Source organism: Nuphar pumila, chromosome 6 (genome assembly GCF_984573655.1).
Source record: "Nuphar pumila chromosome 6, dmNupPumi1.hap1.1, whole genome shotgun sequence".
Classification (NCBI taxonomy): domain Eukaryota; kingdom Viridiplantae; phylum Streptophyta; class Magnoliopsida; order Nymphaeales; family Nymphaeaceae; genus Nuphar; species Nuphar pumila.
The window spans coordinates 128561810-128633898 of NC_143254.1; the positions used below are offsets into that span (position 1 = coordinate 128561810).

The 72089-nt window shown below is 37.6% G+C and overlaps 1 protein-coding gene and 2 pseudogenes across 4 annotated transcripts; 2 read left to right on the forward strand and 1 right to left on the reverse strand.

The window, feature by feature from the left end:
• Positions 1-8699: 8699 nt before the first annotated feature.
• LOC149836175 (uncharacterized) lies at positions 8700-29021 on the forward strand. 4 transcript variants are annotated; one of them, XR_016432398.1, is made up of 4 exons: positions 8700-11923; positions 12697-13519; positions 28518-28782; positions 28888-29021. XR_016432398.1 is itself a non-coding variant. In XM_090009039.1 (2 exons), exons 1-2 carry the CDS (start codon positions 9025-9027, stop codon positions 13071-13073), a joined length of 3276 nt encoding a protein of 1091 aa, XP_089865165.1. In that variant the 5' UTR covers positions 8700-9024; the 3' UTR covers positions 13074-13619. The 4 variants fall into 4 exon arrangements, 2 of the variants coding, with proteins under 2 accessions (XP_089865165.1, XP_089865167.1); XR_016432399.1 differs by having other exon boundaries at positions 28535-28782; XM_090009039.1 differs by lacking the exons at positions 28518-28782; positions 28888-29021 and having other exon boundaries at positions 12697-13619.
• Positions 24263-25901, reverse strand: LOC149836176 (uncharacterized; annotated as a pseudogene).
• LOC149836177 (vacuolar protein sorting-associated protein 2 homolog 1-like) lies at positions 26338-49037 on the forward strand (annotated as a pseudogene).
• Positions 49038-72089: the final 23052 nt, after the last annotated feature.

Here is a 72089-nt window from a genome sequence, read left to right on the forward strand (position 1 = left end):
TAACAGGGGAGGACAGGACACCCCCTTGGACAAAGACACCGGCCCATAGCAGGACAGGACCATGTCGTTGTCCAAGGCTGTTCAAGAATCAAATGCCCCTTGAGAGTTTGAAAAAACAAAATAGAATGTACAAAAGTACGAACTATAGTAGAAGTAAAAGAAAAGGAATATATATAAATTGAAGCTTAATATTGTAAATTCCTACTTTATAGATATATTACAGTGTTGATTATCAAAAAATTATTTTATGTTGGATATTTATACAAAGAAAAAATTAAGGTAAATAACATATGACAATATTCCAGACAAATTGAAGAAGTGGATTAATGTACAAGATCGGCGTTCTTTTCATTGGGATGCTACATTCCGAAGTTATTTGAAGATTTTGGAAAGAGCTCTAATACTTTTTGCTACCATATGCTGTTGGAGACGAACCTTTCACTGCAGTGTAAAGGTGTCATAATTGCATTGTTTTAATTAACCACACCGAGATTATTTTTCTCAATGTCTCATACAAGCCATATTTTATAGCCATGAACTTGTGTATCTTTATGGTGGGAGCTCTCTCTCTCTCTCTCTCTCTCTCTCTCTCTCTCTCTCTCTCTCTCTCTCTCTCTCTCTCTCTCTGACTAAGCAGGTGGGAATGCAAGCAAATGCTGTAGAACGGATCAGTATTTCCCCCCGCCCCTGCCATGGATCAGTTTTAGGCAATTTTTTTTGTGTGGTGTGTCAGAGAGAGAGAAACTGCTGTGTCGTGTTTATGTGCATGTGAAAGACTCAGAGATTCCCTCAATCACAGAGCTACTCACAAAACTTTTTGCGGACATGACCTAAATCGGTGGATGGTCAAAAAATAATGACCAACCATGGCTTTTAAAACTGTCCTTAAGAATCCGGGAAGTGAAACAGTTCTCCATCTAAAAGAGCCATCGAAAGCACAAAAGCCTTCCCCCCATAACCATTCAAAGAAGAGGAAATGTTGAATGCACAACACACCCACAAAGATAATGTGACGAAACACCAAACCATAAATTTACCCAATCAAAAAAGACTTACCAATCTCATTTCTCCATATATATTAAGATTACTCTTACACCAAACTACAAAGGATATCAACTCCCACTTCTTCAATTACAGGAGAAAAAAAAAGGAGATTCTATCATAAATCAAAATGCAGTAGGGACTTGATGGAAATCCAGCAAATTCTGCAATTCACACAGATCAATATCTCAGTTTAAGGATTACTGTACTTATGATAAAGAGCAGAAAAGAGAAGATGAAAGAAGCCATGGTGTAAACAGGAATGATCAGGGTCGGTGAAGAAGACGGCGTCGAGCCGGTCGGGCCAAAGACTACAGGATAAGAAAATGAAGTATCAGGCAGAGAGGATGGAGCAGCAGAAGGTGGGTAAAACGTCCCATTTGAAGGAACGGAAACTGCAAGCTTCTGTGATCTGAGGCAGTGCCCACTTACCTCACTAGTGAAGTAGAAAGTACCAGGGCCAGTAATGTTGAAGACTGTGTTACCATCATTAAAGTATGCAATGTTTAGACATTTTTTTAAACCAACTTCATTTTGTAAATTATGAGCAGCAGATTTTTTACCATCTCAAAAACTGAATCATACAGTATATTGGATATGATTAAACCTAATAATATAATAAATGAACTCTATTAAACACATCTATACAGTCAGATCCAGCATTTGTTATACATACTAGACAAGCTCAGGCTTGTCATGAACTCAGGCTCAATTCAGCTTGTTGCGGAAATCAAAACTCCAGCTTGAGCTATTTTTAATTGAGTTTCTTGCGAACTCAACTCCAGCTTAAGCTACTTTTAAGCCTAAGCAAGTCAAAATGGAACATCACAAACTCAACTCATTCGGCTTTTACCAGCCCTACGAGAGGGGTGTACACAATATTTTAATGCTAACTAGCCCATAACCAAGACCATCATGATATATCGAGTGGATCATGAGTAAAGAGTATAGACCGACCCTAAGCAAATTTCTACATCTCTAAGCTCATGAACAGCCCACAATGGCTGGGCTCATCTAGGGGCAACTTGTGAACACCAAATTGACCGGACCATCATGAGTTTGAAATTTGATCCAGTACCCTCCATCTTCCCTTGGAACCCAGAGATGGAGGGCAGTGGCGCATCTGCAAATTCTAAGTGTGTAATGTGATTGCACATGATCCGCCCTCAGAGGGACTTGGTTTTTTCCACCAATGAACATGGTGATCAAGGGGTACAATCAGAAGGCCCAAGGGGTTTGGGGCGATTGAGGGGCTGCCATTAAGCAGGTGGTCAGGGTTTCATTCTCAGGCAAAGCTTGGTGACTCTCTTGGGGTGGCAAGGGTCGAGACAGTGACCGCAAATACGGCAGGCTTAGCCAGCGCAACTGGGTCTCTGATTAGGTTCATGAAAACAAAGGTACAATAAATAAAAGAATTAAATATAGAAAAACAAGAATTCCAAAGATCTAAATTGCAAGAGTTTATACATCGATCCAAACATCAAGAAAGAAATGCGAGTTTATACGTCCAAACATCAAAAAAGGAAACGCCATTTCTTTATAGACAGTATGGTATGGTGTTGTAAAACAACAAGTACAAATTTGTCCAAGTGAGGTCACGCACTAAGATCTCATCGCAGCCGTCCATCTAGAGATGAAGTCGAATTACAGCACAGAGATCCCAACTGCGACCCTAGGAGGGTTGGGACGAGGACGCAGCAAACCCGGACGAGTCCAAAGAGTCCCGGAACCTAGTGGGCTCGCCGGGGCGCCATGGCTGAACCTCGACCAACCGGCCGTCGACCGTCCACGGCGCCGACCGACCCACCCTCTCGTAGTCCGATCGGAGGGAGAACCTGACGACGAACTCGCCCCCATCGATTTCGCAGAACTTGGCATCTCCCTCGGGCCTCCACGCCTCAAGGATCAACGCGTAGGTGGCTTGTGCGTCGAAGCTGCCGCCGCTGGAGATCTTCCCGACGAGCGAGTACTGCAGCTCCCTTGTGCATCTCTCGTGGTAGCGCTTGGAGGTGGAGATGGTGGGGACACCGTCGATGGTGCAGGTGGGGCACCGGAGCATCGCATCCGGCGCCAGCTCCGCTTCGCGGCCGCTACGGGGACCGTGCTGCTTACCTGCCCCTTGCGGAAGCCGGAGAGGTACGAGGAGACGGCGGCCGTTAAAGCCATGATGACGCTTCTGATGCCGGGGAAGGGCTTCGAAGAGAGGTGGCGATGGGAAGGGGGAGATGGGAGAGGAGAATAAAAAAAAAAACCCAAATTCTTCCCCTTTTTTCGGACGGTTTTAGGGGGGATTTTAATGGATTTGGATCGTATTAACTCTGACCCGGAATAATGTGGGTTTAACTTTCGACACCATTCAACTGGGACCCGGTAGATTTGACAGTAATTCACAACTCCCGTTTTCGGGAAATTCTCGGTGAAGGAAAATGAAAATATGGCGATATTTTGAAAAGCCTGATTCTGAGACAATAGTGTCAGCACCTTCTCGTATTTTTAAAAGCATGCAAAATTATTTCCGTCCATCATAAAGACTCGGGGTTGAAAACTTTTTGCATTAAACTTTCTAAACCATCACGAACCAGTACTAGTACCTATACTTATTCTTATGAACAACCCTTTTAAAAGCATGCAAAATTATGTCCATCCATCTTAAAGATTAGGGGTGTTCAACAGATATGGGCATATATGATGGGGCCCACCTTAATCAGATGCACCAACTGTCTCAGTTCTCAAACGCTAAGGGATGTTTGCATTCCTTTCATCATGGCATATTTTATAATTCCTAATTGTATTATAGTCTCTTTCTATTCACTTGGGGTTGTGATGACATGAATGTAATATCAACATGTACTAGGGGTTGTAGCGTAACCTATATAAAGTTTAGCCCAAGTGTTTGGCTCATTCATGTCTTGTATCTTAATTGCTTAATAAAATTTGGACAGCATTAATTCTATTTGACCTACTTTAAAAGTGTTAGACATAGGTGGTCAGCATACCTAACTAACTACTTAAGATTCCACTTAATTATCCCTCTACAACCCATTCCTAGCCTCTCACCCAGCCAACCGAAACCAACCCAACCTCTATTCTCTCTTTCCCCAAACGAGCCGACTCCCTTATTCCTTTCTCTTTGTTTCCCAAGAACTCAATCCACATCTTATTCCCCATTTTCCTTGTGCTACTCACCTTCGTTACATTCTTGAGTGAATATATCATTCTTATAATATTTTTTTTTTATACTTGCATCATTAAGAATACAAAGTCATCCTTTGTATCTATCTCAATATAATCTTTCGGTATATCGAAGTCTAATTTTACTTTCTTTGTTTTTTACTTTATCAGTTACACCCCTCAAGTAAAGATCTTATTTTTATGCATTTTTTATTATTTTAATTAGAACAACTTGGACTTTCAAGTTTGTTATCATATGAGCCATTAATCCAGTGTTTTTTCAACTCAAGGCATTTGTGATTGTGTTGGCCTTGCTTGGATGATATTGAATTGTACAATTGTAATCTTTTAAAAGTTTCATTGATCACCTTTATCGCATATTCAACTCTTTTTAAGCAAATAGGTATTTTAAACTTTTTGTGATCCGAGTAAATCTAAAATTGCTCTCCGTTCAAATAATGCCTTCAAATTTTCAAAGCAGAAATTATTGTTGTCAATTATAAATCATGTACAAAATAATTAATATCATAATCCTTTAATTATTTTTATGCATAAGCAACTACCTTCTCATTCTACATTAAGACACACGAAGCATCATTGTATATTTCAAATACTCTTGTTCATTATGTGATGGTCAGGATAAGTGTTGAAGTTAACATATTCTTTAATTCTTAGAAACATCTTTCACATTATTTTGTTCACACTAACTTTGCATTATTCTATGTTAGAAGGGTTGCAATACATGAGAATTTTTCTATGAACCTCCTATAACAACCTGCCAATCCCAGAAAGCTTCTAACTTCAGCTAGATTAATGAGTTTCTCCTCATTCACTATGACTTCCGCCAAAAGCTTCCAACTCACCAAGACATCCAGTGGACCTTCGGCGTCTATCCCATCGTCAGAGTAATAAATTGAGGCCATTCAGACCCAAATCACTTAACATGTTTAGTGTAGAAGTGGGGTCGTGATCCAGCTGGGTTCAGCAGGATTCAGTCATGTTTACAGCCTTACCATACACAAACAATCCATAGGCTAAGACCCAACCTAGCTGGGTTCAGATCCGGATCCATGGTTCTACCAGCATCCAGGTTCACGTTTAGATCAGACCAATATGCTGACTGTAGTTGATAAATTTATATAGCTTTACATCGTTTCTAACTCAAGTTTGGTCCAGAATCACAAAAGCATGATAAGGTCTGATTCAATTTTCAATAAAATGGAGAATTTTATTGAACCCAATTGGCATATCCGTCCGGCAATCGTGCTGGTCTTTAATGGTGGCTGCATAGCAACAACAATGACAACAACAGCACCGGTCCACCAACTCCACCGCCACTAAGGGCCTGTTTGGAATGGGGAAGCAGATCAGGTCATTTTGAAAAATGAGTCTTTTGCTCGTCCAAAAATCGTGGTCCTCCGTTGAAGCATTCCGGATGAACGCTTCGTGGCCCATAACGTTTTCGTTAACGGCGTCTGCTTTTCCGTCAACTTTTGAATGAATCCATAAAAAAATTTAGTGTACGGACCCCGAAACTTGTTCTCGTCTCTCTCTCTTTTCTCTCTCGCCCGCCATTAACGACAAAACCTCTCTCTCTCTCTCTCTCTCTCTCTCTCTCTCTCTCTCTCTCGTTCTGCTGCCGAAAAGAGGGCCCGGTTCCAGTCTTGCCAGACCACCAACCTGGAAGGCAGCTTCTGCACCACAGAGAGGTCTGGCAGAGGATTCGAGCGATGCCCTCAAGAGGATCCTCAACTGGTTGTCACCCTAGCCCACAACATGATCCAGTGGCAGTCCGAGAAGAACTTCAAGCAGCGCTGCCTGGTTTGGGCCACCAACTAAACTCTCGGCCTGCAAAGCTCCACGGAGAAAGCGAAACACGAAGGGGGAAGAGAGAGAGAGAGGAAGAAGGGAGATGAGAGGGAAAGGACCGTACAAATTTGTTTCTTCTTTTCTTTACATTCGAGAGGGTGTTGCGTGTTTCATCCGGACCTCATAACAGACGGCCACGATTTTCAGATGAACAAAAGGCTCATTTTCAAAATGACCTGATCCGCATCCCTGGGATGGACATTTATGCATTTGGTGTTCCCGACGCAAAATCTGGGCAAATGCCCATGGTGATCCTGTTTGGAATCTGGGCGCTAGGATAGGCGCTTATGCATTTGGGATGGAAAGTGAGGCCCTTTCTCCTTTGTATTTACACTAAAAATATGGATTTGAGAGCAACCACCTCATAGAAGTGGTAACTGCCAAAGCAGCTGCCACTAACTCAAATGCATAAACTCCATAACCATCCCAGCTACCGATCCCAAACCGGCCCTAAGTAGCCCTAAGTTGGAAGAAAAAAATATCTCAAGTAGGCACAAATCCTTATAAATACTATTTAAATTTTAAAGTATTCATTCCCCGTTCCTACAATTCTAAGGCTGTGTTTGGGACCCTGCATTTGCACGATTTTACAAGTTGAGAAAAATCAAATACTGAAATTTAGGGAAAGTGGTTTTGAGGGAAATAGAGAATTCCTCTTATTGTTTGGAAGACCTATCAGAAATTCCGGCTTTCAATTCTTCTTTCTTCCTAATCTTGTTTGGAGCAGGCAACCAGTGCTTTGGTGGTGGTGGTATGAATGTCATGAGAACTACTGTGTGGTGGTGGGTGGTGGTCCGGAGGCTATAGGGAGGCCTTGGTGGTCACGAGGAATGATGGTAGTACATAGGCTGTGAGAAAAGACAACATTGAATCTGCTGGAATAACAAGCCTGAGGCCATCGAAATCCTCTAGAATCCAGGATTTGCAAATACCTCCTCTCTGAGGAGTTAAAACCAGAGCAAATCAGGGATTTGGAAGCCGCGGATTCCATTCTTATTTTCACGTTTCATTCATCTCCCTTCTCCCAAACAACTCTCAACTCCCTCAAACCCAAATAACCATCTCCGACGCCCTCTCACTTCCTCTGACACCCTCCTCCCAAACGCAGCCTAAGTTCATGGCTTCCCTTTATTCAACCTTGCTTTTCCTTGTTGCGGTTATGTTATCCATGCTCATGATGCAAAGCAAGGGCCAATCAATACTAGAGCACCTAATGGTACTTTGTTCAAATGTCTATACTCATTATAACTCTTAAAAAACTGTCATTCTTTTTTACAAACAATACTAGAGCACCTAATGGTGATATACTAATTTATAAAATCCTTTGTTTGATAACTCCTATAATTGAATTTAAAGTTCAGTTTTGTATCAGTTGTACAGTAAGAAAATTTAAAGGTTGGGTGCTATTTTTATATTTTTTATTTTTTATATTAATATGATCAATCTATTGCTTTCATGTTTTTAGTTTTAAGATTGATATTTTACTCTCAATGCCTAGTCATAAGCCTCACTTGTACCTTTGTTTTATCATAATCTAAGCAGGAGATCTATCCAATTGCAAATATTTACATCACATTAGGTTATTTATGTACTTCCTTGTACTAAGTTGAATTCTACTTTTTTCTTATTTCATACACAAGCTAGAAAATATTTTTCATAAAATCCACTAGGAGTGCTTGCATAACTAGATTGTTTTCTTATTTCAAAATACACCATCTTTTATAAACCAATATCAAACCCTCATTCTAACTTAAATATAGTTAAACAACCTTATGCTCATCATCAACTCCCAGACATTAATGATTTTTTCAAATTAATTATCCATCATTCAGCTTCTGATAGATCGGGAACTCCTAGAGAAGATGATCAATCCAATCTCACTTTCAGGCTTGCCCAAACGGAGACTGACTTGAGCCCTAGTCTTCAGAGGCCTACTACTGACTTGCGGTTTTAAATCACCTAGAGTTTCTATGTTCAATTGACCCCACAGCAAGCAGTAGTCCTCCAATAGCTTCCAAAGCACCGAGACTTCGGGTGGACTTACAGTGTCTATCCCATAACCAGAGAGAGAGAGAGAGAGAGAGAGCAATAAATTCAGGTCATTCAGACCCGAATCACTTAACATAGTTTAGTGTAGGAGTGGGATCGTGATCCAGCTAGGTTCAGCAGGATGCAATCCAGTTTACAGCCTTACCATACACAAACAATCCATAGGCCAAGATCCAACCTGGCTGGTTGCAGATCCGGGTCCACGGTTCTACCAGCATCCAGGTTCACGTTTAGATCAGACCAAGATGTTGACTGCGGTTGATAAATTTACATAGATTTACATCGTTTCTAACTCAATTTTGATCCAGAATCAGGCGAGAAGCACAAAAGCATGCCAAGGTCCGACTCAACTTTCAACAAAATGGAGAAGCTTGTTTGACCCAATTGACATATCCGTCCCCCAATCATGCTGGTCCTTAACGGCGGCTACATAGCAACAACAGCACCGGGGTCCACCACGACCACCACCCATAAGTTGGAATAAAATTAGATTGCAAGTAGGCACAAATGCCTATAAATACTATTTAAATTTTAAAGCATTCATTCCTCATCCCTAAACTTCTAAGGCCGTGTTTGGGACCCTGCATTTGCACGGATTTGCAAGAAGTTGAGAAAGCTGCCGGAATAAGAAGCGTGAGGTCATCGGAATCCTCTAGAATCCAGGATTTGTCCTCCTCTGTGAGGAGTTGAAACCAGAGCAAATCCGGGATTCGTCTCCCTTATCCCAACCAATTCTCAAATTCGCTGTTTTCTGGGATTTTATGCTTGTTTTCACGTTTGATTCATCTCCCTTATCCCAACCAATTCGCAAATCCGTCAAACCCAAATAACCACCTCCGACGCCCTCTCACTTCCTCCGACACCCTCCTCCCAAACGCAGCCTAATCTAAGTTCATGGCTTCCCTTTATTCAACCTTGTTTTTCCTTGTTACGGTTATGCTCATGATGCAGTGCAAGGGCCAACCAACACGCCCAGCGTGGCTAAGCAATGCCACGGATGAAGCTGCTTTGCTCTCCTTCAAGTCCTACGTCACCCATGACCCTTATGATGCATTGTCGAGCTGGGGCACCAATGCTTCCTTTTGCAGTTGGGACGGAGTCTGGTGCAGTCGCCGCAGGCAGAGAGTCGTAGAATTGAACCTCACCGGAATGTTACTGGAAGGTACACTCTCTCCGCGCATTGCCAACCTCTCCTTTCTACGTGTTCTTGATCTCAGAAACAACTCATTCCACGGCAATCTCCTTTCCATTGACTTCGGTGGGTTAGTTCGCTTGAGAGTTCTTCGGTTGTCTGTGAATCAACTGGAAGGATCAATTCCACAGAGTTTGAGCCATTGCCAGCATCTTCAATCACTCATTCTACCCTCTAACAAGTTTGGAGGAAGCATTCCTACATGGCTAGGGAGTCTGCCAGATCTTAGCATTCTGAGTCTTAATAACAATTCTTTCAGTGGCAACATACCTGATGATTTGGGGAGTTTATCAAGTCTCGAGTCCTTGTACCTTTCCACCAATAAGCTCGTGGGCACCATTCCGCTGGCCTTTGGAAACCTTTCAAGACTTGAACAGATGCATTTGGAACACAATGAGCTCACGGGCATCATCCCACTTTCATTCAGCAACCTCTCAAAACTTGAAATGCTTGATTTGTCATTCAACTCCTTGAGGGGAGGCATACCAAATGATTTGGGAGGCCTATCAGATCTTAGGAATTTAAATCTTGGTTATAATCTTGAGCTAGGGGGCACCATTCCACCTACCCTGGGGAACCTTTCAAAACTTGAACAGCTTTATTTGTTCAAGAACAACCTAAAGGGTAGCATACCTTGGGAATTGGGAAACCTAGCTGCTATGCAAAGATTGGTCCTAGGATGGAATGTTCTGGAAGGTGCAATTCCACGTTCAATATTCAATATTTCTTCCCTTCAACTACTAAAGTTAACCGACAACCGTCTATCCGGGTCGCTTCCAGAAGACATGGGCCAAACACTCCCTAATCTTCAAGAACTCTACATAACAGATACTCCTGTAAGTGGCCAAATACCTGCTTCACTCCCCAATGCATCTATGCTCACAATAATTGAGCTAGGAATGAATGGTTTGAGTGGCCCAATTCCCGTGAAATTGGGCAATTTGCCGTACCTCCAATCTCTCAAAATTTGGCAGAATAGTGTAACCAGTGATTTCGAGCTTTCCTTCATTACCTCTTTGACAAAGTGCAGGCTTCTTAAAACCCTGAGTGTAGCTGAAACTCAAATAAAGGGCATCCTTCCGGCTTCCATGGGAAACCTATCAGCCAATCTCAACACCATTGAAATGTCGGTAAACCTGATTCAAGGTAGTATTCCATCGGGGATAACTAACCTGACCAACTTGATCGTATTGTCGGTGGGCGATAACAACTTGAATGGAGTTCTTCCGGAAAATATCGGACTGCTGCACAAGTTGCAGATATTATCATTTGCTAAAAATATACTGGAAGGTCCAATCCCATCTCAAATTTACCATTTGGAGAACTTGGGTGAGCTACATCTTTTCCAAAATAAATTTTCTGGGTCGATATCAAACTCCATACACAACCTCACTAACCTTGCAAAACTGAGACTAAGTTCTAACAATCTATCATCAACGATCCCTTCAAGCCTCTGGAGCTTAAAAGGGCTACAAATTGTGGAATTATCGGAAAACTCTTTGACTGGGTCGCTCCCCATGGAGGTGGGTAACATAGATGCAGTGTACAGAATGGATTTATCAGCAAACAAGTTGTCAGGAAACTTGCCTACCACATTGTCAAGGTTGCGAATGCTTCAGGATCTTAACCTTTCATGGAACTCGTTCGACGGCGTTATTCCACAACCATTTGACAATCTGGTAGACATTCAATCTCTGGACCTTTCTCACAATTTCTTATCCGGTACGATTCCGAAGTCTCTGGAGTCGCTTAAATCTCTAAAGATTTTGGATCTTTCCTTCAATCGATTGATGGGAGAAATACCGAATGGTGGAATATTTGCGAACTTAAGTGCGGACTCTTTCAAAGGAAACTATGCACTATGCGGAGCTCTCAAATTTCAGGTACCCATGTGTTCTTCAAAGAAAAGATCAAGAGCCAAGAAGATTGTCATATGCACTGTTTTGGGTTCTGCGCTGATCATCATTTTGTGCATATCGACTCTAATACTATGTCTAAAGAAAAAGAAAAAGCAACTTCCTGCAGATGAGTCACCAAGAGTCGGGCATCAGATGATCTCATACGCTGAGCTATTGCGTGCAACCAATAACTTTAGCGAATCCTATTTGCTTGGAAAGGGAGGCTTTGGTTCAGTGTACAGAGGAACACTTTTTGATGGAACTGTTGTTGCTGTGAAGGTTTTCAACATGATTGTAGAGGAGGCGATGAGTAGTTTTGAAGCAGAGTGCGAGGTTATGCGCAAGGTTAAACACAGAAATCTTGTCAGAATCATAACTTCGTGTACCAACCTCGACTTCAAAGCATTGGTTTTCGAGTACATGCCTAATGGAAACCTCGACGGCTGGTTGTTCTCGAGCAGCGGTAGATGGCTGAGCCTCCTTCAAAGAGTGGATATAATGATCGACGTAGCATGCGCCATCGAATATCTGCATCATGATCACCCAGAGCCAATCGTTCACTGCGATTTGAAGCCAAACAACATTCTTTTGGATGATAACATGACAGCGCATGTTGCGGACTTTGGAATTGCGAAGATGCTGCTAGGGAACAAGTCTTCAACTCTCACCTCTGCTCTTGGCACGATGGGTTATATTGCACCAGGTACGACGAGCGCTCCTCTTCCTTTCCATGGGACAAATTTCAAAGCAGATGCATGTTTCCCATCCGAATTAGGGTTCCTCTTCCTGCCCAACAACAAAGGGAAGAAGTTATCAGAACAAGAGGCCATGCTGAAAAACTTTCCAACACCGTGATGCCTAATGGTATGGGAGGGAGGATCAACCTGCTTGTCCCTTATATGTTAGCAGGTCAATCTGGGAGAGCGGATCGAATAAAACGATGGGTGACATTAACAATGTCATCCAGCAGCCAGAACCGTTAATCCCGCCCCCTCTGCTGTAGCTCAGTTCAAGGAGGACCCAGCCAAGATGGGATTAACAGTTCTGGCTGCTGGGTGACACTGCTAATGTCACCCCGCGTTTCATACGAACCGCTCTCTCAATCTGGGGCAGACCCAATTCGTAGGACAGTTGGAACTGAACTACTCTTGAGTTCTTGACCCAAAATTTCCCTTCCCCAACCATTGGGGACTTGATTCATTTGTACCCTTACCATGACATATCTAAATCGTATGATACATATGATCTAATATAGATCCTATGGCCAGACCCAGAACGAAACTTGAGTTTGATTTTAGTCCTAAATTTCAAACTTGATCCAAAACCTTGTCTGAAGAAACCTGAACAGAATCGACCCAACCCACTTTTGTTTTTTTATTTGCCATTAACTCTGTGCATAACAATGGATTGGGCGTTAATTCTTGACTTTATTTGGTTTATTGATAATTTTAATCCATGAGCGTAAATATGGGACAGAATTTGGCTTGGCCGGCAAGGTGTCCACCAAAGTTGATGTGTATAGCTTTGGGATTTTGTTATTGGAGACCTTCACAAGGAAGAAGCCTACTCATACCATGTTTGCTGGTGATCTTAGCCTGAGAAACTGGGTGGTTCAAGCTTTTCCGGATGCAATATCAAACGTCATTGATGACTCTCTTCTTACCGAGAACAACAGTGGGCAAGGAGGAACCGAGCGTTCAATGATGATGCACGAGATCTTCGTGTCAATTGTTGAGATTGGATTGTCATGTTCGAGGGAATCTCCAGAAGAGAGGACTACCATGAGAGAAGTGGTGGCCGATTTGAAGAGGATAAGAAAAAATTTTCAAGTTGCAAGAACTGAAAGTGCTTGAATGCACAACTGTAATTCAAATCTTTAAGGCAGGTTTCATGATCAGCTCAAGTGATTTACTGCAGATCAGGGGCGTAGCTAGGATTCATGTGAGGGGGGGGCAAACAGGGGTGTAGGAAAAAAAAAATTATTTGTGTGATAGTCGGGGGAAAAAAAAAATTGAGATAAAATAAAAAATGGCTACAATTATTAATAAAAATCTATTTCATATGGACAAATCAAACTATTTGCTGCAGTCAGGGCCGGGCTAGGACTGGACTGGGCTACAAAATGGATAAAAATCTATTTCATATGGAATCAGGGCTGGGCTAGGAATGAGCTTTTAAAAAAAAAAGCAAAAAAAATTAACTGTTTTGGGAGGCAGGACTGGGACACAAGGAAATTTTCAGAGGCACAGAAATTTGAGAATTGAGCGTTGTTCTCTGCAATGCATTGGACTACTTTTCGGTTTGTGTTGGTTATTTCTTCTAGTTTTTTTCTACTTTGTTCTTTTTTTTTAAATAATTTGACTAGTAGCTTAATGCTGGTCTTTGTGCCTCCTTGTCACCATCTTGGTAGTATTGTTTCTCTTTTGCTGTTAATATACTGCATGTCATTTTCTTTTTGTCTTAAGGCTGCGTTAGGGAGCTATGCGTCGGAGCTAGGTTGTGAATCCATGACGCACAGCTGCATTTGGGAGCAGCATTTAATCAAAACAATGACAATGGGGATGGCGTTGGCGTTGGCACCTCCAACACCCTCATCGATGTAGAAATACAACACCTACCTCCCAAGGTGGGTTTTGTGAAATCCACTAATGAACACCATCTTTGATACCCCAATGCCTCACTAACCCAACAACCACACAATGCTTGGATACCTGCGTGCACACATATGCACGCATGAAATATGCATGCATAGACACATATTCATGAACAAATATACATGCATGGGGACATTTTCATGGACAAATGCACTAAAGTACATGCATGACATGCATGAATGCATGTATGGATAAATACATGCATGGACACATGCATGAATAAATATATGCAAATACATGCATGAACATATTCATGGTCATGCATAGACACATACCAATAGACAAATACATGCATGGGCAAATACAAGCAACGCATGCATGGACAAATACATGCATAGACGCATATGCATGGTCATACATGAACAGATATGCATGGATAAATACATGTAGATATATGTCTGCATACATGCATGGACAATTATATGCAAATACATATATGGACACATATACATGATGCAAAAAGATGTAGTTTCTCGTATGCAATTTTCAGGCTGATGACAAATGGAAGAAATGGCTACAAAACTGAGCAAAATTAGTGCTGGCACATGACATAAAATAATAAAATTTCTATACTCAAGCAGCATAGCAGTACTGCACCTTAGACAGCTCAGCAAGGGAATAATGCTAAGCTAGAAAAGTGTAGCACCTACCTGAATTTGAGTATCATGTGGATTATTGACAGGCTGCTCCAACAAACCCTTTAGGGTACTGGTGCTAAATGCAACCTCTCCAGCAAGCGCCTTCACTTGATCAACAAGCAAATACATCTTATCTGTTGTTGACATGGTCTGCAGAAAAAACCACCGCTGATAAGGAGAGACTTCCTTCAATGCAAAATGAATAAAAAAGGGAAAAGAAAACAAGAATTAACTTCCAGTATAAAATAGCTCTCTGCAAAATACACACCAAGAAGACCAATATTTGTTGAAAATTGTGCCTTTCATATACACTGATTTTCAGAAAGTAATAGAAATGCATTATTAGCTTCCAGTATTAGTACTGGCAGTCTGGCATTAACTATGACAATATTACCAATGTTAACCGTTGCCATATTTTACCTTAAGGCTGACTAGTTGGTTCTTACTTTTCTTTCAAGTACAGCACAATTTCTAGTAATTCATTATCTATGACCACATCACAGAAGTTCTATAATCACCACATTTCTCCTTCACCTTATGAAACAGCTAACTAGTACTCAATTATATTAGGGCATGTTTGGTTTCATTCCCATGAGATTTGGAATCTCATGCAAATGAGAGAATGAATCTCATTTGCATAGCTAACCAAACATGTGATTTGAAATCTCATGCAAATGAGAGAATGGATCTCATTTGCACAGATAACCAAACATGTGATTTGGAATCTTATGCAAATAAGAAACTGAATGTCATTTGTAATCACATTTGAAGTGACTCTCACGTGATTCCAAATCACATGGTGGAATATGTGATTTGAAATAATGACTTCAAATCACATTTGATTCCATCTCATGTGATTTAAAATCACATGAGATGCAACCAAACATACCCTTCAAGTACAACACAATCACAAATAGTCCCTCCTTAGCTTCATATCATTCTGAGTGCTCAAAAGTTAGGTAGGTTATGCTAATTTTCTAAACTCAAAAAGGTGATACTTTCAGAATACAAACCGTTTTCATGAATAAAAAACAAACTTCCAGAATAAAAGTACTATATTGTCTATGGCTTATTCATCCTTTAATCCTTACATCGCCTAACCTTGTTTTGAGTTTTGAAGTTTGAACCATATGTAAGCCAACCAAACTAAGCACCTGCAAATGGAGACGGCACCAAAGTGCCAAATACATTCTACAAGTTTGAACATCAGAAAATTTTGTGAAGGTCCCTGGCATATCCTGGGCCTAGATTGCTAAAGTATATTCAGCCTGCACGACAGGTGGGCCAATTAAACTTTAACATCCAAACAAGCACAATCTAGTCTAGGTCAATTTAGGATCTCGTTCAGGCTCTCAACCCAATTCTCCTAACAGTTAACAACACTTGATCACCATACATAGGTGCCTATTTGTACACAACTTATGGTTATAGAAGTTTTGGTGACAAAGAAGCCAACATAAAACTAAAGGTAACTAAAGCAAAACCAACAGAAAATTAGCATGATACCAAATAAAATCCCCAAACTGCACAAGACATAAAGCCAAGGTGTATAGCATTTAAAACATGACAGATGACTGTTTGAGCTAAAACAGAGCCGAAATTTACATGCTGATTAAAACCAGCAAGCTACTAAGTTATATATCTATAAAACCAACAAACTTGAGACTAAAGAGCAGAGTAGAGCACCTCTTATGCTATCCCAAGTTCAGGTTTCCAATCAGCAAAGTGCTCAATATCAGTCCAGCTGCCTTGAGAGCCTTATACTCCTTTTATGAAACTCCTGGTTGTGAAACTGTAGATCAACTTCAAAAACTGAGAAAAGACTGAGGTACAACATTTTCACCATTCATAAAAACAGGGTTGCAGCATAAACTACTGCCTATGATTTTTTGTTATAGATAATATAGTACTATTAAGAGTAGTCAAAATTTTCGCTATTCAAAGTTGCTAAAATAAGGCAAGAAGAGAATCTAATAAAGAATATAACCGCAAGAAAATGATGGAGACTTTCCTTAATCTGGTCCTTCAAAGTGGACAAACGCAAGGTAGCTAAAATGAGAAGATCATTGGAATTTGGAACCCTGTCTCAAAAAAAGCACAAGCTTAAAACAAATGTGTGTGTGTGTTTTATAGATTAATATACATAGAAAAAAAAATTTCATTGATTAAAAAATAGAGATGCGGATGCTTAGATGGATGTGTGGAAATACAATAAAAGATAAGATTCGGAACGAAGAAATACGTAAGAAGGTAGGTGTTGCACCCATTGAAAATAAGATGCGAGAGAATCGTTTACGGTGGTTTGGACATATTCGGCGAAGGCCTAATGATGCTCCAGTTAGAAGGTTGGAGAAATGGGAAAATATATTAGTTAAAAGAGGTCGGGGTAGGCCTAGGAAGACTTGGATGGAGATGATAGGAAAGGATATGAATGCTTTGAACCTCACCGAGGACATGGCGTTGGATAGAAATGATTGGAGGAAAAGGATTCATGTGGAAGACCCAAAATGAATTTCTTTTTTGGTTCATATCGCTGACCCCAATTGTTTTGGGATGAAGGCGTAGTTGTTGTTGTTGTTGTAAAAAATAGAGAATATTTATCCTTGCATCCTTTTTTTCAAAAGTTTTGAAACTTTCATCACATGTGGGGGTGTACCCTTATCTTTGTGACATAGCTAGCCATTATGGAACCCCATAATTTTTTCATGCAAACATTGCTTAGCATGAGTCAGCACCACACAACAAAGAGACCGATCAGTACCCAAACATCTCATCTTGTTTGGAGGATAGATTACAAATATCATAGAGGCTAACTCTCACATATCCATATTTTTATATGTAAAGCAGAAATACTTATTTAGTTGATTGATAACAGACATCCATGAAGCAAGAAGCAGTGATAATCAGAACTCTTCAGACAGATGAGCAATGAGTATCATCTTCTAACTGAGATGACATGCATCTGACACTTCCATAACATTTATCATACTTGAATATTTCATATATGGCGAATTAGAAACTTCCCATCTTCATGATCTTAACTCACCATGCTTCCTGAAAACACCTACATCTTAGTTTTACACTTTGGATGTGCAGTGTAGATATACAAGAAGTACATTACCTGAAAACAATATTGGTTGTCAACATCATTGACAACATGGCTGTTTGCTGGACAAGCTCATTCAAATAACAAAACAACATGATGCTTGATGCCACAGATAATATTTAGCTCCATAAAGCCAAGAAAGTCTGCCATGTCATATTCTTTCAGGGAATGCACACAATTTTACCTTTTATCTAAGATTTCAAACAATAAATGGTCCTTAGAATGCCGGATTTCAATCTCCCATATTTGAACTAATAAGCAATATGCTTCCATATATAATACGGGGCAATTTTATAGAGAAATGGGTGCAACATTTTTAGCATTGGTAACAACTGGCCAGTGCACGAGGTCCCCTTGCCCAACTATGTCTTCCAATTTCCCACTTACAATTCCAAACTATAAGCTTTGAGAATCCTGACCAAATGGAATCCTAGATTGATTATAATCAAAACCCAGCATCTATTTCAGGTACCATCTTTTTTGTTGTTTTCTTCCTCATTCTGGAGAACAAGCAAGTTATAGTTTCCTCATAGAACATTCCTGCAAAGGACTAAAACTGTATCTCTTAATGCCTTAATGTCTGGAATACCACACCCAGGAAAGTCTAAATGGAAAAAATTGATCGATGACCCATGAGTAAGGTGACATGCAAATTTAACGACATATATCATCAAACAAAGCACACTAATGCTCAGCAAAAGAAATTAATAGTTGGCCTAGTGATCTATGTGTTAAAATGTATCATTCAACATTTGTAATATTATATATATTTCATATATATAAAGGATAATACATATTCATATATGGTATATATGCATATGTATTATCCTAATTATATATATATAATATATATTTCTCTATTTATAGGCATAGGGGTAGTTTAGATATTTCACAGTTTTACGCATATTCCATTTGGAATATGTTTGTAATTTTACTTTTAATTTTCTTTTTTAGTTTTCTCTTTTTTGTGGTTTGCGCCACCTAGGGAGGCTCCCAACGACTCCTTTGGGAGCCCCCTAGGTGGCTCCTCTCTTGTGTTATAAATAGGGGTCTCCCCCTTGTAATTCCTTCACTCCTTGGAGGAGCTTATGCTCCATTGTATAGGGTTTTTACCCTCTTCTTCTTATTTCTTCAATAATATTCAACTTATGACTTTATGTCATATTTACCCCTTTTATGGGTTTATGTATTAGCACATGATGTGCTTGTACTGTTCCCTTGAGTGGGTATATTCGCACTTAATGTGCATGTGTATGGGTTCATTATCGAACCTAAAGTATTCAAAGTCACTTTCTAACATGGTATCAGAGCCCGGTTACGATGGGGTTGTCTCTTGGCGCAACGGAAAGCGTGGTGCTCAAGAAATGGTGAAGTATTCATTGTCCTTCTCTTTTTTCTTAAGTTTTCGGTATGTATCTCTTTTCTTAACATATTATGCATTATGAAACTATTTTTTGCATATGTAATGTTTATAATAGTTGAATCACCTCTTTTCACATTTCGCATGTTCAAAATTTTTTAAAATATCTCCTTTTAAATTTAGTAAACTTGTTTTGCTATTCAAATATATAATTCTTGTTTATATGTTTATCGATTACTAATCGCATATAAATAGTAATTTATGTTCTTTCTTAAAATTGTCTTCAATTATGTGGGATTTATGATGATTACATAAGTATTTCATAAATTAACTTTTAAAGATTATATATGATCTCTTGATTAATGATCTTTGTTTAAAAAATCTTTTCTCTCATATAAAGTCTAATTTGGTTTTGAGTTCCTCTCTTTTTTATGGATTTTAGTGCTTTTTTTTTTAAAAATCTTGATATAATTCTTGTATAAGAATCTCTCACATATAAATCTTTGTTATGAATCCTAAGTAGTTATTGTTAATGATAACTATTTATGAGAACTTCTAAAGATGTTTCAATGGTTTTGGTTTAGTTAAAGGATTTTGAAAAATTATTTGTATGTTATATGAAACATTGTGTTCATTAGGAAAGATCTTTTAAAATCTTCTCACACTATATAGAATGCATAATGCATCTATTGCATCCTTTGGTATAAAAGATTTCATTAATTTTTGAGTTTTCTTCTAATGATAGAACTTTACAAACATGTTTGTTTGTATTTTTCATATAAAGTTTCAAAACCTCTTGATTGTATCTCTAAGGATGCCTACATTGGCCATAATATGGTCTTCTTTGTCTTAAATTGCATTTATCAAGCATATAATTACATAATTAAAGCTTGAGAGTCTCAAGCATTTGCTTCCATTTTATGAAATACATGCATTATCGCATGTTTATTATTTATACGTTTTTTTGTATTTTGTTCAAGTGTTGTGTGAGTGCTTTCGTGCACTTCTTCTATAAAGTATTTATGCTTGTATGTGTATTGTCTCTTCGTAGACATTTTCACATGGTACTCTCTTTTCAATAAAGAGATGTTTTTATTGCCTTCTTTAGGGCGTGTGTTTATTTTCTATGAATTTGTAAGATTGTTTCTTTTATCATTATAAATGCTTCCGCAATATCTTGGTACATGTTGTCCTAAATTTACACATTTAAGATTATTGTCATTTTACATCTTGGTATACATATAATTGCAACTTATAAAGGCTTGAATTGTTTCTTGGATTATTCCAATTCCTTTCTCACACATGACATAGCTTAAATATTTCATGTTGTGTTTATTGAGTCTTTTGATAATGATCATGATTGAACATAATTTTCGTATTTATTATAAGGCATATTGTTGTGATTAATTATGTTGGACCTTTGAATCGGCCCTCTTTTTAAAATCACATATTTGGAAAATGATTTTCTTAAGTGTTCATTGCCTTCTTATGACATTTATTTATATTCATCACATGTTATTTAATGCATTAATCTTTTTTTTATGGCCTTATTGTTATATTAGAGATAATTGTTAAGATGAGTTAAGGGCACCTTGTGTTATGTCATTTTAGATTGTCCACTTGCCATATTATAGATGGTGATTGAGGTGAGTTATGGGCACCTTAGGACTCTAGAATGATTTGGTATATGATCTCTAATTATGAGTGTGTCACTCATTGTTATGTCATTTTAGTTTGTCCACTTACCATATTATAGATGGTGGTTGAGGTGAGTTATGGGCACCTTGGGACTCTAGAATGATTTGGTATATGAGTGTGTCACTCGTTTGATGTTGGCCATTGATCTTTTGGATGCTCTTATTTAAATATAAATGTGATGAATATATGATGTTTGAAACCTTAAAATGTTTTAAGGTTTATTAAAATCAAGGTTTTTGGGATTATTGCCCAACCTTTTATTGTTTATGAATCTTATGAGCGCATTTGCACATTTATGTTTTGTGCTTTTGTGCACAAGTGTTCTTGGTGTGTGTATATTCACACATTTATTCCAATATATTGTTGTTATGGGTATTCTTTTTGAAGAATATTGTTCTATTGATTCAAGGTTTTATATATATGTTTGTCACTACAAGTTTTATTGCCTCAAAAGTCTTCTCTTTTTATAACTCTTATCTATGTGTCATCATATGTAGACAAAAATTTTATTACACCTTTGTGTGTTGATAGCCCTTTGTTGGCTTTGTTTCTCTAGGTCTAGTAGTTGAACACACTTATCTTGAGTGTTATTATATGTAGACAAGGCACATTAATTCACACCATGGTGTGTGGTTTTAGCCTATGATGGCATTTGTGTCATTGTTCTAGTCGCTGAGATGTATGCCCATGGTTGGCTTATTTCACTCATTTCAAGTGTCATTTTATGTAGACAAGAGATGTATTGTGTTTTTTAGCCCATGGTTGGCTTAATACTCTTGTTCTAGTAGCTGAACATACTTGATCTTGAGTGTATTTTTACGTAGGCAAGAGATGTTTTTTGTCCATGTTGGCGTGTATTCTCTTGTTCTTGTCGTTGATGCACTCATTTCAAGTATTATTATATGTAGACAAGAGGTATTTTTACACACCTTTGTGTATGTCATTTGGCCTTTAATGTCATTTTATTTATATTCTTGATCTAGTAGCTTATACATTTGATTTACGAGTTTTTGGAGGACTAATGAGGTAGTTGCTTGTAGTGGATGAACTACTATTGAAAATTGCTAAATTTCACTCATAACTTGTGTCTTAAGATACAAGTGAATCATTTCCATGATATGTTTTTAAATCAAATTGATATTTTAGCATTTAATCTATATATGAAGTGCTTACAGTTTTTCGGCATCTTTTGTATTTGATATGCAAAATGAGTCTTTTGTCTCAAATGATATTCATTCTTGAATCTTGGGTGGATGCTTTAATATATCTAGTTAAATCATGCTTCTTATATATGACATTCTGTTTGACATAGATCTTCGCCCTAAAGATGTGAAAAACTCTATTGTTAATCTATGTGTGTTAAAATTATAAAGCCCCTTGAAGTTCATATTCATCATGCTTTTGAAACATTTGCATCCGTGTTCATTTTGACTAAAGTATGTTTGGAGCATGTTCATTAATAATTTTTAAGTGTTAATTCATTTCATGATAATATATGCATATGCTCATCATGGCCTTTTAAGGCCCTCATTCAATAAAACATGTGTAGCTTATGCCTCTTCGTAGGCTTATTGTGGCGTCCCTTAGTGAACCATTTTGTTATTTCCCATTATGGGGTTGTGATTGTCCAATGATGGACCTTATGAATGCATTATGCATTCTTGCAATTCATTTCCGCTCACTCTTTAACATGATATTTGATTTTTGAAACTTTGGTTTTCTAAATTTTCTTTTCATGCTAAAGTAATTATTCTATTATGCATAAATTTTGCACTTTGTTAGGAATGTTCTTTTTTTAGTAAAGTGCAAAGATATTTTTTACTTGTTCTTTGTTGTTGTTCCTCAGGATCTTGAAGATAAGAGGAAAAGAAGTACCTTGGATAGATCATGGAAGGTGCTCATCGTTAAAGACGTTGGAGGAAGACATTTGCAATGGCATTCATACTGAAGGCTCTTGAAGCCTTGAGATTCTGCCTCTTGCTTTCTTCAATCTTTTTGTTCTCCCACGCAAAGCTTGAGGGGGGGTGTTAAAATGTATCATTCAACATTTGTAATATTATATATATATTTCATATATATAAAGGATAATACATATTCATATATGGTATATATGCGTATGTATTATCCTAATTATATATATAAAATATATATTTCTCTATTTATAGGCATAGGGGTAGTTTAGACATTTCACAGTTTTACGCATATTCCATTTGGAATATGTTTGTAATTTACTTTTAATTTTCTTTTTTATTTTTCTCTTTTTTGTGGTTTGCGCCACCTAGGGAGGCTCCCCAAAGAGTCGTTGGGGAGCCCCCCAACGGTCACAAATGTGACCGTTGGGGGCTCCCAACGACTCCTTTGGGAGCCCCCTAGGTGGCTCCTCTTTTGTGTTATAAATAAGGATCTCCCCCTTGTAATTTCTTCACTCCTTGGAGGAGCTTATGCTCCATTGTATAGGGTTTTTACCCTCTTCTTATTTCTTCAATAATATTCAACTTATGACTTTATGTCATATTTACCCCTTTTATGGGTTTATGCATTAGCACATGATGTGCTTGTATTGTTCCCTTGAGTGGGTATATTCGCACTTAATGTGCATGTGTATGGGTTCATTATCGAACCTAAAGTATTCAAAGTCACTTTCTAACACTATGGATGACAATTGAGCCAACCAAAACATGCATCAATAGAGAGTTGTACTCTAGTGCTACACAATTAGTTATAGTCATCAAAGGGAAGGAACATATCTAAAGAGAACAAAGAAGTGTTTGATACACCAAATACTTCTGTTTATATTAACTGTAAAATACTAAACTATGTTTTACAAACGCCAACATGAACCACCATGAGAATTTCCATTTAATAAGTACATTTTTTTCTACACAAGAACTACATTGTGATGTTCTATTCATATTAAAATTAATCAATAAAGGGTATCCATGAAGCCTTTCAACTCTTTCAAGCTGTAGCAAGTATAACCATGTCCATGAGAGCCAAAATTGTTACCTAACCAGTAGAATGACATAGTGGTTTATGAGTAAAGAGCGAATGAAGCATGCCGAAACTATCTACTGACTAAGTATTTCTCTATCCATTCTGCCTCCTTTGCACAGTTAGACAGCTGACAAACTTAATCATCTACCAAACATCAATCCATCAAATTGATGAGAGTATCATCCCATCAAGCAAATGAGATGAAATCACTATCTTCATGGTGAGGCAAGCCACCTGCAACCACAATTCTTCCCATGACACATATAAACTCTCTGTGAATCAACAAACAAAGGTTCTCATCATTGCAAATGCTTCAATATCGGGCATGATTCATGGTGAGGAAGAATTAAGCACAGACACAACAAATTCGTTACACATTTGAAGAATCAAGGGGATTGAGCTCATTCAAGACTTAAACTTCCACTCCACCGGAGATAAGTGATCTAGTTTCTAGCCATAAGGGCACAGGGAGGCAAAGAAGGGATGTATGCTCCACGCAGTAAGGATGAATCACTTTCCCTATTGATTCTCTCCCAATTGGTCGTATCATATGTGGGATGACTTCACGGGTGAGGCCCCTGAATCCGCAGTTTCCAATCACAATGACACTTGCAATCAAATCCCAACGATACCATCAAGAGTGTGCGTCCAAGCCTCAGAACCACCAACAACCTTGGTGACAAACACCCTCCAAGAGTCGGCATCAAGAAGGACCCCTCTATTGAATGTAGCCAGAAGCACCTCTGTGATACCCTCCGTGTTCTTCCCACATAAACCATCAATTAGAACAGCAAAAGTAAACTTATTCGGCATACATTCTTTTTCAATCATCTCCTCTAATATCTTCACACCTTCATCGGCCTTACCCGATTTACAGAACCCCCCGATCAGCGTATTATATGTATGAACATTTGGAGTGCACCCCATCTCGATCATATCATCCCACAATCTCCCCGCCTCCTGCAACTCCCCATTCTCGCACATCCCTGATATAAGTGCATTGTACGTCAGAATGCTCGGTATCGAACCTCGCTCGAATTCGTTGAAGAGCTTCCTCGCTTCCTTGTGCTTCCCCTGCTTACAGAGCCAATATATGAGCGTGCTCGAGATTGCATTATCCGGCGTGCAATTCTTCTTCAACAGCCTCTTCCACAACGAGGACGCCTCGTCCACCTTCCCCTCGTGACACAGCAAATCGATAACCTTACAAGAAAGGGATGAACAAGGCAGAAACCTCCTCTCCAGCATATCGTTCAGTAGATTCAGTGCCTCCCCACATTTCCCCTCCCTACACAACGCTTCGATCACGACGCTATACGTAACGTCGTTAGGAAGAACACCATTCTCCTCCATGTCGTCCATAAGCTTCACGCCATCGATCAAACGCTTGTTCCTGCAATACCCGTCGATCAGAACGGTGTAGCTGATCGCGTCGAGAACCCACCCTTTGCTCCGGATCTCGTCGAAGATCTCCCTCGCCTTCTGGAGATCGCCGGCCGCACAGAGCCCGCCGAGGACCGTCGTGTAGGTCACCGCATTGGGGACGAACCCTTGCCTGGGCATCTCCTCCATGACCCGGAGCGCGGCGCCCAAATCGTTCATCTTGCAGAGCGCCTTGATGAGAATGTTGCACGAGAACACGTTCGGGACAACGCCCAATTTTCGGGCGTTCTTATACAGGAAATGGGCAAGGTCGAAGCGCTTCGTCTGGACCATGGCGTTGAGGAGAGTGTTGAAGGAGCGGACCGATCGATTGACGCCGAATTCCGGCATGCGCAGGAAGCACCGGACGGCCGGTTCGCGAAGCCGTAGTTGCGGATTGCGACGATGAAGACGATCTCGCTGCCGCGAACGCCCTCGGATTTCATCCTACGAAAGAGGGACTCCATGGTATCGAATTCGCGGGCGCGGGCAAGGCACTCGATCATGGCGGAGTAGGTTTCGGAGGTGTGGGAGAAGCCCTTGTGGTACTTGCCGGCGTGGTCGAAGATCTGGAGAGCGAGGTCGAGGTTCTACTGGCGGCTGATCATGCGGATGAGGCGACGAGGGGAGAGCAGAGAGGGCCACCCGGAGATGGGAGGGGTCACGGTGAAGGCGTCGAGGTTGGGCGCCCGGAGAAGGTCGGTTTGGTCGACAGAGAGGGTGTGGATGAGAGAGGGAGAGGGTGCGAGGAAGAGGCGTTTGCTGGGGAGGGAGTGGAGGTGGTGGCGCCATAGGTTCAGTGGGGGCATGGCTTTGCTCTCTCTCTCTAGTCTCTACTGTGGTAGGGAAATGGTTTGGGTTGTGGTTCAGTACTTGTGTGTATTTGGATTCATCGAATTCCAATGACGTAAAAGAAAGATAGTGAGAACCATCTCTCTCTAAAGTGTTTGCATAAGGAATTGTGTGGAATAGAATCCAATCCAATAAAAGAAAGGTGGTGAGAATCAGATGTCAACTCTCTCTCTCTCTGGGTCCAAGGAAACAAGAGACTGTCTTGAGTTTGACCAACTAGCGTATGATCGCCCGCTTGAGAGAAGGGGCATCGTACTTAGTAGGTGCTGCTGAAGCAGGAGCAAGAGAGAGAGAGAGAGAGAGTTGACGTCGAGGGAAAAAGCAAGGCTCTGGAATTTAGATCGTTTAATTCTTTCTATTCGTTTCACAGTGACCCATCTTTCAGATATCAGAATGAGTTTCCTTTTCGGCAAGAAGAAAACAACTGCAGGTATTTCTCCCTCTTCTCTTTCAATTCAATGCTGGCAACGAAAGTGTTGATGATCCAATCGGAGCGGCTTTCCGACAAGGAATTTCCATCGCGAATTAATCACAGGGCTTGGTCGAATTACAAGAACGAAGACCATCCCGATCCTTTGCCCAACATGTTTTTAGTAGTGCAGCAATTGCTAAAATCAATGTCTTGGGAAATTCAGTAGATGGAATCCGAATGGGTATCTTCTTATTAAACAGAATTACTTTAAATGCATAATTTCGATCTTAATATTATTTCTTCTACTGATAGGATTAGGAACTAACTTTGCCAAATTGACTTGGTTGGCAACGATAGAGGCAATGTGGACGAATTGCATTAATGAATCATGAATTTGAATGGCCGGATTCTATTCGTGGCTATCCTTGTATCGAGTCCATAATTGCTGCTACCTTTTCTTGTTTTCCGTCAAGAATTAGAAAAATTCGTGTGTGACGTTGACTATGGATGGGTTGGGTTTTGCATAGGGATTCTTCGGGGAAACAAGAGAATGATAGACAAATCAATTCGGGAGATTGAGCATGAGAGGCAGGGTTTGCAGGTGCAAGAGGAAGTTAATTGCTGATGTAAAGAAAACTGCAAAGCAAGAGCAAATAGTAATGTTCAATTAGCACTGCTTCTCAGTTTTCTTATAATTGTTTCATGGTATTCCAGTTCAATTGGCACTGCTTCTCAGTTTTATTATAATTGTTTCAAGGTATTACAGTTGCTTATGATATCTTCATATGTGTAGAATAACACATTTGCCTTTTAGACTGAAAATCTTGTTTTTGACAGTAAATATGCACGGCACATGGATCAACATTTAGTTCTTAATGTTCGCTGTGATAAGATGGCCATGAAATCCATCTGATTGCTCCTTGTTCGTATTTTTGCAAATACCTTTGAGACAGCACAACGGCAAATGCCATTGTTGAGAATGAGGGAGGCTCAGTTTGTTGTTTTCTTTTATCTGTTTTGTGCCATCTTTTGGCCTTTGGGTTGGAAGTTTTCACTTGTGACAGCTGGACTCTTGTTTTACAGGTGGGCTGGATCTTGCCACTGTCTTTAACCAACTCAGGGTGAATGACTATAACTTACATGTCTGACATTTTATCATAATTGGAAGAGACTGATAAATTAGTTGATTTTCACATATCCTGGGAGACCAGGGAATCACAGCTTGTTTCAAGAAGTTTAAGACTTTTTTTTTGCTTTTTTTGGGCCTGAAATTTTTGTTAGGTTGGCTTTAGATTAATCATTTTTCGACGATTCATCTGAAATGGTCGGCACAAGGCCTCAAGAGTTTGTTCAGCCAAAATTTGGACAATCCTGATGATACTCTTATCTGGACGTGATTGCAAGTTTTAGGAAATGGTGGTACTGCCAGCTACTATACTGCCAAAATAATATGCTATTTTTCTTTTTCTTAAACATTAAAAAGAAGTTTGGTTTGGTCATGGTCAGTCTTATCCATTTCTTTTTACTTTAGAACTTTCTATTACTTTTTGCTTCTACTCATTTTTGTAGAATAAGTAACGCTATGCTACATGAAAAAAATAAGGTTATGTCAATGGCTTTATATCAGTCATATACTGCATTGTTACTGCTGCATTGTATCTTCATATTTACTATTCTTAATGGAAACCCTAATAAAATGGTTGTATCCTTTATCGTGTAGTGGTATCTGCATGAGATATTTATGATAAGAAATTTCCTGGATTTTAGGGCATGCTCTCTCATGAAGGTGAGAATGATTCTCATTTGCCCCATTTTCACATTCAAGCAAATGTGAGAGAACACGACAATGAGGCTCAAAATCATATTTAGGGCTGTTTTACTCACTTCCCATGCAATTTCTGAATACATTGTCCAGCATGTGATTTGGAAACATGTGATTTTGAATTATTTGAGATGGAATGACATGTGATTTGGGTTTACATGAGATGCAAGCAAACATGTCCTTAGACCTTGAAATTTTCTCGCAAAGTGATTACAGATTTAAGCAGCTGTACTTATGGTCATCTTGAGTTCATTCTTTTGAAACTTCTGAGATTATTCATGTGATACATAGGAAAGTACTGATGTTCAACTGCTGATGTATAACACTGGTGCTGATTAGGTATGGGTTGACAACAGGTCAGGCTCATGGACCTAACGGGCAGGATGTGGGGCAGGCATCTGGCAACAGGCTTGGCCAGCTCAGTCAACAGCCCCTCAACACATCAAATTAACAAGCCAGGCTAGCCCGTTGCTCATCCCCTGATTACGGATTCTTCATAAATGAGATGAAATGTCAGTGGTTGCTAAAACATGGATCAGAGAACTACTTATGTAGGTGTCGACATAAGTCCTCACAGAGTAACATGTTGGGTTAAATGCCAACTGTAAGTGTAATCATTTACTAATTGCATGAAACATCTCTGCCCTAACCTCTTACGAGTTTTTTAATTCTGGTGATTATAACTGAAAACCCATTTGGCATTCCACAGGTGCATGGTTTTGAATTCATCTTGGACGGTCATAGTATTTTGCAGTGAAGGATAATGAAAGGGATAGAGTAGCATGCTTGTTGCTCATCAATTTTTTATGTGCTTTGAGCTTTTACATTTAAAAAAAAAAACAAGAAAAAGTGATTGCAAATGTGCCAGGATTTATTGCAAATGAACTGCATATGGACCGTTTTGGGATGAAGGCGTAGTTGTTGTTGTTGTTGTTTGAACTGCATATGGACCATGTGTTTGGAAGATGATTTAGCAGTGAGTTCATCCACTAAATTATGGAAATTTGGTTAAGGATTTTGGTTTAAAGTTTTTACATGAATTTTTCCAAAATGATAAATGATTTGATTTATAGTTATTCAACATCTCTCTCTCTATGGTTTTATTTATTTCAAAAGGGTCATCTAATAAATGAAACTATATACGAAGTTATGTAGATTCTTCTACATGCGAGTATAAGTGGAAAAGAAATAAGAGCATTGGTTAGTACTTGGTAGCAGTCTGTGAGTTGTGATGCTCTCTTGAAGTTCTGTATGTGTGAGTGCCTGTTCTGAACTTGAAGCAATACAAATGTATTAGGTGGGCAGTGGATTACTGCTAGGTGTGTGCTGACTGGCTATTGCATAGAAAAATGAAGGTTGAAGTATCCCAAGTTTCTTAAGTACCTCTACACCTGTATCATGATGTTATGGTTATCAAGCTGATGCTTATTAGAATAGAAACATCTGGGCGTATCATTTCCACTTTCCCTGAATACTATCTTTTCCGTAGTCTTTGAAGTTTAGTTTATACAAGAAATTTTAATGCATTCACATACATATTATCTGTTTGAAAACAATGTAAATGTTTTTGTCTTAAACTCAATGATGCACAGTCATTGGAATAATCTCATTGTATTTGAGTCCTTGCATCCACCTTTCAATATGTCATTACATTATCTCAACATGGTGTATGTGAATGGACTTTTGTATTTGTTTCTATTTTATGCATTAGCATGAATTTTCTTTTCAGGATGCTGTAAAAGTAATGGCAAAGGACCTTATTAGGACAAGGCATCAAATCACAAAATTCTATGCACTCAAATGACAGCTCCAAGGTGTATCTCTCAGAATGCAGGTCAGTCTGATCTCTCTCTCTCTCTCTCTCTCTCTCTCTCTCTCTCTCTCTCTCTCTCTCACACACACACACACACACACACATACACATACACAGGCAATTCCTCCCATACAAGTTACACATGCATGTGAATGCTCTGATTTTCTTATTTAAGGACACAATGAGTGGATGCTTTCATATTTGGTTTCAATTATGTTAATGAAATTTCAATCCTATTAAAACAAAATGAAATATTATGTGCTGATTGTTGAGGAAACAGAACAGAGACTTGCAAAAACAAATGGACGGATTGAGTCCTCCCCACAAGTGTGAATTGATGGAAACAATACGACGATGACAGTGGAAGAAATAAAACCAAACAAACAGCAGAAACAAAACAACACACAACGATTTACGTGGTTCCCTCTCAACTGAGGTACATCCACGGCGACCGATAGATCATCACCTTCCACTATCTTCAAACAAATATTACAAGAGTGGCCAAAAGGCATAAGCCTTGTAAACACACAAGGTGTAACGAAATGAACAAGAGGATATACCTCACTGAAGAACAAGGAACAAATGATCTGAAGAACCAGCTTGACGAAGTTGTCCTGAAAGAAGTGTAGCAGCACTTCTTGCTCTTGTTCTCTCTGCACCCTTTCGGTGCCCTAAAAGTGTTTCTCACACTTTCTGCCTTTTCGCGCTTGTGATCGTCGCAAAATTTTTCCCGTCTTCCCTTCCTTGCGGAAGAGAGAGAAAAATGCTTTTGCGATTCAAACTGACCGGAATTTGGAAAATTGAAATACTCGCCTCCGTTTTGAAAATCGCGGGAAAATCCATGGAATGGGGCTCGACCTGTCGGTACGAGGTTTGACCGTTCTTGCCGCCTTTAACAGGGGTAATCGAACCAAGGACCAAAATGTGCTTGACTTAGTTAAATCATCCAAATTGTGTTCTATCCTAAATGCACAGAGAATTCAGGCATGTGTTATGAGATTTTGTAAAAATGCAATTTGGAAAAGTATGATGTATGTTTTAGAAAACATTTGGAGTTGAAAAGCATTTCTCAGGAAAAAGGTGAAAAGTCAATTTCTCAGGAAACTCAGATGAAAAGGGTTTGAAATCTCGAGAAAATTTATGAAGTTTTGGGAAAATCATGAATAGATGAAAATCCTGAGAAAATGGAAGTAATTCTTAGGAAGAGGATGAACATTTGAAGGGAAATGCTTGTCAGAGAAAATCCCAACTTTTAAAAATTTTCTTTGAAAAATGATTGAAATTCGTTGGAAAACTCCTGTGGAGAAGGAGAATTGAAACTTGGGAAATTGAAATCCTGGGAATCTTAGCCTTGAAACCCTTGAAAATTGATTTTGATTCTTGAGAAAGATTGGGAAACTCCTTTTGAAAATCTTAAGAAAATAACATTTTCCAGGGAAAATCACGGGAAAACCTGACTTGAAAAATCCGACTTTGAAAATTTTAGAAGTTTCTTGAGAAACTGATTTCCATGGACTGAAGTTTTCTCGAGAAAATCATGAGAAAAGCAGATGATGCCGTGATACAGATGATTTGGATGCATGAATGCACTTTGAAAAGATTTTTTTTTTTTTGAGAAATTTGTTCGAAAAATGTGTATTAAGTTAAAGTAAATCCTTCACATATTCTGACTGTGGCCATGAATATGTTCAGAGTTTATTTGGGTTAATTCACAATATTTTGAAATTTGTAAATATGATGTGCATTTTTAAGATAGCCTAAGAGTGTAGGCTCAGTGTGACTAGTAGAAAGATGATGGATCTGGGTCTCGTCTTCCGACTAGGGCCGTAAATATGGACTCCACCGAGTTCATCACTCTCTAAGAGTTGGTGCACGTGTTATTCGTGTACATCCATGGTGATTTTGCAAAATGAGATATATGAATCATAGAATCAGGATATTACAAAATCAAACTACATGATATGCATCCTAACCTAAGCAGTAAAAGTAAATATTATTCCAAGCTTACATCTGATTATTACAATTCTGACGCAAATGAAATAAATAAAAAAAAAAAAATCAAAAGGATTCAGCATCTCCCGGACTTTTCCTGCAAAGTGAGTTAGCACCAAGGAATAACACGAAAGAGATTGGGAATCTCGTATTAATATCAATGCATTGATGATTATATACAGATTACAAGGGAAATGTCCATAGAACTGTAACACTGGAAGCATATATGGAATGTTTATGAAACTGCTTGGACGCCATGTATGAGGGATACTACATATACAATAGACCTAAATATAAAGCGAGAAAATGTGCATGATATTCATACAAAAAATGAAAAAGTTTATGACATATGTTAAGTATAGAATATACATGATAAGCAGTAAGAACATAGACTTAAGATGAATAATGAAAATATATATATATATACGATGCACCTTTTAATATACTCCCTAAATTACCAAGAAGGTGCTGGTGAACATGTATGGTAAGCTTACTGATATAGTGAGAAATACAGGATATGTTATGAATATCTAGACTAATGTGACATGAAAAGACTATGAGAGGTATCTTGAACATACAAATAAAAACATGGAGATGCATCAATGACTATACAAGGGTATTCCATGTCATGCAGAAATAATTATTAGTATGCTAACCTGATTGGGTGAATAATATGTTAGATATCCACGTGATGATGTGACTATGTTCACATTCAGCAAAATCAGATATTCTGCAGCCTACAGTCCAAAGACTGATTCCTGGATGTTGTGGCTTTAACACAGCCTACTTAGCCATGAAGCAATTATAGTAGGATGTTGTAAAGACCAAAACGGCTCTTACTTCACCTGCGATCAGCTTGATTTCAGTCATTTGGAGGGACTCAGACAAGCTGATGATGAATATTGCAACAGGGGATATAGGGATGAAGGCGTATGATACAAGATATAACAAGAGAAGGAATGTGGTATAGGGATCGAATATGAGAATATACCATAATATACAGACGACGGTAAAAAAAATTACAAGTGGTGTGTGCCAGTAGAAGAGATGTGCAGATGAACAAAACAGTGGGTGTGTGTGGCAAAGTATAACTAAACTATATAAATCCAAAGAAGCACTAACCATCATGGATTGATCCTATGGTGACTATTTGGCATTGAACCAAATTCTAAAGATAATAGAACATAACAGGCAGAAATTAGGAGGCTAAGCTGCATGTATTAATTGAAACTAAAAATAAAAATAAGAACCACACATTATCAGAGGCATCTCATATAGTAAATCAAAACAAAACCATCTTGCAGAATGGAATCAATTGCTGGTAGTAAACGATTCCAGCAAATACTCATTCATAATGACTATTATAAGACCCTGGATGGCGCTATTTACAGATATATATTATAGATTTCACATAGGTTCGGCTGGACAGAATACAGAGTATGTTGATCTGCAGAGGCTGAAGAGAGACAACAAACTGGATGTGCTTATAAGAAGCTGCCAGTAGATGTACAGATAGTTGAAAAATACATTCCTGAATGAGCTGTTAATGTAAAAGACATACAGAAAGTAAAAGAAGAAGAAAAAAAATATGTAAAGGAATAGAAATACAATGATAGACTTGTTGCAGGTAGTAGCATTGACACAGATAACTAAAACCAGTAACGGTCATCATTATCAAAAGAAAAACTTATTTCCCTGCTACCGATCAGCATATAATCTCAGAGTTATGCTAAATGAAAACAAGAGATAGGTGAGGTAAATATAGCAAGGGCAGTAAAAGTAAAAAAAAAACAATAGACAAGGTATGATGGTTCCTCTGCAACTACCATATGATGGAATGGAAATATACAGGATGGGTAAATATAGATAAAACAATAAAAAGAAAGTGTAATGCCTTGGTTAAGGGCATCTTTTACTGTACGATAATCCCTCTTGGATATCGTTTTGATATGAGGCTATGCAAATGACTGATCAAAAGACTGTGAATGTAAGTAAAAACCAGTAAAATGAGCAGAATGAGAAAATATCATTATTAATCACAAAAGCAGAGAAGAAAACAAAGAGAACGTTTGAAACAGATGATGCTACCTGAAATTTTACTCTCTGCCTGTACAAGGACTGAATGAAAATGATATTTCTAAAAAAAAAAAAAATTCAATAACCTTCCTGAAGTATGACATGTGATGTGAGATGATCCGGATGATAGTTTGAAAAACATTGAATTGAAATAATACATTGTACCATGATATTCATGGTATTGAAGCAACCCAATAAAGACGATATGAGAAAGATGGTGATTTGGTAAAAATTTATTCTTAATAGAGATCGAAGGTGCTATTGTGAAGCATCATCGCTCTTTGACAGATGCAGCAACCATGAATGTAAATCGCATTACCCCAAAGAAAATGGATTCACTATATGCGTAAGATGAATATGCTAACTAATTCACAGACATGAAAGTGTAACAGAGAGTTCTCACCTAATCACCGGACTGGATGCTTTCTGAATGTTGAACCTTGAAAAAGCCTTGCTTGATAGTGAGAACACTCGATATCTAGAATGGAGTTCAAGGAGGGCAGTATACCGCCAGCACACGTCTCTAGTTCAAACGACCCTCCTAGGTTATTCCGTTGAAGGCTATTAAATGTTGAACCCACCACAGATTATGAAAGGGGGTTAAAAAGAAAAGTTCAAGCCAATGGAAGAATCAGGGGAATTCGAAAGATAGGCAGAGTTGGAATCCAATCGGGGGGCGAAAAGGGGCTTTTGAAAAGCAAAACCCTCTCCCAAAAATGGAGGAAACAGAGGAACTTGAGAGTTCAGAGAGGTCGAAGTCTGAAAAAAAAAATTGGTCCCCTTGGCGATCAAAGGGGGCCCCTTTTTAAAGATTGCTCCCTTCCTTATCCACAAAAAAAAAATAGCTTTTCAAAAGCTTCTCAACCGATTTATTTGAAGAGATTTGAAAATATTTCAAACAAAATTTTAAAAACTTTTGAAAACTCGTCAATCTTTGAGAAGGGAACGGCTTGCTCGCTCAGAAATTTCGGTTCCTTTCCCTGCAACTTAGGTAAAGTGAATGTTTTATGGGTAGGGCTTCACGATGGCGCCTTTTGGGGGGCTGAAAAGTAATAACTAAAAAGAAAATGGAAAAAAAATAAAAAACAAATTTTTGTTTTTGTTTTTGTTTTTCTCTTTTTTTTTTTTAAGGTGGTGCCACCTCACTGGAGTTGAAAACTTTTTGGAGTATATAAAAAAGTTTGCTTTTCTTGGCAAGGAGTCTTAGTGGGGCGCCACCTACGTGGCCCCACTAATTATTTCATTAAAATTGAGCTAAATAAAAAAAAAATTATAAATCGGTGCCACTCCCGAATGGGCACTGTTTTGAAAATAAGAGAAATTTTTTAGAATTTGAGTGTGACACCACCTCGAGGCGGGTCCGACGCCACTTATTTGAAATAAAAGTCAAATGAGATATTTTGGAATTTTCACAATAGTTGGCTAGTTTAGAAAACACGAAGTGAATTTTGGTTTGATTTCAAAACTTGGAAGAAAATGGTTCTTCAGGGCAAAATTTAGAAAGATGCGGGGAAATTCGGAGCCCTTTTTGTAAAAGTTTGAAATAAGGTCTTATGAATTTTGAAGTTGTGTCCCCCTCTTTTCAACTGACGAAATCTTGAAAATCAATGTCCAAAACTATCCAGATCGTTTTCTTGAGAAAAACTTTTGTAATTCGGAGCCCTGGGGGTAAAATGGGAAGAATTTGGCAATTTTAAAAACCCAAGGGTTTGAAATCAATTTTGAAATATTTAAAACTCGAATCTGGATTGACATTTTTGAAAATCAGGAGTTCTGGATCTCAGAATGACATGTTGTGCAGTGAAATGATATGAAATGCTCATGCGATGTTATGCAAAGACATGTCCCACGAAATTGCCACTTTGAATTTGAATTTGAAAATTCTGACTTCTGGTTAAGCATGAGATTTTGAAAATTTGCAGTTTGAAGATGTCTCTGGGTTTAAATAAAAAAGTTTTGAGACTCGAGAATGGAATTTAGGACTTTCTGCAAGGTTCAATCTCAGAAAATCACCATTTTGCCCTTCATTGATTCCGGAGAACCGAAATGTGATGATGGATGGATATATCAGGAAGGTGAGTGAAAATTTGGGGTGTTTACAGTGCTCTGCAAAGCTCTCACTGAAAAGTCTATTCACCTTTCTCATCCATCCTATATATATAGGGGACGAGACCCGCATTAAATGTGAAAAGACTAAACGTCTTGCACAACATACGAAACGCCTGAAGCGCCTTTAGCATAAATCTCTATTCTAGCGATACTACAAATCACTATATTGTGATGCCACAAATCGCTATCCAGCGATTACCACAAATCGACATATAGTCATGCCACAAATCGCTATGCAGCGATGCCTCAAATCACTATCCAGTGATACCACAAATCGTTGTTCGACAGACAGCACAGATCGCTATCTCGCGATAACCATAAATCGCTATCCAGCGAATACGAAAATGACTTACGCTGCTCCATGCACTAACCACAAATCGTCATCGACAAATAGCTGGTCCACAAACTTTTGAACAACTGAATCCTTATTCAGCTGAGAGGACTTCTATAAATCGCTAACCAGCGAATACGAAAAATATCCTCGACAAGATCAGGCTACGTGCTTGGAATTCTGATGTGGTGATGCTTGAATAAGGAGGGAAACCCAACAATTCTCCCCCTTCCCGACTTATGTGGAAGCTTTTTCCATTTCTGTTAGGAATCGACACTTCTCATGCTTGTCCTTGGGCAATGGTTTGGTCAGCATATCTGATGTATTGTCATCTGTATGCACTTTCTCCAGTTGCAGCAATTTTTCATTCAAGGCATCCTGAATCCAATGATATTGAACATCAATATGTTTTGATCTTGAGTGAAACGAGAAATTCTTACTTAAGTGAATCACACTCTGGCTATCACAGTGAAGAACTTACACTTCTTGCTTGAAGCCCAGCTCTTGCAAGAATTTCTTCACCCACAACAATTCTTTATTGGCTTCTGTAATGGCGATGAACTTAGCTTCTGTATTTGAGAGAGCTACACATTTCTATAATTTCGACTGTCATGCAACTGCTCCCCCTGCAAAGGTAATCAAATACCCAGAAGTAGATTTTCTACTGTCTATATCACCAGCCATATCAGAATCTGTGAATCCTTTAAGAATAGGTTCACCATTTCCAAAGTACAAACTCAACTTCGAAGTGCCCTGAAGATACCTCAGAATCCATTTCACTGTTGCCCAATGTTTTTCCCTAGATTTGATAGAAATCGACTAACAACTCCAATAACATGAGCTATGTCTGGTCGAGTACAGACCATAGCATACATCAACGAACCTACTGCCGAAGCATAGAGAATTTTTTGTATCTCGATTCCTTCTTCATCATTTGCAAGACATTGACTTGAACTAAGTTTGAAATGGCTTTGCTTTGTCCATATTGAACCTCTCAAGAACCTTTCTAATGTACTTCTCTTGCGATAACCAGATCAACCCATATGACCTGTCATGAACGATTTTCATCCTAAGAATCTGTTTTGCTAGACCTAAATCCTTCATGGCAAAGGTCTCACTCAGCTCCAACTTCAACTTGATAATTTTGTTGATGTCTTGGCTCACAATCAGCATATCATCCATATAAAGCAGGAGAATGGTAAAATTATCATCTGAAAATTTCTTCACAAACACACAATGGTCTGTAGAGGTTCTTGAATATCCATGCTTAGTCATAAAGGAATTGAATTTCTTATACCACTGCCTTGGTGCTTGCTTCAATCCATACAAGCTCTTCTTCAACTTGCAAACTTGGTGCTCTTTACCCTTGTCAATGAAGCCCTGAGTTTGCTCCATATAAATTTCTTCTTCCAAGTCACCATGCAAAAATGCAGTCTTCACATCAAGCTGCTCAACTTCTAAGTTCATGCTTGCAGTTATACCGAGCACAGTTTGGATGAAGGACATCTTCACAACTGGCAAAAAGATCTCATCAAAGTCAACTCCCTTCTTTTGAGCAAAACCTTTCACTACAAGTCGTGCCTTGTATCTAGGTTGGGAGTTGTTCTCATCAGTCTTCTGCTTGAAGACCCATTTGTTCTTCAACACCTTTTTTTCTTTAGGTGTCTCTATCAAATCAAAGGTGTGATTCTCATGCAATGAATCAATTTCTTCTTTCATTGCCTTAAGCCATTCAGACTTGGTTTCATCCTCCAAAACTTCTTCAAAAGTTTCTGGCTCACCTTGATATGTAATCATCACATACTCATTTGATGAGTATTTCTTAGATGGTTTTTTCTCCCTGGTAGACCTCCTTATCGGAGTCTGAGGAAGTGGCTCTTGGGGTGCTGGCTCCCCCTCAATTTCTGTCTCAGCACTTCCTTCCTCTGCATCATTATGAGGAGGTGGCATCTCCTCCACAGAATCACAAACAACCGGTGCATCAAGGGGATCTATGTCAACAAGATCACCTTTACTGGACTCTGATGGCTCAGACTCACCAATGTCTTCAATGGTCTGATCTTACAAGAAGACAACATCTCGACTTCTGACCACCTTCTTATCAACAGGGTCATACAGTCTGTAACCAAATTCTTCATGTCCGTAGCCAAGGAATATGCATTGCTTGGCTTTTAGATCAAGTTTGGAGCTCTCTTTTTTCGGAATATAAACAAATGTTCTGCAGCCGAACACTCTTAAGTGTCCATAAGAAGGTTCTTTCCATGTCCAAACTTTCTCTGGAACATCTCCCTTCAAGGGAATAGAAGGAGATAAGTTGATAAGATCAACCGTTGTCCTTATTGCCTCACCCCAGAAAGATCTTGGCAATTTAGAGTGTGATAGCAAACATTTGACTTTCTCAAGAATTGTGCAATTCATCATCTCAGCAACCCCATTTTGTTGAGGTGTCATCCTGTGATCATCGCAAAAAAATTTCTTTTGGTTTCTCTCTCTTCCTTCTCTTAGCCTTTCTAACCTCTATTTCCCTTTTTGAAGGGGAAATAAAAGATAGACAAAGAAGAGAGAAGAGAAAATAAAAGAAGAGGGAGAATAATGTTCTTCTGTCCAAATTATTTTCATTCTCGAGGATTTTGTTTCTTCTCAAAATCTTCTAGGATAAGGTATCAAACCTGAGAATAATGTTTTACAAAAATAATTCTTCCACACCCAGTTCAGCCCTATTGACTCTGGCATTTTAGAAAATTTGGTGTGTTTTCTTTGCCGCTAAGCTCGGCTTAGCAGCAAAGAGGGGCATCTGTGAACACCCCAAATTTTCCAAAAAAATCCAAACACTTCTTTTTTGCCCCTGAGCCCGTTCTCTAAATAAACTGGGTCAATTTCTGGTCAGATTTTCATTCATTTCTCAGGTTCTCTTGAATCCAGACTCAATTTTCAATTCTGACCCAATTTCTGATCCGAATTGGATATTTGGATCCAATTCTGATCCCAGATTTCTTATTCTTCAAAAAAATCAATTCTTTAAATTTTCTCGGATGTTTTATCTCGATTCGATCTCAAATTTAGATCCAAACCCAATATTTTCTGAAAATCTTGGATCCAGATCCATTTTGAGGTTCGTTTTCTGAAACAAATTCTGCATTTTTCATAAGAACCTCATTTTAGAAAAATCTTAAAGTCTTAAAACAAAAATTTTGTAAAAATGTTTTAAAAGCCTTATTTGGGTCCCGTTTCCCTAAAAATCCCTTGTATTTTTAGAACTCTTCTCAGAAACATAAAGAAAGCATTTCAGAAGAAAATAGCCTTTCATTATTTTGAAAAGTTGTAAAACATAAAATCTTCTTTTTGAAAATTTCATAAAAATATTGGACCTCCATTGAAAATAAGCCTAAACAACTTTTTCTTATAAAACCGACCCTCATGGGGGTCGATTCCTCATCGTCTTTACCCCTCCACCCTTCTACGCATGTAATTTTCTTCCTTCTTCCTCATTCTCTCTCTTTCCTCTTCTTCTTCTTCATCTCCCTATTTCCTCTTATTCTCTTCAGTTAGTAGAGAGAGATCGACCACCCCTGTTGCAGTTACAGGTAAGTAACTCCTTCTTTGGTTCTCTATAGAAATTTTCTTCTCTTTCGTAGCATCCCTTTGTTTTAATTTCCATTCTTCTTTATTTTTCTTCTTTTTCTCATAAAGCAAAGGGGTGGGATCGACCTGCATATAGCAGGACCGACCCACCTGTTGCTATAGCAATGGAGTAATCTGACTCCAACATTTATTTTGCTCTTCTTTGATGTTATTGTGTTCATTATTCTGATCTTCCTGTTTTCTTCTGTTCCTCGTTTTCATATCCTATTTCCTTTTATTTTTATCATTTTGATTTCCCATTTACTCTTGATCATATCGGATGGTTTGTTTCGTATTTGATTTCAGGTTTTTAAAGGATTTGATCATCCACCTTGTTAAAATAAAATTTTCGCATTTTATTTCTAGATGTTTGATGGTTCACGGTCCCCTCTTCTCTGGATTTCTCCAAATTGTTTAAAGAAGGCTGATCCTCCCTGTAGCATCAGGTTACGATAAGAATCCATTGCTTTTCCTCTATGTTTGAGTTCCATTTTTTTTTATTCTTACTTCGTTAACGCACCTCTTGCATTATCGATTTGCTCATAGCGATTTCAATTTGCATGCGTGCAACATCAACGGGATGATCTGATTCTGACAATTTCTTTTTTTTGTTTCAAAATTTCTTTAGTTTAGGCAATTTGAGTATTAGTTCGTTCAATCCCGACTAAGCCATTTCATCGACTGATTTTGTTTGTTTGTTTGTTTGTTTCTAGTTTTCTCATTGTGTATGATCATTTTATTCCGTCCCATCTTCTTTCTTGTTTATTGTGACATAATCGTTTGCTATGAAAATCATCCAGAATCGATTTGATTGAAAATCTCTCTATTCGGCTCCTGCAATGCTATTTATGGGTTATCATTTCATTGATTTAGCTATTTCTCCTATTTCGGTTTTTCTTTTCTTTTCTCTTTTTTTTTGTTGTGGCCTACTTGCTCTGAACCATGTTGCCTACCTCTTTTGGTTACATCCTCACCTATGCATTTAGAATAGGGGTATATGTGTTTCACGAGGATGGAGATCAGCGGATACAAGAAATGTGATGATAGTGCTTATTGATCCTTAGTGAGTAACTTGATCCTGAGTTTGGTACCCCTTTTGCCCGAGATTTAGGCTCGTGATCTGCGTTGTCCCAATACAATGGAAATCCGATCCTCAATTATGAAATCTTGGATATGGGTGGCTTCATTCGGTTGAGTGGAGATATACGGTTTGTTTGAAATATAATCCAATCTTTCCATTTTCAATCAACCTTCGTATAAGACTATTTGTAAAACTTCAATTGTAAGTATCATACGACTTTGGGCTTCAGCGTGAGCTATTGTCGTGGGGAATAAATAGGTTTGAAGTGATCGCATGAATTTTTTTTTTTACACTGTGAAGATATTCCATAGGGGGTGGCTGCTCTATGGAACAAGAGCAGTGCATCTGTATGTACTGACTGAAATGCAACTGGTTGGCGCCATTTGACTTAACCAAAACCTTGTTTGTACATACGGTGGAAATACGATTTGTTGAACTCAATTAGCAGAGGCCATTTCTCTGCAAGGAAATTTGATGCAAATGTCTACCAGATAAGTTTTCTTCTGCATGCCCCCTATGTTCTAGTATACCTTCCTTTACAACAATCCTCTCAACCCCAGGATTTTGAAGAGGTGATACTTCATTCAACTTACTTTCAGTTACTTATTAACATTTTGAGATCACCTGGGCTCACGATGGTAGAATCTGAGACTTCAATTTTGTCTGGACTAAATAGCTCAGATATTTCAGTAACTGATCTTACAGGAGTTCATTGAGGAAGGTATGATTCTGATCACAATGTATTTTAAGTTCCAACGTTGGTACCAACCAACCTTTCCAGGGCCCTGTCAATCCATGTATTTCAGCAGCTACCAAATAAAATTGTATAAGCCTGCTATTGGGGGAGCTCTCCTAACTTTTGCTTGGTGATATTATATTTCAGATTTTCGAGAATAGAATTGTTGCAGAAATCAGTGTTAGTCGCCCCTCCATGATCCATTCCAGCTATTTCTTCCTGCGTCAAGGTTTTATACAGCAATAATAAAGATGATAACACTTCGTCATTGTTATTAAATAGCATGATAATCCATAATTGCTCAGTCTGAGTTTGAAGGGATGAATCTACTGCAGTTCAAGTCACCAGATATATCATCCGTTGTCGAGAATCTTGGGTACTCTGCAAATCAGGAGATGAGAAAAGGTATAGCCCATTTTCTTTGTTTGTTACATAGGCAAAGTCCTGTTGGGAGCATCAACTAGTTAAGCTTCAGCTCCAGCTACGGCAACAACACTCGCAGCAGTAGCGATTGCCTTCACTGCAGCATGACCTACTGTGTCTTCATAGTACATTAGGCTGTCGGGGCCCCCAATATGTTTATGGCATAGCAACCTTAAGGCTGCGGTGGATGCCCACTCTTTTGTAAGCCTGCCATTTGTGCCTCATACTTATTTCAATCTTCAGCATTCCTGCTTGTACCACTCACACTTGTATATTCATCTTAGCACATAGAGAGATTCTTATGTATTATGTTCTATGGTTTGCCTAGATCACAAAAGTAAGGCAACATTTGGTACCAGAGGTAGAGAAGCTCAGATCCACTAAAGGCATACCTGCATTTGGTACCACTTGTTTTGCAGAATGTATATACTTCCCCTTGGGTGGTGACTTGTTATGGCTTTTAATACATAATATTTGTTTTGGAATCAGTATCCTCCACTGTAACGCCCTGTAGCTTCTTCCCAAATCTTTGCACATCATCCTCTGTCCTTACCTGCATATGCACAACATTCATTTTCTGTATCAGTCATCATTATCTGCACCTTAATATAACTTTTCATCTCTCATATTCATAACATCTGTTCCATTTTTTTTGTTTCCTTGCACCTTAGCATTTAGTCACCTGTACTTACACAGCCACCAGTTGTATCATATCCACAGCATCCCCTTTTCAATATGATTTCTAAGGCAACAAACTAATATTTTGCTGTGAAGGAGTTAGCAAGTATCAGGATTACAAGGCACCTGGAATAGCTTCTAGAATGTTAGGTAATACAAATTTTCCTTAAATAATACATGTATGAAACTGAGCAAAGTTTTGCTCTCCTTGTCAATAAGACTAAGTCAACATAGTCGTAGTTGCATCATGTGATTACCTTCAAAACTGAAATAGTAATGTTTAGAGTATTATGCATGTAGCTCAAATATCCATTTTAGCATATTACATATGCATCTTTGGACATTCATTCCTTCATTCAATTCATTTCAATATATGTGTTTTCTCATCCATGATATATTAAAATTTTCATTAACTCGAAGCATAGACACAACATTCCAGCACCCTGCATATGATATTTCCATTTTATATATATATTCTTTTGCTTATGCTAACTCTGTCTTTTGCAGGAAATACATGGAAAATGCAATTTTCTTCTTAGCTTAAAAATTTGTTATTTAATTCAATGATGTAATAGTTAGATGATCATGAGAAATTTTACATTTCCCGTTTTTAGATTAGAATGTATGAGCATGTAAATATCATGAATTATCTGTTTCATATTATTTTCCTCTTTATTTTTCAAAAATCCACAAATGGTGAAACACGAATGGCATGTGCACCGTTCTAATAAAAGGTAATTAACCCTAAGCAAATGACCCACATTGATGGCCATAGTCAAAATGTGGACAATGCTTAGGATTTTTATCTTTTATGGAATAACATTAGATCCACACTGGATCTCTTTTCAAAAATCATCATATTCCTAAATATTTTTTTCCTTTATCAAACTTTAACTTAAAATTAACTCAAAATATATATCAATGGCCATAGTCTGGATATATTGAGAGTTAATTTTATTTTAAATTCTATAAAGGCACCAAAAATGTGTTTTATTCTTCACTTGAATTTAAATACGATTTATTATATAATACTCTATTTTTTCAAAATTTAAAAATTCAATATTCTAATTTCAAAGCTCAATTTAACTTTGAAATTTTGAATTCATCTCTAAAAATTCAAAATTCAATATCCCAATTTCAAATTTTCAATTTAACTTTGAAAATCAAAAATTTAAATTCCAAATCAAATTTCAGAGTTCAATTCGACTTTGAAAATTTCAAATTCATTTTCAAATTCAAGTTCAAATTCAATTTAATTTCAAAGTTCAATTCAACTTTGAAATTTTCAGATTCATCACCTCATTCAAATTTCATTTTCTAATCCTTCTTTTTTGATTTCAAAAATCGATCTAGGGTCTCTCAGATCCAATTTCAGGTTTCATCTGGATTTCTGAAATCCAATTCTATCTTCAAATTTCATTTGGATTTCTCAAATCCAATTCCAAGTTCCATCTGGATTTCCAAAATTCAATCCTATTTTCAAAATCCATTTGGATTCCTCAAATCCAATTCCATTTTCAAAAATCCATTCCCAAATCCAGCTTTCCAATCAAAATCCTATCTTGAATTCCATTTCTCAATCCAATTCCATTCTTAAATCCAAATTCTATTTCCAAATTCCATTTGAATTTCTTGAATTCATTCTGTATCCAAATTTCATTCTGATTTTAAACTTTAAATCCGGAATTCAATCCCTATTTCCAAATTTCATCTTGGTTTTCAATTCTAGATTTAAATTTCAACCCTACTTTCTTCAGAGATCTCAAACTCCTTCTTTGAAATTCAAATTCAATTTCAGATTTCAAATTTAAAATCTCAATTTCAAGATTCATTTCCAATTTCAAATTCCATTTCCAAATTCAATTCTCAATTCTATTTTTCAAAGTTTAAAACCAATTTCAAAATTCATATTCAATCTCAATTTCAAGTCCCATTCTTATTTTCAAGTTCTATTTAAATTCTTATCTTCAATCTTGAATCTTCCTTCTTCAAAAACAAGCCTAAAGCCATTTTCAAGTCTTTTGATCTCAGTTATGATTCCAACTTCAGGATTTCGAGTTATCTTTCTCAAAACTCAGGTTTATTCTAAACTTTGAGTTTATATCCAAAAATCCAACTTTTCTAAATCAATTTTAACCCTTTGAATCATTTTTCTCAAGTATCCTCAAATTTATTTCAAAAATCACTTGAAAAATCCCAAAAAAAAATTGAATTATTCTTCTCAAAAGAGCATACATTTTTGCATTACACAAACATGATTCTTTGTGCATTCTTAGACTTAGAATAAATTCTTAGACAATATTAAGGCAAAGCAAAAAGGCATAAATTCGATCCTTGGTTCGATTACCCCTGGTAAATGCGTCAGGAACGGTCAAACCTCGTACCGACGAGCGAACCTCGTCTCTTCCTTTTTCCCGCAAATATTTCAAAACAGAGGCGAGTAGTTTTAAAAATCTTTTCAAAATTCAGGTCAAGTGAGACCTTCGCAAAAGAATTCCTCTCTCTTCTTTCTCTTCTCTTCTCTCTTTTTTTTGCCTTTTATTTCCCCTTTAAAAAGGGAAATAGAGACTAGAAAGGAAAAGGAGGAAAAGAGAGAAGGATACAAGAGAAAATGTTTTGCGATGATCACACATCCTCACAGTCCTTTCATGCATGATGCCATGATTGGTGCAATACTGATCAAATGGCCCAAGGTATTCGCCGCCATTAACCGAGCGAACACACTTCAATTGCCTGTCAGTTTCTCTTTCAGCTATAACCTGAAGGTGCTTGAATACATCTAGAACTTGGTCTTTAGTTCTCAGTGTATAAGCCCAAACTTTCCTAGAGTGATCATCAATAAAAGTCACAAAGTATAGTGCACCACCAAGTGTCTTGACCTTCAAGGGTCCACACACATCAGAATGTACAAGATCTAGAACGTGAGATTTTCTAGATGCAATGCTTCTATAGAAAGAAACTCTATTCTGTTTACCATGGAATCAATGGACACATGGTTCCAAAGATGTACCTGTTGCACCTGTCAGGAGCTCTTTCTTGACCAGAACTTGCAGCCCTTTCTCGCTCATGTGCCCGAGCCTTTTATGCCATAACTCTATGGACGAGCCAGCCTCCACAGCATTCACAACACTCTTGCATACCTTCGCTTGCAAAGTGTAAAGGGAACATACATTTGTTTCTCTGGCTACCACCTAGGAACCCTTGGTTAATTTCCACCTTCCATCACTGAAGGTGTTGTTGTAGCCCTCATCATCCAACTTTTTGGCAGAGATCAAATTTAGTCGGATGTCTGGTACATGCCTCACGTCTTTCAGCAACAACTTGTAGCCAACGCTCATTTTCAAACAAATGTCGCCCATGCCGACAATCTTTGACACATCTTCATTTTCCATTCGGACGTTCTCGAAATCTCCTTGCGAGTAGGAAGTGAAGAAATCCGCCTATGAGGTAACATGGAATGAAGCACCAGAGTCAATCACCCAATCAGTCTCCTGACCGATCAGATTTATGCTGGCGCCATCACAGACAACCATGAGCTCTTCGTCTCTGACTGCGGTTGTGGCACCGTGCTTCTCTTCTGGGCTCTTTTCTTTGCTCTCCTCCTTAAACTTGAGCTTTCTGCACTCCCTCTTCATATGCCCCTTCTTGTGGCAATAATAACACTCGATGTCTTTCCATGAGCTCGAGTGTGAGTGGCCTCTAGATTTGTCGTGAAAGTGCGGAGTCTTGCTGTTACTCCTGCCTCTCCCCCTGTTTTCAACCACAAGCGCCTCGAAGGTAAAAGCAGTACCTGATGACCTTCTCCTGGTCTCTTCATTCAGCAGGCTGCTGGTAACTTGGCTCATAATTACCATTCCATCAGGTACAGAGTTACTAACTGTAACTACCAATGTTTGCCAACTCTCAGGAAGGGAACTGAGGAGCAACAAAGCTTGTAGCTCATCATCAAAAGCGATCTTCATTGTGGTCAGTTGATTCACAATGCTTTTGATGTTGTTCAAATGCCCTGCAATAGAGCTACCCTCTTTATCCTTGAGGTTTACAAGCTTTCGAAATAGAAAGGCCTTATTCACTGTCATCTTTTTGTCGTAAAGGCTTTTTAGTTTGCTCCAAAGGCCATGCACCGAAATTTCTATAGAGACGTTATGAAAGTCAATGTCATCTATCCACTGTCGAATGAAACCGACCATCTTTCGGTCTAGTTTTCTTCATTCATCATCTTTCATCTCTTTCGGTTTGTCGTTGATACCCTCAATGAGTTCATAAAAACCTTTACAAACTAAGAGGTCTTTCATCTTAGTTTTTCATGTCATCCAGTTTGTACCATTCAAACTGATCATATGACCAACAACGTTGTTCTCCATGACTTCACACATAAATATATGAACCAAAGCTCTAATACTAGATGTTGGGAAAACAGAACAGAGACTTGCAAAAACAAACAGACGGATCGAGTCTTCCCCACAAGTGTGAATCGATGGAAACAATACGACAATGATAGTGGAAGAAATAAAACCAAACCAACAGCAGAAACAAAACAACACACAATGATTTACGTGGTTCCCTCTCAACTGAGGTACGTTCACGGCGATCGATAGGTCATCACCTTCCACTATCTTCAAACAAAGATTATAAGAGTGGCCAAAAGGCATAAGCCTTGTAAACACACAAGGTGTAACGAAATGAACAAGAGGATATACTTCACTGAAGAACAATAAACAAATCATCTGAAGAACCAACTTGACGAAGCTGTCATGAAAATAGTGTAGCAGCACTTCTTGCTCTTGTTCTCTCCACACCCTTTCGGTGCCCCTAAAAGTGTTTCTCACACTTTCTGCCTTTTCGCGCTATGTAAAGCTCTCACTGAAAAGTCTATTCACATTTCTCATCTATCATATATATATATATATAAGGGACGAGACACGCATTAAATGCGAAAAAACTATTCGTCTTGCACAACATATGAACTACCTAAAGCACCTTTAGCAAAAATCGCTATTCCAACGATACCATAAATCACTATGTTGCGATGCCACAAATCACTATCCAACGATGACCACAAATCGCCATGTAGTGATGCCACAAATCGACTTTCAGCTGAAGCCACAAATCGCTATGCAGCGATACCACAAATCACTATCCAGTGATACCACAAATCGTTGTCCGACAGACAACACAGATCGTTATCCCGCGATAACCATAAATCGCTATCCCGCGATAACCATAAATCGCTATCCAGCGAAAATGACTTACGCAGTTCCATGCACTAACCATAAATCGTCACCAACAAATAGCTGATCCACAAACTTCTGAACAGCTGAATCGTCATTCAGCTGAGAGGACTTCTATAAATCGCTAACCAGTGAATACGAAAAACATCCTCGACAAGATCAGGCGACATGCTTGGAATTCTGCTGCGATGATGCTTGAATAAGGAGGGAAACCCAACACTGAAGGAGTGCCAAATGCCTTAAACTGATTTAATATTGAACTTGTTCCATATCTTCAGACATTAAAATCAACACAAGCGATGGGGGAGGCTATGAAAGGTGTTACCAAGGCTATGGCGCAAATGAACAGACGAATGAACTTGCCTGCAATGCAAAGGATAATGCAAGAGTTTGACTGACCGTGAAAAGATGGAGATGATAACAGAGGTGATGAACGATGCCATTGATGATGCTTTGGAAGGAGATGAAGAAGAGGAAGAAACATAAGAGCTTGTGAGCCAGGTGCTAGATGAGATAGGAATTGGCATTGCCTCACAGGTAAAAGATTTTTCTTGTTTGTATATTTTTTTATGAAATTTTGGTCTACTGATTTCTTCATTTGAGAATTGAGATAAATGTGTATTGTTTCAGCTGGTCAAAGCTCCATCATCATCCGTGGCTGCTCCAGCTGGAGCAACCAAAGTTGCCCAGGCTGAATCACTAGCCAGTGAAGATGGCGGTATCGACACTGAATTACAGGCCAGGCTAGATAATATAAGGAAAATGTAATATTGCCTCTGTACATGAAAAAGATGAAAACATGGGGCATGTTGTATTCCATGCTCATATCCTTGTATTTTTTGTCTATTTTTTTTTCTTAATAGGCTAACCCCTACAGGTTGCCAATTCACCACACAAAACTATATAGTGCTAAAGACAAGTATGGACCAGGTTGTGAAAATCAAGAATTTGGTGTGTGCTGCTATGGAATAAAAGTATGTTTTCTGATTCTAATAGTTTTGTGTTTGAGGCCCACAAGGGCTTCACCTTCCTGGTTAGGGGCGACCATGGTTTGTCTCCGGACATGGAACCACAATGGTTCTAAAGTGCATCTCTTACTTCAACATCAAAGTTGGGTATACTCACTGGTGCACAGTGGGGATCACAATCACAAGGATTTTACCAATAAGAAGCCTGCCCATTTGCAGGCAATGATAGAGTTTTTTTTTCTCTTGACCTAGTCCAAAAAACAAAAAGAATTGTGTTTGTCTATCTATTTGTGGTTTATATGTGTGTAACTGCTTTTGAGAAAATTTGAAGCAAGTTATATGTCCCCTTCCCCCCGAACAGGGCAGATAGCTACATCTCATGTTGGGGGGGTCCAAAGCGCACCACGTATGTAAGCATGTGCAGCTCGTATCTCCATGTTTGTCAGCATTAATTAGTGTTAAAGTTTGATGCAGTTGCAAAGACTTAAGTAACCTTTCCTCCATTGGTGCAAAAAAAACAACAATTCTAGAAAAAGAGTGGTTGTAAAGACTTAAGTACTCTGAAGATAGTTATTTAAGTCTCAGTCTCTGCACTGCAGGATTATCCGAGAAAGGAATCCCCCCTGGAGAAGGCCATGAACATCAACCCTCTCTCTCTCTCCCTTCTCTTTCTGCTTTTGTACACATCCAGCAGACGATCCTACACTGCTCCATCAAGCATCGACTGACCTACACACTGACTGTAGCATGGTTCAACTTGATGAGTTGTGGAGCCTGGTTCAGAGTTTTTACCCTCACAGGAGGGGGGTTTGTGGGCGCCCCCCGGTGTGGGTAGCATTGTTTAACTTAATAAGTTGTGGAGCCAGATTCAGAGTTTTTGCCCTTACAGGAGGGGGTCCGGGGGCTATCCCCGGCGCAATAAAGTGTTTTGTTTAATCGTGGTGCCCATGTTTCCTTCGGTTGTTTCTTACTCGAGGTTTTCGTAACACCCTTTCCCACGATTTTTATGTTTTTTTTCTGGTTTGAAGATGGTGACTTCGAGAAGTTATCGTTCAATTTTAGGAAATGAACCTGTTACAGAACCTGAAATTTTGTAACCAGTTCTGGTTTTTAACAGATTTGAAATATCAAATGAGTATATAAAGTTATAAAAAAAATTCAAATATAAACTAGACAACTAAAGAAAGAAAACCTTTTTTTTCAGATTTGAAAAATGATCTTCCGTTGGGGAGATATGACTCTTACAAAATGAACTAAAAACTTGAGTAACTCAAACGATATAGAGTGTTACAAGGTCTTGGTTTTCGACCAAAAACAGTATGAAATGATCATGATCATAAAAATTGCTAAAAATTGGCAAAAATAAACTAGATTCAATAACGAAGATGTCACTATTTATGGATCGGAAATCCGATCTTCGGTTAGGGAGATACGCCCTCGACAAGTTGGTCTCGATTCAAATAGCGATTTATGTGTGATGACTTACTGAATAACACTACAAATCGTTATAGCGATTTGCAGTTTATTCCATAAGTCGCTATAGCGATTTGTGGTGTTATTCAGTAAATCATTATGTGTAAATTGTTATTGTGACTTACAATGTTTTCATCAAATTGTTGTGCGATTTACGACGTAAATCGCTATCTAAATCAGGACCAACTTGTCGGGGGCATATCTCCCTAACCGGAGATTGTATTTCAAATCCGTAAAAAGCGGTGTCTTTCTTATTGAGTCTAGTTTATTTATGCCGATTTTTAGTAATTTTTATAGTCATTTTATTCTCCATTTTGATTAAAAATCATACCCCTATTATTCTGCATTATTTGAGTTGGACAGGTTTTTAGTTTATTTTGCGAGAGTCATATCAACCCAATGGAAGATCATTGTCCAAAACTGTAAAAAGGGTTTTCTTTTTTTATGTGTCTAGTTTATATCTGGAAAATTTTATAACTTTTTATACACATTTGATAACACTACAAATCACATTTTATAACTACAAATCACTTACTGAATAACACTATAGTGATTTGTGGAAGACACTACAAATCGCTATAGTGACTCGTTGGAGACCCGACAACACTATAAATCATTGTAGGGACTCGTTGGAGACCAAAATTTTTTGGGTCCTTGTATAAATTTTTTCTTTTCTTTTCCTCTTGTGACTATCAAGAAAGAGCCATAAAGTATTTTGTTTAATCGTGGTGCTTATTTTTCCTTCGGTTATTTCTTGCTCGAGATTTTCATAACACTCTTTCCCACTATTTTTTTATTTATTTTTTCTGGTTTGAAGATGGTGACTTCAAAAAGTTACCGTTCAATTTCAGGAAATGGACCTGTTACAGAACCTGAAATTTTGTAACCAGTTCTGGTTTTTAACATATTTGAAATATCAAATAAGTATATAAAGTTATAAAAATTTCCAGATACAAACTAGACAAATAAAGAAAAAAAAACCTTTTTTACAGGTTTGGAAAATGATCTCCCGCTGGGGAGATATGACTCTTGCAAAATAAACTAAAAACTTGAGTAACTCAAACTATATAGAGTGTGATAGGTCTTGGTTTTCAACCAAAAACATGTATGAAATTATCATAAAAATTACTGAAAATTTGCAAAAATAAACTAGACTCAATAACGAAGACGTCACTTTTTACGGATTGAACATCCAATCTCCGGTTAAAGAGATACGCCCTCGATAAGTTGGTCTCGATTCAAATAGTGATTTATGTGTGACAGCTTACTGAATAACACTACAAATCGTTATAGCGATTTGTAGCATATTTCATGAGTCACTATAGCGATTTGTGGTGTTATTCAGTAAATCATTAAGTGTAAATCGCTATTGTGACTTACAGTGTCTTCAGCAAATCGTTGTGCGATTTACCGCATAAATCGCTATCTAAATCTGGAGCAATTTGTGGGGGGCATATCTTCCTAACCGGAGATCGTATTTCAAATTCATAAAAAGTGGTGTCTTCATTATTAAGTCTACTTTATTTCTATTAATTTTCAGCAATTTTTATGGTTCTTTCATTCCTCATTTTGATTAAAAACCAGACCCCTATTATTCTATGTTATTTGAGTTGCACAGGTTTTTAGTTTATTTTGCGAGAGTCATATCTCCGCAAAGGGAGATCATTTTCCAAATCTATAAAAAGGGTTTTCTTTCTTTATGTGTCTAGTTTATATCTGGAAAATTTTATAACTTCTTATACACAATTGATAACACTACAAATCACATTTTATAACTACAAATTGTTTACTAAATAACACTACAAATCGCTATAGTGAATCGTTGGAGACCCGACAACACTATAAATCGTTGTAGGGACTTGTTGGAGACCCGAAAACACTATAAATCATTGTAGAGACTCGTTGGAGACCAAAAATTTTTGGGGCCTTGTATAATTTTTTTCTTTTCTTTCCCTCTTTTGTAACTATAAAAAAAGAACAATAAAGTATTTTGTTTAATCGTGGTGCTCATGTTTCCTTCGGTTGTTTCTTGCTCAAGGTTTTTGTAACACCATTTCACATGATTTTTTTTTTTGGTTTAAAGATGGTGACTTCAGAAAGTTACCGTTCAATTTCAGGAAATGAACCTGTTACAGAACCTGAAATTTTGTAATCAGTTTCGGTTTTTTACAGATTCAAAATATCAAATGAGTATATAAAGTTATAAAATTTTACAGATACAAACTAGACAAATAAAGAAAGAAAATCCTTTTTATAAACTTGAAAAATGATCTTTCGTTGGGGAGATATGACTCTTGTAAAATAAACTAAAAACCTGAGTAACTCAAACGATATAGAGTGTGACAGGGTCTTAGTTTTATACCAAAAACAGGTATGAAATGACCATAAAAATTTTGGAAAATTGGCAGAAATAAATTAGACTCAATAACGAAGATGCCGCTTTTTACGGATCGGAAATCCGATCTTCGGTTAGGGAGATACGCCCCCAACAAGTTGGTTTTGATTCAAATAGCGATTTACGCGTGACGACTTTCTGAATAACACTACAAATCGAGTGTATTCCATGAGTCACTATAGCGATTTGTGGTGTTATTCAGTAAATCACTATTGTGACTTACAGTGTCTTCAGCAAATCGTTGTGCGATTTACGACGTAAATCGCTACCTGAATCAGGACAAACTTGTCACGGCCATATCTCCCTAACCGAAGATCGTATTTCAAATCCGTAAAAAGCGGTGTCTTCATTATTAAGTCTAGTTTATTTATGCCAATTTTCAGCAATTTTTGTGGTCATTTTATTCTTCATTTTTTTTAAAAACCAGACCCCTATTATTCTATATTATTTGAGTTGCACAGGTTTTTAGTTCATTTTACGAGTCATATCTCCCCAATCGAAGATCATTTTCCTAATCTGTAAAAAGGTTTTTTTTTCTTTATGTGTCTAGTTTATACTTATTTTCTTTGGAGTTTATTTGCTTTGATTTCAATCATTTTCAATATATTTTCATAAAAATCTCAATTTCAAGGTTAAATTCACTTTGAATTCAAGTTTTAAAGTGAATTTATATGTTTTAAACCCCAATTTCGAAAGTTCAAAACTCCAAAACATCATTTTCAAATGCTTTGCAAAGTCATACATCATTTACTTTTATTTTATCTGGTTTTCTTTATTTCTGAGGCATAAAAGGCTAATTTTGGATATTTTCTTCAATTTTTTAATAATTGAGGAAAAATCCATAAAAAGCATATATTTATTTATAACAAGTTTGTTCATTTTACAGGATTTCTTCTTTGTTATTATCTTAATTATTGCAATTCATTTAAGGGTTGTAATAAATTAATTAATGAGAAGATTATTTTATGCCTAGTTTAGAATGAATGAGCATATAGTTTCATTTTTCATTCTCCATAATTGATATGTTGCATTTTTATTTCCATTTTTCAATAACACTATGGTAAAACATGAATAACACTTACACCATTTAATATAGGATACATAAAACTAAGTAAAGTTTGTATTTACGATCATAGTCAGAATATGAATGATACTTAGAATTATTATTCTTTATTAAATAAAGATAGACTTACACTCTCAAGTCATTTTCAAAAAATCATCATATTTTCTAAAAATTCATTTCCTTCCTTTATTAGGATTAAAAATAAAGATTAATTCTAAGTATATTTTTTATCATAGCCATGAATATATGAAAATTTAATCTTGTCTTAATTCTATAAAGGCACAAAATTAATTTCATTTCTTTTTGAAATTTGAATAAAGATTAAATCAGAATATGTTTGTGACCATAGTCATGAATATATTAAAATTTAATCTTATTTTAATTCTATTAAAGAATAAAATTTGCTTTCTAAATTCAATTTCAAACAAATTCTTTAAAGCATTCATCATTTAAGATAGAATTGCATCACCATCTTCCATCCTTTTCAAATCATTTTTAAATTTTCATGTGAATTTTGAAATAATTTTTTAAAATGTTTTCATTCCTAAAATCATTGTTTTACTTTATTTCATAAATTTAAATTTATTTTTCAATTCCATTTTCAATTCCCTCTAACTTTGAATCCTATTTCAAATACCTATTTTCAATTTTCAATTTTATTTCTAAATTTCTATTTTCGAATTTTATATTCCAACTTTGAATTTTATTTCAATTTCAAATATTTAATTCAATTCTTTACCCCAATCTTGATTCTCTATGCAATTCAGATCTCAAAATTCTAAAAACTTGACTTTGAATTCGATTTCCAAATCTTCGATTTAGAAATCTTTGATTTCAAAACTTTTAATTCGATATCATTTCAAATTATGAAACTTTAAAACCGTCATTTGATTTGTGACATCTTTCAGTAAATCGTTATGCGATTTATAATGTCTTTTAGTAAATCATTGTGCGATTTACAATATTCTTCAGTAAATCGCTATTGCGATTTACAATGTCTTTCAGAAAATCATTGTGTGATTTACAATGTTCTTCAGTAAATCACTATTGCGATTTATAATGTTCTTCAGTAAATTTCAATACAAAATCAATTTCTGAATTTCAAGGTCGTTTCCTAAAGGATATTTTCAGATCCATTGCCAAACTCACTTGAAAAATTTTAAATTTTCTGAAGCATTTCTAAAAAGCATACATTCTTCTCAAGTTCAAAATCATAGCACAAATCTGATTCAATGTGCATCTCGGACTTATAATAATTATTTAGATAAATTTGGGGAAAGCAAAGGCATGAATTTGATCCTTGGTTCAATTACCCCTTGTAAAGGCGACAGAAACGGTTGAACCTCGTACCGACGAGCGAATCCCGTCTCTCCATTTTCCCGTGAATTTTCAAAACGGAGGTGAGTAGATTTTCAAAATCTTTTTCCAAAGGTCAAGTGCGACCTTGCGAGAAGTTTTTTATTTTTCCCTAAAAAGGAAGAAGAGGAAATTTGTTGCAATGATCACAGTTTTTTAAAATTTTCCAAGTGACTTTGGGAATGGATCTGAAAATATCCCTCAAGAAATGACCTTCAAGTTCAGAAAATGATTTTATATTGAAATTTACAGAAGAACATTGTAAATCGCATAGCGATTTACTGAAAGACACTTTAAATCACAATATTGATTTACTAAAGAACATTGTGAATTGCACAATGATTTATTGAAAGACATTACAAATCGCAATAGCGATTTACTGAAAAATGTCACAAATCAAATAACGATTTTGAAGTTTCATAATTTGAAATGAATTCAAATTTGAAAGTTTTGAAATCGAAGATTTGGAAATCGAATTCAAAGTCAAGTTTTTAAAATTTAAGATCTGAATTGAATAGAGAATCGAGATTGGGGTTTAAAACCTATAAATGTATTTTAAAACTTGAATTCAAAGTAAATTTAACTTTGAAATTGAGATTTTTATGAAAATATATTGAAAATAATTGAAATAAAAGCAAATGTACTCCAAAGCTTGTTTGAAATGAAGTTAAGGCATTCTAACTTGATAAAATTCATTTTTAATTCATGAAAGACACGAATTAGGTTTGAAAATTGAATTTAACAATGATAAAGTGCCCAATTTAACTTCATTTTAAGAAAGCAATGCTATTTTTTTATTTATAAAATTGGTTTTGAAAGATGCAATGAATGAATGGTATATGACCTTAGAAATTTTTACAAATGATATGCAGATGCCTAACAATTTTATGAATGTTATGGAATTAAAAATCCTAAGCAATTATCTGAGGAAAACCTGAATTTGGATTTTTTTATCCAGATAAGACAGGATTTTGTAGAAGCGGAATTTTGTAGGTGAACCTATCAGAGCATTTCGAACAAATGGAAGTGTTAAACAATACGATTTTAGCTCAAAATGAGTCCATGGATTTACAATATAGCAAGGAAGCATTCTCTTTTTACAGAATATCAAAATCATTTCTGAAAATAGAGTTATGATCAAAACATCAGAGCATTAATTTCAAAAACAGGAATTTGGATTTTAAGAGACAAGTTATAGTAATTCGGGTGCTTCAGGGGATAAACATACCTAATTTCTCCCACATTTGAGGGAGAAGATGCTCAATTTAATCAAGAAACTAACCCAATTTACAGAATTGGAAAATCTATTTTGGTTTGACAATGATGACTTCGAGAAGTCACAGTTTCATAACAGAAAATGAACATGTTATAGAATTTGAAGTTCTGTAACCAGTCTCCATTTCTAATAGATTTAAAATATTAAATATCTATAAAAAGTTATAAAAATTTCCAGATATAAACTAGACAAATAAAAGAAGAAAACCTTTTTTGCAGATTTGAAAAATGATCTCCCGTTGGGGAGATATGACTCTTGCAAAATGAAGTAAAAACCTGTGCAACTCAAATAATGCAGAATAATAGAGGCATGATTTTTAATCAAAATAGAGATTGAAACGACTATAAATATCGCTAATAAACTAGACTCAATAACGAAGAAATTGCTTTTTACGGATTTGAAATATGATCTTCGGTTAGGGAGATACGCCTCCGACAAGTTGGTCTCAATTCAGGTAGCGATTTACGCCGCAAATCTCACAACGATTTACTGAAGACACTGTAAGTCACAATAGCGATTTACACATAATAATTTACTGAATAACACCACAAATCTCTATAGTGACTCATAGAATACACTATAAATCATTTTGTAGTGTTATTCAGTAAGTCGCCACGCGTAAATCGCTATTTAAATGAAGACTAACTTGTCGGGGCGTATCTCTCTAACCAGAGATCAAATTTACGATTTGTAAAAAGTGGCGTCTTTGTTATTGAGTCTAATTTACTTTTGCCAATTTTCAGTAATTTTTATGGTTATTTTATAGCTGTTTTTTGTTGAAAACTAAACCCCTATCACACTCTATATCATTTGAGTTACTCAGGTTTTTAGTTGATTTTGCAACAGTCATATCTCCCCAATGGGAGATCATTTTCCAAATCTGTAAAAAGGGTTTTCTTTCTTTATTTGTCTAGTTTATATCTGGAAATTTGTATAACTTTATATACTCATTTGATATTTCAAATCTGTTAAAAATCGAAACTGGTTACAAAATTTTAGGTTCTGTAACAGGTTCATTTCCTGAAATTGAACGGTAACTTCCTGAAGTCACAATCTTCAAACCAGAAAAAAAAATAGAAAAATTGTGGGAAAGGGTGTTACGAAAACCTTGAGCAAGAAACAACTGAAGGAAACATGAGCACCACGATTAAACAAAACACTTTATTGCGCCGGGGGGAACCCCAGACCCCCCCTTCTGTAAGGGCAAAAACTCTGAATCTGGCTCCACAACTTATTAAGTTAAACGATGCTACCCACACCGGGGGGAGCCCACAAACCCCCCTCCTGTAGGGGTAAAAACTTTGAACCAGGCTCCACAACTCATCAAGTTGAACCATGCTACAGTCAGTGTGCAGGTCAGTCGATGCTTGATGGAGCAGTGTAGGATCGTCTGTTGGATGTGAAGAGAAGCAAAAAGAGAAGGGAGAGAGAGAGGGTTGATGTTCATGGCCTTCTCCAGAGGAAATTCCTTTCTCGGATAATCTTGCAGTGCAGGGACTTTCTGGATGGAAGACATGTTTGTTCTTTTTTTGAACCGTTTGTTTCTCTTTTTTTGAATGAAGGACATTTTTGTCATTTTCTCAAACCATCGTTTTATGGCAAGAATAGCAAGAAAGGGTAGTTAAGTCTTTGCAACAGCACCAGACTCTGATTCTAAGTGATGTCAACATACATGAGAATACGAGCCCCATGTGCTTACATATGTGGCGCTCATTCGGACCCCCAAACACTGACGTGGGATTCAGTGAATCATCGGGGAGAACATACACCACTCTTTTTTGTTTTTTGTGAGTAGTGCATGTGAATGATGTAGGTTCCGCTCTCCTCCAGTACCCATGTGACATTGAGGTAGCTAACTGAAAGAAGGCTTACAATAAGAATAAGAGAATGGAGTCCATCTTGTTTAGATCATTTTTGTATTGTTTGCAACAGTGATGAGTTTTGCAGTTTTGGTTTGAGCAATCTCTTCTATACTTACTATTACTTACGGAGCGAGGGGGTAGTCCTGCACAAAAAATTTTCTTAACCTTTTAAAAAATAACGAGATGTGTTTGGTAGTTCATCATTACTTTATTTGTTCACTATTTTTCAATTTTAGGGGTCTAACGCTCCATTTTGCATTAGTAGCTTTGCATTTTTACTCTCTCTCTCTCTCAACATATACGTGAGATACTTAAGTGGGCTTATTGAGGTTTTGTTGTATTGTATAATCAGGAGGGAGTTGGCTCATTGGGGATGGATGAGGCTACCAACGTAGCATGTGCATTAATTTTCTTACTGTATCATTCATCATCTTCATTTCCTTTGCTACTTTAACCTTTTAGTTACATTTTTTGCCTTTTTACCTGCATTTGTCATCCATTGGTTGTTTAGGATTCTATTCTGCAACAGAGAGTAGCTTCAATGTTATCAGATCTTGAAATGCCTACTAATGAGCAAAGACCAAAAAGCTACACTTGTTCCTCAGGAGGCTACACTTCCGTGAAGAAACAAGTAGAGAATAGTGATTCAGTACAGATTTTGCTAGGTAAAGTTTTCACGTATGAATCTTGTTGAGACCGACCGTTACCTTAAAATTTCTTTCACAACTCATTATGAGTTGTCTTGATCATTTAAAGAGCACATATGTTTGGATCACACATATGTTGTGCACCCTCATTAACTCGACTAACTTAGACCACGGTTTTGGGATAATCCTTGAATAAAATTTCGCAAACGAAATTCTTTTCAGGGGTTAGGATCTAAAACCCAAGTTTTTTCAAAAAAAAAAACCTTTTGGACCCGGATCGGATCTGACCCGGATCCGTAAGCCGTTAGGGTTATAAACAGTTATCGCGAGGGTTTTAAACGCTCGCCTTTATCCCCGGCCCCCCACCCCACCCCTCACAGTTGCGTTTCTCCTCGTCCCCCTTTATAAAACAGGAAACCCTTTGGGGTTTCCCTGTTCGACGCCCCCAATCCTCTTTTAAAGCGTGAGAGGGGAGGGAGGCCTCCCTCCTCCTCCTCTTCCACCTCTCCTCTACATGCGGTGGCACCGACGACGCCGACCTCCTCACATAGGTAAGTCTTCTATTTCTCTTTCTTCTTCTCTCCTCTGCGCCACACAACCCATCTTCCTTCCCGTGTCGGCGACCTCTCCCTGCCATCGATCCTCATAGCATCATCGAAGCCGCAACACCACGGTCGACCACTGTTGTTGCCCCCTTTGCCTCGACTCCCTCTTGCTTCCCTCTCCGCATCATTTTCCCGGCAGGCCCTAATGGTGATTTCTGCCATCGCTCAGTCTGGCAGCCCCTTGTGAGACCTCTGAAACCCGACCCCTCCCTTCGACTTGTTTGGTAGGTAGGGGCTTCGACCCCTGTCGTCTATTGTTCCCATCAGGAAGGGGCCAGGACCCCTGCCGTTCAATTATTCTGATAGGTAGGGGCCAGGACCCCTGTCGTTCAATTATTCTGATAGGTAGGGGCCTCAGCCCCTGCCATTTGGGGTTTTTATCAGGTATGGGCCTCGGCCCATGCTTTGCATCTTATTCCAGCAAGTAGGGGCCTCGGCCCCTGCCGTTTGATGTTTCTAACGAGTAGGGGCCTCGGTCTCTACCATGCTCCCCCCTTCCGGCAGAGGGCTTTGCCCCTGCCACTCACTCCCTGGCAGATCAGCAGGGGCTCAGCCCCTGCCGACTGAGTTTTTTTGGTCGGTCGACAGGGGCTGAGCCCTGCCTCTTTTTTGGATAGACACGACAGGGGCTAAGCCCTTGTTGTTTCCTTGCCTAACTGGCAGGTCTACAGGGGTTGAGCCCCTGATGACTCCTATGATGGCCAACTAATCGGCAGGAGCTAAGCTCTACCATTTTCTACCTTCTGGTAGGTGGCAGTAGCCTAGCCTTTGCCCCTGTCTGCGATGCCAGAAGATGGGTGGAGGGTCGGGCCCCTACCACCTTCTGTCACCGCCAGATGCCTTAGCAGACTGGCATCCCTTGTTTGATGTCGGGTTGGATCAGAATCACAACCGAGTCCACCCAGCCCCTTCTATTTCTTATTCGAGTTGCTATTTATCTGTTCTTCACATATTGCATGACGGAGCATGCTCGTGTCCCGCAGCCTGAGATGTACATTACTACGTTCAATGATGTGTGCAACTCTGAAATCCTCAAGGTAGGGGAAAGTTGCGCAAAAGGGTAGTAGATGAACTGAATTAAGTTGAAATAATTAAAATAGCCATGCTAGATATGCCTAGTTGTCCTTTATTACTTTCTTGTACTTATCTACCTTGCATATTTACTTACTTGCACGCTTATTGGTTGAGGTATTGTTTCGTACCTCGTGCCTTATTTGCATATTTACTTACTTGCTTAGATATTTGACTGATGTGCGATTTTGTACTTTGTGCATTTTGCTTATGCATCTTTCACTCAATTTACGATTTTGCACAACGAGTATTGCTCATTTCTTTGCTATCACGCTATAATGTGCACATGCTCGCAGTCGTTCTGTACAAGTAAATGCAGTCTTTTATATATCATGTTTTCGCTCATCTTCACAGGATGCGAGTTGCGCTTGTGTGCAATAATTCTCTTTAAAAAGGATTCCTTATGCGAATCTAGTTTTCAAATCCAGTGTTTTGCAAAAGCAAAGATTGAAAGTTGCGTCGATTGCGAAAGTGCAATTAAGTTTTCCCAAGTCGGCATTTTTGAAAAGAAGGTTTTACAACTATAATTTGATATTTTGATATAACTCAAAAACTCTAAAAAGGGTTACAAGTTATCGAGTGTGCAGTCTTGCAAAACAAGCTCGAAGGTTTTGGGAGTTGTGATAGAACAATCAAGTCTCCCAAATTGTTGTGTCTTTGGAAAATGGATGCAAGATTTGTAGCGATCTATTGCATGCAATATTGTATCATCACTCCAGAAGAGAGAGTATGACATCTGAGCATTTTCTGATTTGCATTGAATCTTAGTATAATTTTTTTGTTGGGTTTTTTATTGGGAAACCTATACCCCTTTCGTCGTAATGTACTTATAGGTATGCGCGGCATGGTAGTACTATGATGATCGGATGAGAGATTCAAGGCAATCTCGTATCGTGCAATATGCCATTGTTGTTAATATAATTTAAAAGACTTGATCTTGTCAAACTGAGTAATTATTGTATCATTTCCTTTATGAAAGATAAATGTTGGAGTTTCTTTTAAGAAATTGTTTCCCTTTTCATCGTAGTCATACCTTTTGACAGGTATGGCCGTACCTTTAGACAGGTATGTTACATTGGTGTTACGATGATCAGATGAGAGGTTTATGGTAACTTCAAAAATTGTTTTGGCACCTTATTATAATCATGTAATGTTGATGATCGCCTAACAGGCAAAAAGCTCGTGAGGATCTAAAGGACCAGAGTATGATAAATATGAACTCGAGTGGTTATACTGTGTACTTTTACAAAGCAAATGTGTTGGGGATTTCATATGAGAAATTCATTCTCCTCTCATCGTGGTTGTACTTTTGAACAGGTATATTGCGTATTACGATGAGTAGGATGAGAGGTCCATGTTTACCTCGAACGTGTAATGGTGCGTCTAATTCATATAATGGTGATGGTTTCGCCTTCACAGGCAAGATACTCGAGTGGGTCTAAAGACCAGAGCATGTAGAACGTGGCGTTGGTTAAGAAACTTCATTGTGCTCATTCAACACGGTTTGTCAAGAGAGAGGATGGATTGTACAAAACTTTGATGGACTGGTCCTTTAATGGCAGTTACAGGCAAAAGACTCGGATTTTTCAGTCATCGGAGTTAGGAAAAATGGGTTACAAAAGGTAGCTTACAGCTGGATGCATCTATGAACCACTCACATGCCTTTGGGGATTTACTCTCTTGGCCATTAGTCGTTCCCTTAGGAGCGGACTCAGTCAGTCATCCGGGTTATCTAAAACACATAGCATAATAAACCCCCGGACTGGTCTCGACTATTTCTATGTTTCGTGCCTTGCGCATACATGCCTGGCTAGCTAATATCGAAACATAAGTTAAACTATTCACATTATTGAGATGTGTGTGTTGTGATGTGACTTGCTTGTTTGCTCAATAGTTCAATATACTACTCGTTGAAGTATGCATGTTTGTTTTAGCTTTACATTAGTTCTTTGCTAGTAATAACTAGCTGCTCGTACTAGTTAAATGCTTATGACTAGTTGCAATATGATGCATGTGACTTGCTTTACTATTTGGTTAAACTATTCGTGCTGGTTATAATGCAACATTTGTTGAGTTGAGTCTTTTATGACTAATGTGATTGCTTAGAACTCAAAATCTATGAACTGTTTACATCTTATGGCTAATAAAATTGCTTGATTGTACAATTGCTTATGGTTTGTAATTTGCACACTGCCTATACCATGTGCTTGGTAGAATTGCTTGCAATGTAAACAATCAGTGATTAATATAATTACTGTCGTGTGATTGCCTACCGCGTATAGCTTATAAACTACTTGTGGTGCAATTGGTTATAGCTTGTGGTTTGCGAACTACATCCACCTTGTAATCAATAGAACTACTTGCACTTTATGTGATGCAATGGTACGGTGTGGACTCGGTACACACCGATCCACGATCCAGGATCCAAATGCATGCTGAAGCTTAAATGATAGAGAATCTGGATAGAACTTTGAAAAATGGGTTTTCAGGACCCGAGCACTGAACTTAGACAGAAATTATCCAATTGAAAGTTATGCGCGACTCACACAACTTTCTAACGAATCCAAAAATACCAGATTTGGAGCAATAATGTTCATTCCACGAACTCGGAACTGGGATTGCTAAACAAGTCCAACACAGACTGCCGATTTTCATGGATAGACTGTTCGAAGGGATTTTTGACCCTTCAAACGTTAGGGTTTGCGAAAACTCACAACTAACAAAACAAAGGTCAGATCCAGACCTTTTCAAAACACCAAAGATCATAATTTTTTGGAATTCCTACAACCCGCTATAAATTTTTGAAGTTATAAAACGATAATAGTTAACTAGCATGAAACCAAAAAAACTCCAAGCAAAATAGTAGTAGCAGAAATCGATATTTTCGGAGCATAAAGACAATGGTTCAGCAAAATTTCTAAACATAAAAGATGTAGATTTAGATTTTAGCTTTTACAAAATCAAAAAAATCTAAATTTCATGTAGGGAATCTTTCGATAACGAGAAAATATCGAATATAACTATGATGGTTCTGTAGTAGAAAAAAGAGACAGTGGACTTCTGTCAGTCTGACGTGTTGACAGTGAATTTCAGAGGTTCAAATGGGTGAATCACGAAAAGATCTCAACTATAAAGTTGGAGACAATCATCTTAGCTTTCTAGGAAGCTAAAGAACGTCCAAAACGGATCAGTATCAAGGTCGATATGACTGTTTCTTTAGAGAAGTCTTTGATAACCTGAATTAGCATTTCACGAGTTTCTCTCTTAGCAAACGAATTCCAAACACACGTAACAATCCAGGAAATATTTTAAACAAACAACCAAGTTTTTAACTTAAATTCTTCCTAGTCATGCATTCAAAATCTACAAAAAAAAATGATCACACTTATAAGCAAATGTAATGAGAAAAAAGACTCATACGAGAAAATTAACAAGCAAGAACGGTGAACCAGCGAATATTCGACTTATATGGCAATGGTCGTCGTTGGAAAGCAACCGACGCCACAAGATAAACCACGATAGTAGGGATGGAATCTCAGCCACCACGAACAAGCTCAACACAGCCTCAACGAGTAGAACCTCTCATAAGTTTCACTTCTGCACTCACAGGGTAACATGTTTCTTCCTTTCTCACAATAGCACCACACCAAAACAAAACCAACTAGCCACACCCCAAAACTCACAATTTTTCAAAGAGGAAGCAACCTCCATTGCCTTGGTCGACCTCCCCTAATTAAGGACCTTGGTGCTCGGGAATGGCCACATTAAAGAGGGAATGAGCCTTCCCAAGCCTTGCGCCAAAAACGAGCTTGCATGGGCCTCATTTTTGTCAAGGGTTATTAATTTTCTAATAATCCATTTTTTACTTTGGACCGATCAAAACAAATTTGAATGAGGTACAAAATGGACCACACCAAAGTGGCGCCACCTAGGACCCCTCTGAAGACGGATCATGATCCAGATACAAAAATACTGTGAACTGGATCCTGCACCAACACAAAAGAGAAGCGAATTTGCAAAAAAATAAAAAACTATCCTTGGACCCCATACACCCTCTAGTACCAAAAAAAAATCTACAGGGTACCAGAACTATCCAGATTCGTAGAATCCAACTACTAAAAATAAAATAAATAAAAAATTTTATATGACACGACAATTATTGAAACAAAGTCCAAAATACGATTTGACAATGAAATCGAGACGGTAAAAGGAGCACGATGAGCATCGGCTAACTGAGAGATCCACAAAGACCAGGGATGTCCTACAAGCGTGTGAATCGCCTTGGATAGCGATGTCCAAAATGGGTCTAGAGATTTGGATTGAGATCCAAATCCGCTTATGTCTCTGGATGCTTTGCATCATTATGATTAATGTATTTGCTTGTCGTAAAATTGTGTATGTCTTATGTGAAATGAACTCTTATTCTGTGATAGTTGATAGCTCACTTGATTTTAAACTGCTCATATTGAAAACCTTTATTTGTTTGCATACTCAATTGCTCATGTTAGAAATAGTTATTCATTTGAATAGTTTATTTGCACATGCTTGATATAACTCATCTCTTGTTCTAAATTGCTTATTTTAGTTCTAAATTATCTTACTTGTGTACCTACAATTTTTTTGTGAAACTGACCCATTTTATGGGCAGGTGATGTATAGGTGATACAACCTGCGATGACACGATGACGTGATGAGATCAAGATAAAGCGTTTTTCTTGACGTTTCGTTCCTAAGGACATATTGATAAATTTGGTATAAATTAAGTGTCTTTCAAAATTTCTCTTTTAATTAAACCTTGAGTTACTAAAACTGTTATACTAAACTTCTTTTTGTTTCAATAAATATAATGAGTTGCAAATCTAATGTACAAATTCTCAATTTTTGAAACTGCATTTTGAAACCATTTGATTTCAATAGTTGTGCGAAATTCGACAAAGTAAAGTTTACGCTATAACGCGCTCAATGTCCATTGACTTGTTTTAAAAATATTATTTTTCGCTGAATTACTATTTAAACTCTGATAATCATATGATTTCAAAAGCTTTCTAAATTATTCCAAAAGTTACAAGTCCTAGATTTTTTGGGTGTTACAATATCCTTTCCATGAAAGTAAATTGATTGGTTCTGTCTTTTCTTTTCTACTTTTCAAGATTCTCCTCTTTAGTTCCTTCTTCTTCACACCATTACAACGATCTGTTTATGTGTGTGTAGCATGCATGTATACGTGTTGCTAACATGCATGTGTCAAACCACCTCTCAGGTGGTGTTTTGGTGGTTCTAGTTACGTTTGTATGCCTTGTGGATTTGGGACACTCATCTATTCCTTGTGTGAGTACAAGTGAAATTTTCTAATGCATTGGTTTCATGTAGGGGTGGCAATCGGGTCGGGTTGACGGGTTGGCGGGTCAGCATACATCAACCCGAACCCGACCCGTTTATTAAACGGGTCGGCTGTGGCAAACACTAACCCGACCCATTTAATAAACGGGTAACCCGACATGACCCGCCAACACTTTTAATAAATGGGTTGGGTCGGGAAAACGGGTTGGCGGGTAGCGGGCGGGTTAGCGGGTCGGGTTGGCGGGTTGACCCGCCCGCCTAACCCGTTTATTAAACGGGTCAGCCGGGTTGGCATACCCCCAACCCGAACCCGACCCGTTTAATAAACGGGTTAGGTGGGTCGACCCGTTTATTAAACGGGTTGGCTTAAGCCCAACCCGAACCCGCCTAAGAGGTGGGTTAGCGGTCGGGTTGGAGGGTCGTGTCAGGTTTTGCCACCCCTAGTTTCATGTGGGGTGCAGTTCTTCTGATATGATCCATGTGACCCAGCTCTATAATGTCTTTGAAGGGCGTTTACTATTGTCAGAATATGGCGCACCAAATTCATGATTTATGACACTTGTTTTCTTTTATGTTTCTCCATGTTTTCATAATATATGAAATTCTTCCAAAATGAGTTCCCTTACTTTGTGCTTCAGAAATTTCACCTAAAAAAATCACATCTTATTGTGATATTAGCATGATAAAAACAAATTCTTATATAAAAAAAAGGCATTTTTTTTATGACAAGAAACCCTTGATGAGGAAAGGTGAAGAAAGGTTTAATCGGCCCACTGACTGCGAGATAAACCACGGGTGTTATCTTGAAACAACATTCAGCTTTTATGTGTTTTCTACACTTATGGTTTTAATGACCTATTTCATCTAGCAGCCATTCTCCATTAAATAACTAAGTTTGAATTGGGTTTCCATAGAAAATGGGAATAGAAAGAACACTAATAAAAAATAAAGAATCTTGTATTCCAAAGGTGCTGCATTACTTCTACATTTTGGATCTAAAGATAGAGGGGGGTAGTGCGGTGTAGTTGGGGAAGGGGCTGGATGTAAATTAGGACCTTATTTATGAGAAAATCTAACCCACTATTATTATATCTAGGAAAAGTTGAAAATATAATAAAATAATTAAAAAAATGCAAAAATTTAACCAAAGCAGAGAATAAATTAAAATAACTGAAAATACTAAATTTAATCTCAAAGTTCTCAAAATTTTGACCATCTCTAATCTCAGATCTTTCCTATATTTATAGTAGACTCCCTAAATGATAATTCTCTAATGAATAAAACTTATTCTAACGTAATAAAACCTAGATCTTGAATTTAAGATCCGTTACAAAATAATTCAAATATTAAAATATCTAAACTAAATATTATAGACCTTAAATGATCCAATTAATAAAGTGGACCCGAATATGCATCCCTCCGCTCCTACATCATGATGGATGGAGGAAAGCAATCAGGTAGAAAGGGAAGCGTGGCCTGCTCTTTTTGGGCACCCCCTGCAAAAGCTGAAGCTTGGCGACTCCCTCAGGTTGAGGAGTAAGCCCTCGGAGTTTTAAGCCGACATGGACAGAGACTGTTGTACGGCAGGCTATGCCAACATGTCCCGATCTCCGGGCTTGAGGTGGTTTCTCCGAGTAAAAATAATAATAAAAACTTAGTTTACCCCGCATTAACGATGGCCCTTTGTCATTGTACGGTATGAGAAAATTATTTAATAACTATTATTTATTTGCTTCAATGGTCTGGATTGACATAGGGCATTCAATATCCCATAATGGGATATGATTTGTTCTCAAAAAAAATAAAAAATAAAAAAATAGGACAACTATGTCATTGATGCGAGTTAAAACTTGTCCTCTTTTATGTAATAGAATTTGTACTCGCTCAAAATAAAAGGACAAGAAAAGTTAATTTTGAGAGAGATATTTTATGGAAATGGATGCCATCATACCGCGTTTGATGGGATGCTAGGATGAGCCCACATATTAAAATATTTGTTTTTGGATAAACAAGTTCGCTAAAAAACTAGTTTTTAAGCAAAACTTAGGTTTCTCAAAACACAGGTCTTGCCTTTGTCACCCATGTGGCCTCCAAAAGGTTAACGTTAAGATTTTCTTTAGGGTCTGTTTGGAATTTGTAGCGGGGATGGTGTTTATAAAGTTTATGCATTTTAAGAAGTGAGCTGCTAAATCCTCAACTTGGCTAGCTGTCAAATCCATGATTTAGTGTAAATACAAAAGAGAAAGGGCCGCACTTCCCATCCTAAATGCATAAACGCCTCCAAACAGGACCAACCAAGGTACTTTGACCAAGATTTTACCTCGGGCCACCAAATGCATAAACGCCCATCCCAGCGCCAAGATTCCAAACAGGCCCTCATCTGTTTTTGCAAGACCAAACTAGTTAGTTTGAAGTAAGTGTTTAAATGGAGTTAACTCATGGAGTTATTTGCTTTACTTGTTTTTGTGAGTCCAAATGTTTAATCGCCATTTGCATAGAGGAATGGTGTTGTCGAGAGAGAGAGGAAAAAGAAAGTCCATCGATTTTTTCTTTTCTTTTTTTTATTGTTTTGAATTTCAAAACCTAATGGAAAAGAATCTGTGCCACGTGTCAAGATCCTGATAGTTTTTTAATGGTCAGGATTGTCAGATGAGAGTAGATCTCATTTGACAAATGACCTGATCTGGACCCATTTGTATCTACAAGCGACACCGGTTTAGTTGGACATCCAATTGATGTTCAGTATGGTTGACTGAATTACTATGCTGGACTTCTTGTTCTATGATAAAAGTCATTGCTTAGGTTTGGACATCCCAGGTCAAGAGGTGCCACAATGACTATGGCTTATATGGGTGTTCGTAAATATTGTCATGGTTGTAAAATCCCATAATAATATTTCGTAATACTAATAAGTTGTGATAATCCAAATACTTTACTAAATATTTTAAAAAGCTCACTTATTTCTAATATTTCACAGTATTACTACAAGTTTGTCATATTGTAATATTTGTATGTTTTCAATGGTTAATAATTTTATATAATTATTTTATGCTCTTAATAGTACAATCATAATATTTTATTGATTTCATTCCAAAAAAGAAGTTAAAAAAAAGTTCAAATTATAATGACATTTATCCATATGGAGTCTTGTGACTGCTTAGAACATATACTGAATCCTGACAATTACTTCTTGAACTTTATAACAAATATTGGCAATGTAATGAAATAGTACATGTTTTGTATAATGGATTTTCATACTATCTAGTAGAAAATATTATATATTTGTTTTTCAAGGATTTCTATTGATCATACCCCATAGTACGATCTACATGTTTGTTTAGCAAAAAGTGGTGTTTGGATGATGAGACTGTGATGTGTTTGTGTGTAGTTTTTTGAAGAAATTGAAAGATCAATGATCCACAATGCAAACAATTTTATTATGCGTACATTGAGAAAGATGATTCAAAGTGTGATTATTGGTGAACAGTTTATGTTGGATACGTTTGTGGGATCAAATTGAGTTAATACAAATTTCACCTATTATCTTTTAACTTGAAAGCTTGAGTAGTAGATTATACAAAACATACATCAATTTTAAAATATCATGTTCTAATTCTAACATTTGCAAATAAAAAAATTTAATGATGATTTCAAGATATTAACATAATTTAAAAAACAAATCTTTTGTGACAAGAAACACTTGCCGACAAAAGGTGATTATAGGTTTCCCAACCCTTGAAAGGTAAACATTTGGTTTATAAGGTGATTATAGGTTTATAATCACATTTATCTTGAAAGAACATTCGGTTTTTACATGTTTTCAAATGACCTCATGGATCTGATTTCCATGTTTTAATAGGAACTCGCTTTTGGATCGCCAATTTGTGTACATGTTTTTTCTAGTGATGCAAAAATAGATGACTGCAAATGAATTGATATTTTTTTTACAAAAAACATGTATTTTCACCAACAAAACATGACCCAACAGTTGATTTAATCACACACACACGAGGCAAGAAGTTTAACATGGTTTAGTTTTAAAACACCTATGTCCGTGAGCATGTAACTCTCAACACCCAAAAATGGTGAGAGCATCCACTAATTCCATAAAAAAAGGAGATCTTCATTTAGCAATTACTGGGTAATCTCCTATAAAAAGGGTTTTAAATAAACATTTTTATCTCTACATTATGTCATTCCTATCTTTTGTCATCCTGAGATAGTTCTAAATAGATTTTTGCACCTTTTACATTTTAATATTCACCTCGCTATTAGATCTAGACCTTGATTATTATCTAATTTGCTTTTATCATGCTCGCTCAAATTGAACGTAGGATTGTTTCAGTGTACTTGGTCCTTATGTAAGAATGTCAGCAACTTGATTCGAAGAAGTCACATGCTTTGTGGCCAAAGATCCCAATTCAACTTTCTCTCTAGCAAATTGGTAGTTGATTTTCACATGCTTCATTCTTTTTTTCGCCAGGGAAAGCTAGGGTTAGACAGATCCCTACCAGCTATACAACCATGCCATTGAGGTTTGATTTTGCAATGTCCCAACACAAGGCGATGTGCACAAACTGCTCCTGTCAGAATAAATATCACTGAGAATAAAGGTTAACCACGTAAATTCAACATACACAGCCTTGCATTTTGCCTCAAAGCTTAATCGGCCAAATGTTGACTGCTTCGTAGCAGTGCAGGAAATGCAATTTGCTCCAAGAAATGTACAGAGACATGTTACTGATCTCCTAGTAAGAGGCATCAATTCCAATCGTCATCCCAAAAGGCATAAAGTTCAAGAGTTGATCTTGAGATGATCTGAGTTCTAAAATCTATGGTCCCATGAACATATCGCAAGTTGTTTTGCCATATGAAAATGACCTTTTGAAGGACTTTGCATAAACTAACTTATATAATTTACAGAAAAATACGTTTGGCCTGATAAATGTATTATGTATTGAAAGTAACTAAAAAGCTGTGTAATGGCATGAACGAAGATTTTTATAGTCTTTTTTACTTATTTCAAAATTTTCACGATGTGATCTAGATGTTTGGTTTTATAGAAACACACTCTTGGATTATCCAGTTACAATGCATAAGAAGAATCTTTTACAACAACAACAACTATGCCTTCATCCCAAAACAATTGGGGTCGGCAATATGAACCAAAAAAGAAAATCATTCTCGGTTTTTCACATGAATCCTTCTCCTCCAATCATTTCTATCCAATGTCATGTCCTCGGTGAGGTTCAAAGCATTCATATCCTTTCCTATCATCTCCGTCCAAGTCTTCTTAGGCCTACCCTGACCTCTTTTAACTAATATATTTTCTCATTTCTCCATCCTTCTAACTGAAACATCATTAGGCCTTCGCCGAATATGTTAAAACCACCGTAAACGATTCTATCTCATTTTATTTTCAACGAATGTAATGCCTACCTTCTTACGTATCTCCTCGTTTCAAATCTTATATTTTATTGTATTTTCACACATCCATCTAAGCATACACATCTCAGCTACACACATTTTTTGAATATGATGTCTCTTGGCAGCCCAATATTCTGTACCATATAGTAAAGCGGGCCTAATTGTCGTCCTATAAAACTTTTCCTTCAACCGCAATTGCATTTACGATCGCACAACACTGTAGTTGCACTTTTTCATTTCATCCACCCAACCTTTATCCTGTGATTTACATCTCCGTCAATTTCTCCATACTTTTGAATGATAGATCCCAAATATTTGAAACAGTCACTCACTCAAC

Bases quoted from the DNA above. Each gene is read 5' to 3' on its own strand.
- LOC149836175 (XM_090009039.1), top strand. From the start codon at position 9,025: ATGGCTTCCCTTTATTCAACCTTGTTTTTCCTTGTTACGGTTATGCTC. The intron at 11,924-12,696 runs GTACGACGAGCG...AATATGGGACAG, and splicing joins GATGGGTTATATTGCACCAG to AATTTGGCTTGGCCGGCAAG.